Source organism: Rhamphochromis sp. 'chilingali' (genome assembly GCF_963969265.1).
Source record: "Rhamphochromis sp. 'chilingali' genome assembly, chromosome: 3".
NCBI classification, from domain to species: Eukaryota; Metazoa; Chordata; class Actinopteri; order Cichliformes; family Cichlidae; genus Rhamphochromis; species Rhamphochromis sp. 'chilingali'.
In genome coordinates, this window is record NC_137931.1 from 11,232,352 (window position 1) to 11,304,440 (window position 72,089).

At 42.4% G+C, this 72,089-nt stretch overlaps 1 long non-coding RNA gene across 3 annotated transcripts; it reads left to right on the forward strand.

Moving 5' to 3' along the window:
- Positions 1 to 33,228: 33,228 nt before the first annotated feature.
- On the forward strand, positions 33,229 to 51,525 carry LOC308393964. 3 transcript variants are annotated; one of them, XR_013971069.1, is made up of 3 exons: positions 33,306 to 33,562; positions 34,030 to 34,219; positions 51,447 to 51,525. It is a non-coding gene; the product is annotated as an uncharacterized lncRNA (long non-coding RNA). The 3 variants fall into 3 exon arrangements; XR_013971070.1 differs by lacking the exon at positions 51,447 to 51,525 and adding an exon at positions 34,426 to 35,919; XR_013971068.1 differs by lacking the exon at positions 51,447 to 51,525 and having other exon boundaries at positions 33,229 to 33,562; positions 34,030 to 34,087.
- The last annotated feature ends 20,564 nt before the right edge of the window (positions 51,526 to 72,089 follow it).

A 72,089-nucleotide genomic window follows, 5' to 3' on the forward strand; every position in this document is an offset into this window, starting at 1 on the left:
ACCGTCCAATTTCACGGCCGTTTACTTCCGGCCTACCCGATCTTCTGAGGACCCGGCCCACGTAGACCGCGAAGGCCGGGTCCTCAGGAGAATGCAGCCCATGAATTTGGACACGACCAAAGTTTGCCTTACGACATCTCTCTCTTCGGACTTAGCTTCTGTGTCCGCTCCCACAGATTCACACAAACATTACCACTCGTCCCGCCCCCATAACAGAGAAGAGTGACATTGACTGGCTCGTCAGCACAACATCCAATGACAATACAACATTGAGATAACTGACATTAGATGGGTAAATAAACTTAGGTTACACCCCGACATATTTATTCTGCACAGAAAATGAACTCTAAATCATGAAACCCTTTTATTTATTGGACTCTTAACTGTAAATGAAATTACATTTGTACCAAAGCATATGATTTTTAAACCTTTTATCAACTATTTATAATTTAACCACTTTTATAACAGTAGAGTTTTTTTTCTTTACCCTGTAAGCCTGAATAATTTCAGACAGGGCTACACTTAAATAAAACACTGCTTCCAAAAAAGGAAACATACATTTTGCTATACATATATTTTTTGTGTGTGTTTGTTTTTTTTCACATATTGGACACACATAGAATATCTTCATATTACATCTCAAATACAAAACAGAATAAAAATGTACTCTGAAGCAATTAAAATGTGCAGTAATTTCTTCAATTATAAATTATTCAAATTATTTAAGTTAAATTCAAAATCATTAAATGTTTTTTTTCTAATACAATTATATATTAAATTTTGGTTGTGGCTGTATATCGACTGTTCCAAAGGACTGTATAAATACTAGATGGCCAAACACTGTCTCCCTTCTTCAGCATTCCGTGCACATACGTTATTTGCCCCTTTGAGAACGTGAGCATGCTGTCAGTGCCAGCAAAGCTACATTTGGGTTAAGGTTGAAATGTGTAAGTTAACGTGTCAAAGTCAGTTTTATGCCCTGTTAAAAAAAATGTGCCAGCATCCTTCCAAAGCATCTATAGTCACATCACAGCACCTAAACCATCTGTCAGAAGTTATAAAAAGTACATATAGGTAATACACCTAAGGCATCAGGTTGGATGCTGTCAAATCCTGCAGTGATGTACGTTCGAATGCCTGTAATTCATTTATTCAGCAGTTTTGCATATTATAGGATTTGCATGCAAATGAACCCCCAAATTCACAAGCCACGAAGCACGACTGTTCTAAGCAGCAGCGGAACTGAAAGAGGACAAGTTTAAACAGCTAGAGTAGCAGCAACGCTATTATCTTAAGTATTAAAAATCATGACATAGCACAAATCCCAAGCCCAATTGTGTATTGCTTAAGATGGCATTGAGCTTCGCAATAAAGCCACAAAGTTAGTTGAGAAGTAAGAGTGCAAACCAGACATAATGTTGTTATAATCTCTTAACATCCATATCGCATAGTTTTAAATCAAATGTTTTCTATCCTGGATTTTACCTTTTTAGTCAACCTCAATTAGATTTTCCAATGCAAAGCGAAGTTTTACCTTACAAAAATGATTCAAGTCATGTTGGAAACTGGCAAATATTCAGCCAACAACAAAGAACGAGACAAGGAGGAGAACAGGCGAAAGCTAAAATGAACTTTCAGAAGTATATTTTTAGAAGTTTGGCTCACTTTTATCAAAACCTTTCCTTTTTTTTCTTAAAAGCTGAACCAAACTTCCCGCAAACTGTGTGAATAAGCTTGTCCTCCATTTGTGATTGCCAGTGGCATCAGGAGAGAATCCACAGTCTCTACGAGAATCCCCCCAATGTGTTTTTGTAGCACCAAAGTTAAAAATATTTTCTTTTCTCTCCTTTTTTTAGCCTGTCTTATCTGGCAGCTTTTGCAATCAGAATTATGGTCTGAATGTGATGTCGTCCCAAACACATTCGCTTTTCCAAGAATCCAAGCTCTATAAATTCTCTATAGGCTCCACTTGTTTGTGTGTTTCTTCTCTGTTCTCTCTTTCTCTGTTAATCATAAATTTCTATTAGTGTTATTTCTGCTCTCACAGTATATGTGTAATATGACAATGTCAAAGCTGACAGGCAGGAGAAAAAAATGGAATAAAGAAAAAAGAAAGGGAGAGAAAATATACTAAAAGGATAGAGCACAAATGAAAAACTCATCTTCTGCATCTGTAAGAAAAAAACAAGAAAAAGACAAAAGAAGAGAAAGCACAGATACACCAATCAGCAGTATGGTTTGTGTGTGTGTCTTAGCATGTATCTTTGTCAGGAAACATACTTGATAATAAGTGTACTTATAATAAGTGTAGTATACTTGATAACCCCAGGAGCCAGAGGCAGACAAAGACAGATCCAGGATACCCGGGCCATCTGCAGCCCCCAAGAGTTCTAAAGACCTGAGGCCACACGTCCAAAAGATGACAACTGCATGCCCCTCCCAGCTGAAGAAGGAGGGAGGCCCTGGATGTGCTACTGTTTGTGTTTGTTACAAAAGCATTAACCCTGAACTGATCACAGGTAAACTGGTGGATTATCAGATTATTAAAGTTTTATATACTTCATCACATACCAAATGTTATCTGATACCTGGTTCTTTACATAATTCCTCAATTGTGCCATTTAGAGAGAGAAGACAAGCGGGAAACACTCAACCTCATTAGACTCAGAGGATTTTGCAGGATTCTACTTTGGAAAATTGGTCAATCAGACTGAAAAGAAACCCGTTCTGTCTTTCACTGTCAGTGTCATGAATTTAGGAAGTGGCACTTTGTAATTTCTTGGTTGTTGTTTCAAAAGCTGCGACAATTTCCTGCCCTGACGTTCAATCAAACGTGCCATTGTCTTGAAAAATCAAGTGGCCTGTAATGAAATGCCCAGTATGCTAAACACTGCTCCTCAATCAGTGCCAATCTAGAGGATTCAGCACGATGAACAATTGTGCAAAATATTGGAGGCAGCAACAGCAGAGGCCTCATTCTCTTTGCACTTCCTCCTCGACAAGTGTTTTATAGTCCCTCAGATCTTGTCCCAGCCAAACGGAGGAGTGCATCAATTGCTCTGCTGAATTTCCATTCGTCTTCGTGGATGATTTCCCCCGTGGTCTCTCTTGTCAAGAACGGGGGGGGTTGTTTTGTTTTTTCTGCTCCCCCCCCCCCCCCCATCCCCCCCACCCACCAAACATGCTCTGTCTGCTGTTACCTCATCCAAAAAGAATCTTCCCAAAGTGTGATTGAGCGCTGAGTTAAGTGGCCGACAGCAGCGAGGTTTCTTGGCTCCTTTGCCTGATGAGGTGAGGTAGGGCACAGATGCCAATTTCTGCACAGGCAAGCAGATGCGCTTCGCACCAGGGATGCTTTCCTTTCAATTAGTCCCAGCAATCAATGCAATCTGTGTTTGGTAATCTTCTGCACTGTCTTTCCGGCGGGGGAAAGACACTCGGAAAAAGAAACAAAACAGAAGAAGGCCAGGGAGTTGGAAAAAAGTAACTCAGAGGTTCAGGAAGCATCCAAAACTATGGAAATAAATGTTCTGAAATGAAATGTTTTTGCATGAATTGATCTCTGGCTCAAAGTAAAAAAAGTGCATTTTTCCTAAAGTTATTCTATTACCATATGGTACTTCTTGGAGGCAAAAGCAAACACTGCGGGAGAATTAGGAATGCACCATACAAAGAATGTACTGCAGTAAATGTCCTGTCTGTAGTTGTAGCTTGACCTAGAGGGAGAAAAAATACAAATAAAAAGAATGATTTTGTCATAGTAAAGGTTTTTTGCCTTAGAGCTCTGAGTTTTGGACTGTTAAATATATGCTTATCCACCCTTTTCTGTTTATTCCAAGCATATTTATTGGTCGCATTTTCTTCATGATGTATGTTACTTTGTTTTTTTTGTTAGAGTTGAGTATTTATATTTTCATCACTTGTGTTTTAGTTTAGCCTTCCCAGTATACTTTTGTCTTGTTCCTATCTCTGTTAGTGATTCTTTGTCAGTTACTTGCTGTTTTATTTTGGTAGTCTTTCCTAGCTTGTGTCTTATATTTACTTTTACTTCCTTCATTAGTTTCAGCTGTGTTTTTACCTTGGTGTATCCACTCTGCCGCATTTCTTTGTGTAAGCCTCAGTTTGCCTTAGTTGCTTGTCAAGTCGCACTATAGTCCAGCTTTATTTCCACCTTCCCTTGCAAGATTCTGTTGTGTTTTTTGGATTTTGTTATTTTCTACTCCAGATTTACACCAGACAGCTCATTTTTCCTTTACTTCCATCTGCCTATGAGCTTGCAGTTGGGTCATGTTCCATGAGAATGATGTAAAAAAAAAGCATTAGCCTCAATTTCTTTTACATCTTTCATCAGATCAAAAGTTGATGATTAAGTCTTTTCACCCTCTGATTTCTACTGAATTATGACCCAAGCTCTTACAAGAGTGAAAGTCCCCTTCTTATTTCAGTATTTTGCAGTATTTGCTGCCAAATAGTTAAAAGCTCAGCATGCTACGATGCGCATGTATTAGCAACATTGCTAACATTAGCCTTTAGCCCAGGCGAAGCAAACCTGCCAAACATGCTGCATTTTGCACTACTATTTTGCACAAGAAAGACTGAACCTATGCCGTAAAGGGAATACTAAGCAATAGTGAAACTAGGTTTGAAAGTAAGAGAGGAGCCAGACAGAAGTGATGTGTGCAGAGGCTTAAAATTGCACCCTCACTGCTGCAGATACAGAGCACCTAAATGGGAACAAAGAGGAAAAATGAATCTAGAGTAAAGGATGTGATAAGAGCCTGGTAATACCTTAGAGGACAAGTAGTTCATAGCTGCTGCACACGCTTCCTGAGCAAATAACAGTTCTTTGAGTAACATCTTTGCAAGTCAGATATGATACATGCTGGTCTAATTTCAGTGCATAATGAAGATAACCAGTCACTGAGGATGCTATGCTAGGATTAAGCAAATAATATGAGAAATGACATGGACATGGATACTTATACTTAAGAAAAGTACAATTTGAAGGTAGCCATTCTTTAAATCCAAATTCAAGGTGTAAGCCTCCACAACTATCCCATGTAACACTATACATATATTATGTGGTTGTGGAGGGTAAAGGTCATACTGAGGCTCCCGCTGCTGTGTTCTACTGCATCAGTCATTCTGGAATACACATTCCTGCTTGTCCAGATAAAGCAAATACATCACATATATTTTCTCAGTTTTAATGCTGCAAAATGTCAGCTAAAATGAGAGAATTTGAATTAGTTCTTCATAATTTAAGAAATATGACCACTGGAGAGGATCATGTTGCACTCTTGACTAGCGATAACATTTATGAGAAGGAAAAATCTGATCCCTGAGCATTAAGGAGACCACAAAGTAAGAATTCATTTTGCCCACAGATTACCATATCAATCTCATCACACACATGCTGGATCATCAGAATAATGTACATCCATCATGCTCGCTGATACCGTCATTTCTCATGTGAGCAGAGACAGGAGATGACTCAGTACTAATTTCACACTTAGGGGCCACCCTCATTTCTTTGTCTTCTATTAAGTCACACTGTGAAATACAGAAGTGAAGTGATATAGTAAATTAAATGAAAAGTGTTTGTCAATGCTATTAATCTAAAACAATGCAGCTAATGTCACACTCTTGGTATCGACACGCTCATTTATTATGTTTGGGTAGACAGTTTTAATTGCTTCTGTCAGATATACACAAACTCTCCATACTCTGCCTGTTTTAATTTAGCTCGTCATCTTCTTGGGGAAAACAACTGTAACATACAAAATGTAAACAAATGTGATTACTTTTTTGACACTGTCTACAAGCAAACTTGTGATAAGGCTGTGTGCTAACTCTTTGTTCATTTTCTGCAATGAAAATTAATATTTTGCATGTGCGGTTGGACTGTACCGTCAGAAATCCTGGGCTGATAGTCTAGTCGTGTTAGTCGAACAATTCTCACCCTTTGCAACCTATTACAGTTTTTGCTCGTTGCTTGAACACTATAAACCCATGCTTAGACTAAAGTAACACAACTTGAAGCTTTTGTTACCATACCTCAAACACATGTACCCATACCTTAAACAAAAGTGCTGCTTTGCACTCTGGTTGCAATTATGCAACACACTTACTCCTTTATGCAACACACATGGTCCTGCATACTACACTCTATTTCATACATAAGACACTTCGTTCAAAAATGAAATTTCAGGGTGCCATTTGGAAAACACATGTATCCAAAATACAAAACACATCGGGTAATTGCAACCACTCAAATATACACCTGAAGGCACTTACTTGCAAAACTGAACACCAATTAGCCAACCACAAAAAGCCCTCAGTTTAGCCATTTCAAGAACTTTGCAAGCATGGATGGAGGGAGAGCAAGAGGAAGAGGAGGAGGAGGTCAAAGAGGCCATGCACGGACCCATATTTCTGATGATATAAGAGCAACTTTGGTGGACCATGTCATCAACCACGGCCTGACTATGAGGGAAGCTGGGCAGAGAGTCCACCCACATCTAAGCCGCTTCACAGTGGCATCTATAATACGAACATTCCGACTAGAAAACAGGTCTGTCTTCATCTCACTGCCTTCTACTCTACTCAGATGGTTTTCATAGTACTGTTCTACAGTTACCATATCAAGTGTACACGGTATTGCAGGGTGCTAATGCTCCTTTTGCAGCCAAAGTGGTAGTTTCTGTGAAACATACCATGATTACTTATATTGAAGTACAGTGTTGTACAGTGGATGATACAGTATATACAGTAAAGTACTGTAAGAAAAATAAGCAAACCGATGACAATATGTGGTTGTATTTCTCTAGAATGACTCGAAGACCTTCTGGGGGAGGACGCCAACGCCTGTTCACACAACGGCAGGAACTTGCTGTTGTGGACCTAGTGAGGGCAGACAATGCCATCCGTCTCCACCAGCTACGACGGAAAATACTTGCAGACAGGCGAGTGTTCAGCAACATAGACCATGTGAGCATCACCACCATCAGACGCATCTTGGGAAAACACAGCATCACCATGAAGCAGCTCTACAGAGTCCCATTTGAGAGGAACAGTGACGGGGTCAAAGGACTTCGAGCTGAATATGTACCAATATGCCTTCTGAATGAACAATGGAAATCAAAGACTGCAGTGCTTTATATAAAGTAGACTAGTGTGTTCCCCCTGCTCTGTAAGTGTTTGCATATGATGCAAGTATGTGTCATTTTGTCAACAGAGTTACATTTTGACAAAGGAATGTTAGGTTTTGATAGCAGAGTTTAGGTTTTGAGAGTAGAGTTTCAATTTGGTGCAGATGTGAATGGTATATTTCCCAGTGTTGTGTCATGTTTACTTGTGTTTAGGGTTTTGGCACAATGAGCAAAGTTTTGCAAAATGTGTTCAGGCAACGGGCAAAAACTGTAATAGATGGCCGAGACAATTTCAACGTACTAGTGCAGTTCTGGTTTTTGTCAGTAGATGGCAATATATTTTGTGCATCGCTGACTCAAAGCAACAAGTAGAAGGTCACAGTGGTCAATTATAGCTGGGACTGGAGACACATCACTCATACTAACACATAGGGTAGCATACATGATAGTACTGGAGATTAAACATAGGTTTATTTGCCTTACGTTCCCTAGCTTGGCCGTTCCCTAACACAAGCCGCCACAACTGATCTGTATCACCTCACATAATGACACAAATTCTCAAACATAGAATGGAGTTAATCACAGAATAGACAACTGAAACTGTCTTTCTATCATTTTCCAAAAAGTGCTGTCAACAAATTACAGCAGATGCTTTATGCAATGCATAATGTGTTTGTGTGATTGGTTACGTTGTGCATGACTGCTCCTACAGGTGATGACATTTTCCTTTTCAAACAGATTGTTTCATTTGGTTTATTTCGATGGTGTCAATTAAGCAGAAATATGTAAAGCATTACACTGACTAATATCTGAACAACACCCCAATAGAAAATTATTATTTTCAGTAAATTCAGTCAAGAATATCAATAGATGGAGTATTTGTATGTGGGAAAAGGAAGCACAGTCTTAGCCTGCAAGGCTACTGACATTTTTAAGCAGACATAACTGTAGATCATTGTCCACTAGTCTCTTACATTGTCTTGTTTTTGACTGCAGTGCAAAAGGTTATTAAATCACATTAAGGTGAATGTAGTGTAGTGCTTCTACATAATATCAACATGTAGAATTATTTGTTTGATGGTCCAGAATTTTGATTGAAAATGAAGGAAAACTTTGCCTAATAATTACAGACGAGTGAATAAATCAGTTGTTGCATTATCTTTGAAACTATAAGTAATCCACATTATTTCCAAGTGCTTCTGTTGACTTAAATAGAAGCAAAAAACTTTATAATATGGCCTGTGAATAAGGACATAATTCCTTTGTAATTAAATGTATTTGAAAATATGACGTAATTATAATTACCTACAGAAACGTGAACGAAAGTACACAACATTAAGGGAGTATCAAGTACAGGAATTAGGAGAATAGTTATTAGAAGTATAAGAAAGTATTGTAGTGAGTAAGTAATTTTACAGCAAAGGAGACAAAATGTTCTCTAAGTCAGCGGTCCCCAACCTGTTTTGCACCACGAACCGGTTTATGCCCGACAATATTTTCACGGACCGGCCTTTAAGGTGTCGCGGATAAATACAACAAAATAAAACTAGTACCGGTACCGAAAAAAAGAAGATTTATTCATAACACACGTGAAAAGACCCAGGAAAACCGAGTTAACGATAAAAACGATAACAAAATAACGCTGAAAACCGAGAAAAACCCTGAAACTATACATTTCGCACCTGAGCCTCAACTCTCGCGGCCCGGTACCAAACGACTCACGGACCGGTACCCGTCCAAGGCCCGGGGGTTGGGGACCGCTGCTCTAAGTAATGTTAATAATTGCATAAGTAAGAAGTGCAAAACCTCAGATATTTTACAGTAAAGAGGAAATAATTATACTGTAAGTAAATTTAAGCTATACATAAGTAATCTTTAGTAGCGACTTCTGGGTACTTTGCAGCAGTTAAGACACAAATTATAATTAAGTATTTTTCAATAGTGTGTAATTTCCTATTTAGCACATGGCCATTTAAATTTAGGAGAAGATTTTATAGGTGAGTGATTGATGTAGCGGTTCCGAAAGACACCAATATCAGGAAGAAGGAACACGAGAAGCTGGAGAAATACCAAGGTCTTAGAGAAGAGCTCGAGAGGATGTGGAGGGTGAAGGTAACAGTGGTCCCCGTGGTAATCGGAGCACTAGGTGCAGTGACTCCCAAGCTAGGCGAGTGGCTCCAGCAGATCCCGGGAACAACATCGGAGATCTCTGTCCAGAAGAGCGCAGTCCTGGGAACAGCTAAGATACTGCGCAGGACCCTCAAGCTCCCAGGCCTCTGGTAGAGGACCCGAGCTTGAAGGATAAACCACCCACAGGGGCGAATGGGGAATTTTTATTTATATATATATATATATATTTCTCTTCAGTTTGGCAATTTTATCTTTGAATGGTAAGCAAGTATCCAATAACTTCCTGTGACTGGCGACATATTTTTGCTGGGTTGTCCCCTCTGAATAGGATGGCACACCAAAGCTTTTTCCTTCCTGACTGATTCTCACCTGTGCACACAGCAACTGAAGAGGAACATTTTTAGCAGCTGTCTTTTCCTTCAGTATTTAAATCTGAATAATTTCTTTTTTAACAAATTTGAATTTATTCTAAAAAGAACAAAGTAAATGTTAGGACATGACACTGTTTTATCTCCAGAGTTCAGCTAATATCTGTCTACTACTGTAATGTTCACAAATTAATTCATGCTAAATTATTCATCATTTTATGTCACTTTTATGAATGATAATTCCACTCACTGACAAACTGTTTTTATTTCTGCCAAAAGTGAGATTAACATTCCTTGCTGAATTTCTTGCTTATGTTTCTCAAATACAGTAAACATCAACTCCACGTATGAGCTTGGACCTACATGAAATTACTGTGAAACTGCTAATTGACCAGTAAAAATAACCACAATCTGACCTGAAAAGTTCATCCATTTTTCATACAGTCTACTCTATGTAGAGAAGTCATTATTGCTCACTCAATCCATTGCTAGGGTTATTTATAATGACCCCAAATTTGCCCTTGTGAGGAAATAATTGTTCAGATAAATCACAGGGATGTGACTTGCCCACTAGATGTTTGAGCCTTGCTTCCTTTCTAGTTGGTGCCAGAATTGTGGTTGGTTATATATATATATATATATATATATATATATATATATATATTTTTTTTTTTTTTTTTAAATTTCATGAATATAAAATGTCAGTTGCTGCATCAAAGATTATGGTAAAAATGGTAAATGGCCTGTATTTGTATAGCGCTTTACTAGTTCCTAAGGACCCCAAAGCGCTTTACACAACCAGTCATCCACCCATTCACACACACATTCACACACTGGTGACGGCAAGCTTATGTGAGAGATTGTTTTGACAGTGTTGAAGTTTATCCTTTGTTCAGTTGTTAATTTTCTCTAAATGTGTTTTTGACAATTAGACTAGCACACCTCCCACCAAGAGCAGGTCCTTTTGCTTCACAGTTACAAAAATGTGATCCGATCTGCACCAAAAGTTGAATCGGTTCCCCAAAAAACTGACAAACAGAGAGAGACGGTGAAGGAATAAATCTGTAGTTTGATGCAACTGATTATCAAGTTTTTGTATAAGTTTACTAAGTGGAAGCAATCCCACTGTGTTCACGTGTTGCAGTACTGGTCAAACCATGTCGTAGAGCTTATCCTGAATTTATGCATGTGCCACTGTATGACTCAAAAATGTCAGCCAAAAAGTGCAGATGAGTCATCTGCTCTTTGGTGAGCATTTTCAGGAAGAATGAAGAATAAAAACCACCTTCTGTCTAGACACAGCGCACCAAGACAAAAAGAAACTCTTAGACAATTAGCAGTGCTTGTTTAAAAAGTACCATGTAGATTCTTGATTTTTATCTGTATCTCTTCCAAGATCAATTTCATTGACGTCTCACAACAAAATCAATAACTCGGTACCCATAAGACGCATGAAAAAGATGCAAGAATCAGCTTCTGTAAGAAATGTAAATATAAGGCGCAAATAGTTTCATTTGATTTCTTTGGGCCAATATACATTTACATGCACATTCAGCCATGTCTCATATATAAAGTTCTGGAACTTTTCTGGTGTTTGAAAGGTAGTGAGGAAGGACACACTTAGGATAGGGTTTCTCTTAGTAGCATGTTATTGAAATTCAATGCACTACTCTGTTGCAAGCTTCACATATTGCCAACCTTCTTATCAAGTTGCCATGTTTGCAGTAAACCCTAGATTGGCTCTATGCTTCTTCTTTATATATGTTTTCTTAGTTTCACTTTTTATCTGTCAAACTGAAAAGGTTTTTTCTTTTTTTTTTTCTGTTTTGAGTAAAAGCAGAATTGCTTTCAGTCAGCTATCCCAGTGCTCGTGGACATGATGTATAGAATGAATGGGATATATAAAGAGCACATATCACACTGAGATGGTGCATCATCTTGGCCATTCCCTCCTGACATCCACGTGGAACTTATTGAATCTGTGCAACCCTCTCAAATGCGTTATATCAACACAAACTCGTAACTTGTCATACATTTCTTTGCTTGTGTTAATGAGGTGGTCGACATAGATGCATTGGCATAACCTCTCATTAAAAGTCCATTTCTGTTCCTATAGATACAGTCTGCATTAATTTCCCCTAGAGATAATTATCATACCACCAGGTAAGTATGTTTACCTTTTTCAGGGTCATATGGGTACATGTATATAGAAAAATCTGTATATTTATGTTTTAAGTGAACAATAAATACAATTAAGATAAGATAAGATAAGATAAGATAACCTTTATTAGTCCCACACGTGGGAAATTTGTTTTGTCACAGCAGGAAGTGGACAGTGCAAAAGTTATGAGGCAAAAATTAGAATACAATAAGAATAAATACAGTACACAGCTGTACAGAATAGAATAAAATACTATATACAGTAGAATAAAATAAAATAAATATACAATAAGATAAAAATAGAATACAAATACAAATACTATATACAACTGAGTAAAAATACAACGATGACAGAAAGGATTATTGCACTTAGTATTATTGCATATGTATGGATGTGTGTGCTTGATCAGTTAAAGTCTTTATTATGGAGTCTGACAGCAGTGGGGAGGAAAGACCTGCGAAATCTCTCCGTCCCACACCGTGGGTGCCGCAGTCTCCCACTGAAGGAGCTGCTCAGTGCTGTCACAGTCTGCTGCATGGGGTGGGAGATGTTGTCCATCAGGGATGACAGCTTAGCCGCCGTTCTCCTGTCACTCACCACCTCCACTGGGTCCAGAGGGCATCCTAGAACAGAGCTGGCCCTTCTGATCAGCCTGTTCAGTCTCTTCCTGTCCCCAGCAGAGATGCTGCCGCCCCAGCAGACCACGCCATAAAAGATAGCAGAAGCCACAACAGAGTCATAGAAGGTCTTCAGGAGTGGGCCCTCCACTCCAAACAACCTGAGTCTCCGCAGCAGGTACAGCCTGCTCTGCCCTTTCCTGTAGAGGGCGTCTGAGTTATGAGTCCAGTCCAGTCTATTGTTCAGATGAACACCAAGGTACCTGTAGCTGTCCACAGCCTCAATGTCCATACCTTGGATGTTCAGTGGTTGCAGTGGAGAATGCTTGTGCCTGCGGAAGTCTACCACCAGTTCCTTGGTTTTACTGGCGTTGATCTGGAGGTAGTTCAGCTGGCACCAGTCCACAAAGTCTTGGGTCAGACCTCTGTACTCCTTGTCGTCCCCATCAGTGATGAGGCTGACTATTGCAGAGTCATCAGAGAACTTCTGCAGGAAGCACTGGGTGGAATTGTGGGAGAAGTCTGCAGTGTAGATGGTGAAGAGGAACGGAGCCAGAACCGTTCCCTGTGGGGCCCCCGTACTGCAGACGACCCTGTCCGACACACAGCCCTGAGTCCTCACATACTGTGGTCGGTCGGTGAGGTAGTCCAGGATCCAGGTAGTGAGGTGATGGTCCACTCCAGAGTTCACCAGCTTGTCCTTTAGAACCGAGGGAAGAATAAGGTGAACAATCTGTGGGTAAATTTGAATCTTAAAAAGTCAGAATTGAATGGTAAAATGAAAATCATTTAATATCCACATATAAGGTTTATTGTGTGTCACTGAAATGATACAGAGCTTGTTACTGTCCTCTTACATCAATAAGGTTCTGCACCTGCTAGCTTTCTCCCACAGTCCAAACTCACACGTTTGGTGTCACACTGGTTCTTTTGTGATATTTCACAGTTACTTAGATGTTTAATTTACATATGTCAAAATGAGTAATCTTTCTTAAAAAGTGATTTAATGGTAAGTGACTGTCCTGTCACTAAATTAAGCCTAGTTTATCTCAGGTAAAAAAAAAATTTAATTACAAATGTTATTTCAGAAAATAACATTGGTTAGCACTGTTGCCGCACAGCAAGAAGGTCCTGAGTTCAATTCCACCATCAGGCCGGGGTCTTTCTGTGTGGAGTTTGCATGTTCTCCCCGTGTTTGCGTGGGTTCTCTCCGGGTACTCCAGCTTCCTCCCACCGTCCAAAGACATGCAGCTTGTGGGGATAGGTTAATTGGATAACCCAAATTGTCACTAGGTGTGAATGTGCAAATGAATGTGAGTGCGAACGGTTGTTTGTCCCTGTGTGTTAGCCTTGCGACAGACTGGCGACCTGTCCAGGGTGTACCCCGCCCCTCGCCCTATGACAGCTGGGATAGGCTCCAGCGCCCCCTGCAACCCTGAAAAGGATAAGCGGAAGTGAATGGATGGATGGATTTCAGAAAATTTAATTTAATCACATTAATTAAACTTTCCTTTTTGATGAAGTTTATAGTTAGGGCTGGATCAGGTGACCCTGAGCGCTCATTTTGTTAAGCTGCAATAGGTCTGTGCTGCTGGGGGCTTCCCATGATGCATTCTTACTCACCTTTTTCACTCTCCATGTGCTTACACACCACTCTGCATGTACTCTTTAGTTATTATTAATCTCTAGCTCTCTTCCAGAATGAGGCTGAGTGGCTGTCGCTCTCTGAGCCTCGTACTGCTGGAGGTTTCTTCTTGTTAAAGGGGAGTTTTTCTTTCCTGCTGTCACCAAGTGTTTGCTCAAAGGGATTGTTTGATTGTTGGAGTTTTCTCTGTATTGTCCTACCTTACAATAAATTGCATAATAAAGTAGGTTGGGGCAACTGAAATTATTTATTCATTTTTTTGGTTGTATATAAATTTTATTTTATTTAAAAAGTAATGTGGCAGAAAGATTTTTGTATTTTGAATCAGTTGCCTTTATCAATCTATGTGTTACTGCGTTAAATAGTCCTGAAATATTCAAGCTTGTGCAAAGGAAAACTCAAACAGATAACTATTAACTCATTCACTGCCATTGACGTCTATAGCCGTCAATTGCAGTGAATGAGTCAATGGGTCTAACTCATTCACTGCCAATGGCTGGCAGTGAATGAGTTAATAGACAAGTTAGGTTAACTTATGTCTTTACTTAAAGTGTAGTTACGAAAAATCATTTAGGAATGTGAAAAAACATTGTTCCTGTGTATTTGTTTTCTGTGTATTAGAAGACATCCATCAGGAATAGCATGTAGCTTACATGAGAAACTGTCAGAGCTAGCACTGTGTGCAGGCAGGGTGTGGACTCAGATGGACATAAGGAATGTTTAAAAAAACAAATTAAGAACCTTAAACTTGAACTAAAACTAAGTAGTCTCAGGGAACTAAACTAAGAAGCATAGACTAGGAGAGGGAACTGGAACTTCACCTGAAGAAGGAGGGCAAGACGGCACAGAGAAGGTGAGGGTGACGTTAACAATGCGACAAAGAACTGAGGGAGACACTGACATAAATACACAGAAAGATAACGATGACGCGAAAGCACAGCTGACACGGATAATTGTAACGAGACAGGGGAGGGGCAAACACCACATGACGTGCACTGAGACTAAGTAGAACAGGGAGTACACTGAGATGCAGACCGGAAGGGGAAAGAGCGAACACAGAGGAGCACGAGAGAGAGAGAGAGACATGACGGGCAGGGAATAAGACACAAGGGGAAATATGAACTCACACTACAATATAAACACATACACACAGAGGGAGTAAGGACACAAGGGAATCCTGATGACAAAAAGCTAAACCGAACAACCTAGTTACTACAGAATAAACACAGTGGACCTGAAAACACAAACACTAACACCAAATGACAAAAATACAAGAAAACTCAAAACACTGAATCAAAAGGACCCATGCACCATGACAGAAATACACTGAAAACAAACCAAAGTTATAATGATTGTTAATTGTGTACAGAGCTCTGCCTCCATACTCACCAATATCAAAGCTGGGCTGAGGCGTTGTGGCAATGTGGCGTCTCTTTTATTTTTGTGATATTTTCTATATGATAAAAAGTTACATTGGTTCACAGTAAATCTGTGATAACAAACATCTGTATGCCATTACTGGTGTACGTAAAAAGCGTTGCTCATAGAATTATCATCCAGCTCAGCTTTTCCTTTTCCTGCTCTGTTGGGCTTTATAGCAGCATATTTTTCCTTTTTTTAAATTTGTTTTTTTCCTTTTCAGGCATGCAATTGTGAAGCTTAGGTTTGCTTTTAAAGCTCTTATAATGTTGTTCTTGGCTACAGCAGGCAGCTGTTTTCAGCAAAAAAGCTCTTAAGGCCACTACTTGCCCAGCAACAAACAGACAAATACAGATAGCGACTGGCTGGTGAATATGATGTACTATTTAGGGTTCTCTCTGACTCTAAGAGGAGAGTAAATATCGAACTATAGCAGAACACGGCTGGTCATACTTCCTTACATCCTACACTGTCCTTATTTCAGAGCATCACCTTACCCACAGATGGCACTCTACAGATACCGCTAAATTGCTACTTATGCATAAGAGGCTTTTTATATATTGTGTCGGACTGAATCACAAGTTCAAATGAGTTCAAATAGAGGTCTCACACTAAAAAACCTAAGCCACTTCTCTCCTGGTACACGGTCTTCAGAGACAGCTGCTGCACTTCATGAGCAGTCTGGGAGCCTGCCACTGTCCTCTGATATCGTGTCTAGGGAGGGAGCCAAACAGCAAATGAAAGCACATTACAGCATGTCGTCCTGTCCCGTGGTCGGCAACGACTAGAGCCAATGTGAAAGGAACATTTAGTCTAATATGTACCAGCAGATAAAACTCCTCTTTTCCCCTTCCTGTCATCTTTTTCATTCCAAGGGAGGACTAGAATAACAGAAATTTGTAAGTACCTGTGAAAAAGTGCATTTGTGCTGGATATAGGCAGGATAAATAAAATTGCTGGTGGTTATTTGAGGTGAGTCTCGCTCATTTTAATCTCTCAGCAAACATCAGGTCACCAGCTACCTGCCTGGGGTTAGGGTTTTGTATTAGCCACAGCTTTTTTTTAGAAACTAGACAATGTTACCTTTAAAAATAAGCCTCATGGAAAACGTCTAACAACTTTGGAAACTTCTGAACGGAGGAAGAATTGGTAAAAAGTTGTGGACAACCCTAACCCCTAACACCCTGGTCATCCTTGGATTATGTGGTTTGTAGTTTTTCTCTCTAGTTTTAAAGCCATTAAGAAGACAACCCTAAATACTAATAGCAGATTTGCTTCATCATCCACTCAATCATTATTCAAAACTATTCAGCCCTGCAGGATTCTAACCTTGTTGTGACCTAGAGCAAAATACTTTACTGAAGTCCAACTTCAAAAAAAATTATACGTCAGCACCAAGAGTTGCTCCAGACTCCAACCGGGGACAAGGAGGGGTGTATAAACTCAGCATTCAACTAACAGGCTAAAGCCAGAGACTTCAAGGGAGAGATAAGGCCAGGAATAGGAGGACCAGAGGCAGTGTGAGGTGATAGTGAGTGGGTTCTTTTCACAGAGACTCAGCACAAAATAAAGGAGTGATAGAATTACTGAGAGAGAGTGAGCTTGTACAGACACCTCAATACTTATGAAACATGAGGGAAAAATAACACTGGGAACTTGTGTTTTGCTTTTTTTTTTTTACTGATATTCACTCATAGCTTTTTTAGGTCGCCTACTGTAAGTCTTAATTATTTATTATTTACTCCAGTTACTCCAGAGGGAATCCCCACCTGAAAACACTGCAAACATAGCCTACAAGTTTCTACCCAGCTTACCATACGTATTATACTTAAGTGTCAACAAATACGCAGCCGAGTTTGAATGCTCTGCAGTCCACAAACAAGACCAGTTTGTTTTCAGCATCCATCAAAAATGCATTGCTGTCTCACACGCTCCATCTTATTTGAAGAATATATTATTTATAATTGATGAAGCAACTTTTTGGTTTGTTCTTAGAAAGATGGTATATCATTAAAATCTAAACAGCTGCTTCATTATAGATCACATTTTGAGGGAATGGTTACACCAGCATTTCAAATGGTGCAGTCAGTTGAATTGAAAGATATTACCAACACTCAGGGGCAAAATAAATTATAAAGCTGAATTTGAACTTGTCCAACATGTTGACTGCTGTATATACTGGTAAGTTTTTGTTTTTGTGAATAATTTCTGATATTTTAGCTGTTGGTCAAAACATGTTATACGAATAATAAGGTAGCTTTGATTAAAGACTTAAACAGAAATATTACATGAATTATAAATTCAGGTGCTAAAGTTTAATCAAAGGCATTTTATGGGCAAGTGTGGATCTTTTTTTTTTCTTACTTCATCAATTAAGAAGGTAAAAGGTCTGATTTGATTTAAAAGCTCACAAATTTTGTTAAAGCAAATCTGAATCCAAGGGAAACCAGTCAACTTTGGGCCACAAACCCACATGAAATCTAGTGTGCAGTGTGAACACTGGCATCACATCCGTAATTACTAACAACTTACAAAGAATTATGTTGCTGTATACAATGATATTATTAGGCCCAGTCTAACATGAGTGGTCCATACCCTTAACACATCTCTCAGGCGTTAAACACAACATCTGTCTTTAAGTGAATGATAGGCTTTAATAGCAGCCTAATCATTTCTTGTTCTACAGCTGTCTAGACTCATCAGCAAGCTAGCCATTAAATGCCATTTATTAGTACCAGAGATTTAATTGTTTTCTAACACATAACAGAGCCAGATAAAGGTTATTAATAATCTAGTTTTTGTCACATTGCTTGTAGAGCTGAACAATTAAAAAAAAAAGAATGGGAATTGGATCTGATTCCACGTAGATGTTCTACAAGTGACTTTTGATTGGTGAGCTTGTGGAGCATAGCATTTGCAAAACCTCATAGACGCTGTATGTTTCAAACTGGATAAAGCAAGTTGTATGATGTGTAGGGTAGTGTTGGGGAGTAACGGAATACATGTACCGCCGTTACGTTTTTAAAATACAAAATATGAGTAACTGTATTCCATTACAGTTACCGTTTAAAAAGGTGGTATTCAGAATACAGTTACTTTGTTGAAATAAATGGATTACACTACGGTACTTTCCTGGTTCATTTTGTCGCAGGTCAGGACTGTTTGGGTTTTGTTTGACAGCTACGTTCTGTTGTTCCAGGCGGCAGGGTTACGGTTGCCATGGTTACAGGGCGACGCTCTCTCTCTCTCTCTGCGACTGTGTGTTTCCTGGGTGAGAGAGCGCCTTTTCATTGTTGTTGTTGTTGTTGTTGTGCTAAGCTAACAGGCAGAATGCTACAAGCATAGCTCTAAAGAATGTAGCCTCATGGGCAGTGTAGTCCGTGTTGCAGGGAGAATGGACTGCCATACACGTTATGGGTCTGTGAGCGCGAGGAGGGAGAAAAAGGGGAGTGGAAAGGTACGAGTTGTCATCGAGGAAAAACGGGAGCTGGAAGCATGTAAATATAATAATAACCACTTCAGCCAAGAAGAGTGCCTGACGAGCCCAGTTGTAAGTAAGCTATTAAGACTCGACTGTACACCGTGTTCGTGTTTTCCTCCGAAAACAATAAGTTCCGTTGGAGCAGTCTTTCAACGCCTCTCTCTGTCTCTCGCAAGAAAAGTTGACCCACACAACAAAGTAAAGCTATTTTTCGGCTACGAGCCGACAGGGAGCCCGCCGTATTAGTCAGAGGTCCCTTTACTACAGTTCAAAGTCGCGGACCTTCAGTAATAGTAATAAATCACACAGCAACAGTACATTCACGTTGCTGTAAAAAGCATGATAATATATTAACTCATTCACTACCAGCCATTGGCAGTGAATGAGTTAAACCCATTGACTCATTCACTGCAATTGACGGCTATAGACGTCAATGGCAGTGAATGAGTTAAGTAATCCAAAGTATTCAGAATACGTTACTGTCATTGAGTAACGTAACGGAATGCGTTACAGAATACATTTTGGGGCATGTATTCTGTATTCTGTAATGGAATACATTTTAAAAGTAACCTTCCCAACACTGGTGTAGGGTAATTGCAGTTTTTGTGATTTGCCAATTCTAAAGCTTTAAATTGCAATTTTGATTTAAAATCAACTACATGTTCATCTCTATATAATATGGATTTTTTTCAGTGGTCGGAAATATATGATATTGACACACAAGGGTATTTAAGAGTTAACAATAGTGTTGATTTTTTTGGGGGAGGGGAAAGTAGAAAAAGTCTAGACTCTCTTACTCTGGCTAGTGTGTTAGCTATTAACCTGCAAGGTACAGCACTTAATAATAATAATAATAATGGATTGGATTTATATAGCGCTTTTCAAGGCACCCAAAGTGCTTTACAATGCCACTATTCATTCACACACTGGTGGAGGCAAGCTACAGTTGTAGCCACAGCTGCCCTGGGGCAGACTGACAGAAGCGAGGCTGCCATATTGCGCCATCGGCCCCTCTGGCCAACACCAGTAGGCGGGAAGGTAAAGTGTCTTGCCCAAGGACACAACGACCAGGACAGCGAGCCCGGGGATCAAACCGGCGACCTTCCAGTTACAGATGCGCTTCCCAACCCCCTGAGCTCACTAACAAGCTTACTACCAAGCTCTGGAAGTTATATGACTGGAAGAAGATTTTACCATATTTTGCGATATTAATTTCCCGTCAAATATTGCAATTTGTTATAAAAGTTAATCACATGGTCATAGTTTGTGTTTGTCATGTTTGGATATTATTATAAGGAGATGCTTGATAAAGGTCAAGTTTTACTTTTTGCCTGAAAAAAATTTCACAAATCTCCCAGACATGAGAGTTTGAACATCATCCAATTACTGCTGTAAATGTATTTTTTGAAATAAAAACATAAAAAACATAAAATTAGAGTATCAGGTGAAATTCCTTTTTAGTATCGCCTCTGCTTTTTTCACGTTTTTATTACAAGGGCTTTAAATATTGAGGGGGCCATGTCCCCTATGGACACCTATGTGCCTGCATTGGTACAAAAGAGTAACTGTAAAGTGTTCCTTTACAATACAAGCTTTCTTGGGCTAAAACAACACATGCTTCTCTGTATAGCTGGCAATATGATATAAACAATAATATAATTTACTGTGGATACAGGTGGATTAAACTCTCTAAAACCCACTAGACATTTGTGGGAACACTTGAAAGGGAAAAAGGTGGGACAAAACTACTATAAGATTACCAGCAAGACTAAAGAGGAAGAAAATAAGCAACAAAAAAAACCCCTTGGTATCACTCTTACATGCACTCACTCGTCAGGCTTTTTTTGGTCTCTCAGCAGTTTGAAAAGGTGAAACAGCATTCTCCCATTCACCGCACACACAAGCGCGCACACCACAGAGAGAAGTATTCTCATCACGCCTCTGCAGCTTGCTGCAGGTTACCTGGTGTAGATGCATAATTAGGCCACATTAGCGTCAGTCTCCCTGTGTGTGTGTACGTGCATGTGTGTGCATCATGAGTTTACTCAGGTGTGCTTTAATGGCTCCATCATGGTCAGTAACAGTTACAGTTCAAATTAAAAAGAGTGGATTTATGGGTGAAAATATGAAGTTAAGTGGCCTTTTGTTTCTATCACTGTCTATTATGGATTACAAGGACGCCTCTGAACCGCAGAGCTGGGCATAAAAATGTGACAGAATATACTGTATATTCTTAAAAACTGATTTTTATCAGTTTGATTTATTCCGTAAGAAACTTAAATGACTTAAAAGTGCTCACTGAGGTTGAAAGGGGGAGACAAGTCAAGCAGTTTGCATGATGGCTATTTAATTGCTGCTTTTCCCAGGTTGAGTCATACTCCAAAGACCTCACACTGTCGTCCAGCAAGCCCCATTACAGCCCAGTTCCAGTTCAGTGAGATGTAAAGGATTATGTTCCTTGTCAGAAAATCCCAAACATTGCAAAATAATATTTGAAAACATGTACCTAGCGCACATTAGCCAGTAGTTTCGCACTCCATTATGTCTTCAAGTCCTGAAAAACCACATCCCAGAGTTCTGTTTTGAGTCCTGCATATGCGTCTTCATCTCCGCATCAATGTGGCGTGAGCTTACAACCCAAAAAAACGAGCTGCTTCAGCTGTAACCAGGGGTGATACTTGTGATCAATTGTTGTCAAAGAAATAATGAAGTCCAGAGTTTTCGTGATAACCTTATGCTGAGGGAACAGATAAGATTTATTTTTTTTCTAGCTGCAGAATTTGTCTTTATCAAAAGGAGGTGGAAGAATTCTTTCAGGGAGGAAATGTGGACACGCTTTCCTCTTAATTCTCATGCTGAGTGGTGATGAAATATTCTATTTGGATTTGAAATTCATATCTCATCTCCCGAGCTCATCCTCCTCTTTTTACTCGTATGAATTCCACTCATACATTTTGAACCAAATATTCACTTCACACTAGTTGTATTTATTGCAGGCCATGAGACACGAAGATGTGCTATAATGTGTTTTCATTTGGTGTCTGCTTGCCTCTCTTGACATGATATCAGAGCAGAGTGGCTGACTCCCAGACTGTTTATGAGGATGCAGACTCTGCCTTGTGGGACTATGTTATTTTGGGTTGAGGGCCATTCAAAAGAAAATAACAATGTCTCTCTGGCTTATTTGCATTGCTATAGAGCCAATAGTGTTTTATGGGACTGACGGGCCAATTCCTGTAGAAAGAGTAATAAAAATAAGATTAAAAAAACAGCTTGAAGCTGAATATCCCACAATAAAAATATCTCTTTTTGAAGACATTTACGCCCATTACTTGGCATTTTATTTCATCACAGTTTTGGAAATAGCACAGAGGCCGACACAAAGACAAAAGTATAAGTTTACCAGGTGTCTGCTTGGCCTCACCTCAACTAATTGAACTGGATCTCTGGACTGTGTTGCTGTTGGTGCATCTTTTGTGGAGTTATCTGGCCTGTTGTGTGGTACAGACTATTCCAGAAGTTTTTGCTGATTAAAATCCTAGTATTTTACTAGCTGGCACTAATTAGCAGGTATGTTTTGCTATGTATTGCACCTGTACAGTTTCATGAATAATGCTTGCTGTCATAGCTTGTGAATGGTAGCTCATGTCAAAAGACTAAAGTCACTGATGGTTTGTGATGGTTTGTGTCCATGACACATTCACTTGCACAAAAATGATAAGGGTGGTATTACGTGAAATGCTAAAAACAAATGCTACAATACTTGAAATGATCTAAAGGGTATTTTGTTATTTTCAAATTCTTTGTATTTGCAGTATTTATAGTTGGTAAAATTGTAACTGGTAATTTTAATCTTGGTGTACCCCCTCAACTCACCCAAACTGTTTTAGTTCCTTTCTGCCTGCCTTTAACCCATCATTTTTCTGATTAGCTGCCCTTCGTAAACAACAGATGAAGAACAGGTGGGCGGAGCTTCTGTGCCACACTCTCTTTGACATCATGCAAAGCCAAGAGCAGAAAAAATTGCATTAAAATTGTATGTAACTGAGCATTTAGAGTCATCTGAAGTCTGAGCTTTTTGTCTCAAGATTACAAGATTACGTGACCTCATGATATGAAACTGAAAGCATGTTTAATGTAAACATCCACCATTTTAACAGTGCAAATAACAGAAAAAGTCTTGTTTTATCATCACTCACACGCCATTTTAGCTGGGAAATCACCACTTTTTTTAATTTCCATTTTTCTTTTTAAAAGTATAATTTTCACAATATTGTAAATACTTGAATCCATGTCTTTGAGCTAATGAAATTAAGTCAGTTAGCCTTTAGTGAGCATGAGCAAAAAGTGAGCAAAAACACACAAAATGTAGCAAAATTGATATAAATTACCTATATATGAACACTGATATTTAATTTCTTTTTAAAATTTGGTAAAAGATCCCGTGAAAAGCACTCACCGTATACTATCTATACAGGGTTTAGGATTGTGCCCAAGGATATTTGGCATGCAAACTGGGGGAGCCACCCCAATGCATCACTGCACCTAGTATGTATATATATATATATATATATATATATATATATATATATATATATATATATAACACCCAGCACGACCCTGCAGGTGGTTTTATCCTTCAAGCTCCCAGTCCTCTACCAGAGGCCTGGGAGCTTGAGGGTCCTGCGCAGTATCTTAGCTGTTGTTATTCCCGGGATCTGCTGGAGCCACTCGCCTAGCTTGGGAGTCACCGCACCTAGTGCTCCGATTACCACGGGGACCACTGTTACCTTCACCCTCCACATCCTCTCGAGCTCTTCTCTGAGCCCTTGGTATTTCTCCAGCTTCTCGTGTTCCTTCTTCCTGATATTGCTGTCATTCGGAACCGCTACATCGATCACTACGGCCGTCTTCTTCTGTTTGTCTACCACCACTATGTCCGGTTGGTTAGCCACCACCATTTTGTCCGTCTGTATCTGGAAGTCCCACAGGATCTTAGCTCGGTCATTCTCCACCACCCTTGGGGGCATCTCCCATTTTGACCTTGGGACTTCCAGGTTATAATCGGCACAGATGTTCCTGTACACTATGCCGGCCACTTGGTTATGGTGTTCCATGTATGCCTTGCCTGCTAGCATCTTGCACCCTGCTGTTATATGCTGGATAGTCTCTGGGGAATCTTTACACAGCCTGCACCTGGGGTCTTGCCTGGTGTGATAGACCCCAGCCTCTATGGATCTTGTACTCAGCGCTTGTTCTTGTGCTGCCATGATTAGTGCCTCTGTGCTGTCTTTCAGTTCAGCTTTGTCCAGCCACTGGTAGGATTTCTGGATATCAGCCACCCCCTATATCTGCCGGTGGTACATACCGTGCAGGGGCCTGTCCTTCCATGATGGTTCCTCGTCTCCCTCCTCTGTCTTGGGTTTCTGCTGCCTGAGGTATTCACTGAGCACTTGGTCAGTTGGGGCCATCTTCCCAATGTATTCTTGGATGTTTGTTGTCTCATCCTGGACTGTGGTGCTGACACTCACTAGTCCCCGGCCCCCTTCCTTCCGCTTAGCGTACAGCCTCAGGGTGCTGGACTTGGGGTGAAACCCTCCATGCATGGTAAGGAGCTTTCTTGTCTTTATGTCAGTGGCTTCTATCTCCTCCTTTGGCCAGCCTAATACCCCAGCAGGGTACCTGATCACGGGCAGGGCGTAGGTGTTGATGGCCCGGATCTTGTTCTTACCATTCAGCTGACTCCTCAGGACTTGCCTGACCCTCTGCAGGTACTTGGTGGTTGCAGCTTTTCTAGCAGCCTCTTCATGGTTCCCATTTGCCTGCGGGATCCCCAGGTACTTGTAACTGTCCTCTATGTTTGCAATGTTGCCTTCTGGTAGTATATATATATATGTATGTGTGTGTGTATATATATACATACTAGGTGCGGTGACTCCAAAGCTAGGCGAGTGGCTCCAGCAGATCCCGGGAAAAAAATCGGAGATCTCTCTCCAGAAGAGCGCAGTCCTAGGAACAGCTAAGATACACTGGATAGTAGTGGTTAGACTAAACACCTTTGGAGCAGAGGATCGCAAGTTCGATTCCTGCCTGGGGCGTCTGTATCCAGTAAGGGTCCTACAGCTAGACCTCCTATGCTAAGCGAGCCTACCGCAGATATGAGCAAGATAGATAAATATGAAGGCATGCCGGCTCGGACGTCGCCCGGATCAACAAGGTCCGCGTCAGGTGTTGAGAAACCAGGGCACCCTGACGACAAGTGGGCTACTGGAACAAGAAGGCATCGGTGGGCAAGAGACGAAAACAGGGCGTTGTTGGAATGCTACTACGCAAGTAACCCTGGTGGAAGGGGCTACATGAATAGGATGAGGGACCTATGGATTCTTCGATACCCAACATCCACAATGATGGCGAAACAACTAGTAGCTCAGCGTTCCAACATTCGAAAGAAGGGACTGCTATCACAGCTAGAAATTGACGAGGTACAACATAAATGCTACGGCAAGGAGGAGTCAGGACGCCAGGTCAGGGGGGAGATATCATCACCCCCACCCGAGATTGGGTACATAGCCCCAAGTGCAATAGGAAAAGTATCCTTGAGTGCAAGATGAACTGACCTGAAAAATAGGATCATGGCCAAGCTTGAAACCTGGATCCCCCGTAGCCGGTTACCAAGATTACGTGAAGTACCCTCAGAAGGTCTGCTAGATGATGTTAATGCAGCACTACGGACGATACCTACAACCACGATTACCGACACTAACAAGCTGATCTACAATACGGCAGCAGTGATCAGTGAGATGCTTGGCTACAAGTTGAACAGCCACAAGGGGCAGTACCCTCCATGGAGAAGGAGGCTAGAGGGCAAGATCAAAGTAGCACGGAGGGAGGTTAGCCAACTAACGGAGTTGCAGAAAGGTGCGACAAAGAAGGTGCATAAGAAATACAGCAAGCTGTCCATACCTGAGGCCTTGGAAACTGCCAAGCAAAAACTCACAGCCTTGGCCAGCCGCTTGAGGAGGTACACCAGAGAGATAGAAGGCAGGAGAATAAACCAGCTGTTCTCCACAGAACCAGCAAAGGTGTACTCTCAGTGGCAAGGGAACAATAAGAGAACAGCACCACCAAGGCTGGAGACGGAGCAATACTGGAAGAGCATATGGGAGAAGGATGCAACCCATAACGGCAATGCTCAGTGGCTAGTGGATCTGAGGGCAGACCACAGCGACCTCCCTGAACAGGGTCCAGTAACCATCACAGTGGTAGATATCCAAGAAAGGGTCTCCAGTATGAAGAGTTGGACAGCACCAGGGCCCGACATGGTTCACGCCTACTGGCTGAGAAAGCTGACTGCACTCTATGAGCGTCTGGCAGCACAAATGAACCAGCTGCTAGTTAACGAGAGACACCCGGAATGGCTAACCGAAAGTCAAATGGTCCTGATCCCCAAGGACCCCAAGAAGGGACCGGTCCCATCCAACTACCGACCAATAACCTGCCTCAGTACTACATGGAAGCTCCTGTCAGGCATCATATCGGCTAAGATGAACAGGCTCATGGGTCAATACATGAGTGGGGCACAGAAAGGGATTGGCAAGAATACCAGAGGCGCAAAACACCAGCTACTGGTAGAGAGAACAGTCAGCTGAGACTGCAAGACCAGACTGACCAACCTGTGCACTGCCTGGATTGATTACAAGAAGGCCTATGACTCAATGCCCCACAGCTGGATACTGGAATGCCTAGAATTGTACAAGATCAATGGGACCCTAAGAGCCTTCATCAGGAACTCAATGGGGATGTGGCGTACAACACTAGAGGCCAACTCCAAGCCCATAGCACAAGTCACCATCAAGTGCGGGATCTACCAAGGAGATGCTCTGTCCCCACTGCTGTTCTGCATAGGCCTGAACCCCCTCAGTGAGATCATTAACAAGACTGGCTACGGATACCGACTACAGAACGGAGTAGTGTTCAGCCACCTCCTGTACATGGATGACATCAAGCTGTATGCCAAGAGTGAACGACACATCGATTCACTGATCCACACTACCGGGCTATACAGCAATGACATTGGAATGTCGTTCGGACTGGAGAAGTGTAGTCGAATGGTAACAAAGAAAGGGAAGGTAGTCAGAACTGAGGGGATTGAACTACCAGAAGGCAACATTGCAGACATAGAGGACAGTTACAAGTACCTGGGGATCCCGCAGGCGAATGGGAACCATGAAGAGGCCGCTAGAAAGGCTGCAACCACCAAGTATCTGCAGAGGGTCATGCAAGTCCTGAGGAGTCAGCTGAATGGTAAGAAGAAGATCCTGGCCATCAACACCTATGCCCTGCCCGTGATCAGGTACCCTGCTGGGGTAATAGGCTTGCCAAAGGAGGAGATAGAAGCCACTGACATAAAGACAAGAAAGCTCCTTACCATGCATGGAGGGTTTCACCCCAAGTCCAGCACCCTAAGGCTGTACGCTAAGCGGAAGGAAGGGGGCCGGGGACTGGTGAGTGTCGGCACCACAGTCCAGGATGAGACAACGAACATCCAAGAATACATTGAATACCTCAGGCAGCAGAAACCCAAGAAAGAGGAGGGAGACGAGGAACCATCATGGAAGGACAGGGTCCTGCACGGTATGTACCACTGGCAGATAGAGGAGGTGGCTGATATCCAGAAATCCTACCAGTGGCTGGACAAAGCTGGACTGAAAGACAGCACAGAGGCACTAATCATGGCAGGAAAAGAACAAGCTCTGCGTACAAGATCCATAGAGGCTGGGGTCTATCACACCAGGCAAGACCCCAGGTGCAGGTTGTGTAAAGATGCCCCAGAGACAATCCAGCACATAACAGCAGGGTGCAAGATGCTAGCAAGCAAGGCATACATGGAACGCCATAACCAAGTGGCCGGCATAGTGTACAGGAACATCTGTGCCGAGTATAACCTGGAAGTCCCAAGGTCAAAATGGGAGATGCCCCCAAGGGTGGTGGAGAATGATCGAGCTAAGATCCTGTGGGACTTCCAGATACAGACGGACAAAATGGTGGTGGCTAACCAACCGGACATAGTGGTGATAGACAAACAGAAGAAGACGGCCGCAGTGATCGATGTAGCGGTTCCGAATGACAGCAATATCAGGAAGAAGGAACACGAGAAGCTGGAGAAATACCAAGGGCTCAGAGAAGAGCTCGAGAGGATGTGGAGGGTGAAGGTAACAGTGGTGCCCGTGGTAATTGGAGCACTAGGTGCGGTGACTCCCAAGCTAGGCGAGTGGCTCCAGCAGATCCCGGGAACAACATCTGAGATCTCTGTCCAGAAGAGCGCAGTCCTGGGAACAGCTAAGATACTGCGCAGGACCCTCAAGCTCCCAGGCCTCTGGTAGAGGGGCATGCTGGGTTTTTTTTTTTATATATATATATATATATATATATATATATATATATATATATATATATATATATACACACACACACATATATGTTTGTGTATATATACATATACGACCCCCACATACACATATATGTATGTGGGGGTCTGGGGGTGCTCCGCCCCCCGGTCTGGGGTGCTGGCCGTGCCTTGGGGGCTTGGGTCCTGGCTGTTGTGTTGCTGGAGCAGTGGGCGGGTGGGTGCAGGGGGGCTCAGCCCCAGTGCAGTGGACCTCTGGTGCATCGGCCCAACTAGTGGGCTCTCTAACTGGTGGGGAGGTTGTTATGTCTTTGCAGGTGGTCTCCTCACTACAGGAGCTCACTCTGCAGGTGGGGGGAGAGATATAGGAGAGGTGGAGAATGAACTCAACCTGGGTGTCTATTGTCTTGTGTAGTTTGGGAGATAATTGGATGATGGGGTGGGTGCAGTTTTCTCTGGGGTGGAGTCAGGTGGGGCTGGGCGGTGCTGCTGCTGCGGGCCCCGGTCCGAAAGGGGCCTGGGCCCCCTTGTCCTGGTGGGTTCCAGAGATTGGGGGTGCCTACTGGGGTCAGCGGGGGAGCTGGCCCCAGGGAGGGGCCGCTTGCCCCTCCCTTTCTTCCCTCCCCATCCTCAGCTGTCTCCCTATTCCCGCTCTACCACACCCACCCACACACGCAGAGCTTGGAGTGCAGGTATGTCACCAGGGTGCAGGGGAGGCACTCCCCCTCTGCCCCCTTCTGGCCGCCTGTGCCTCAATTTTATTCTTCAACCTAGACATCCACATTACTCACACTCTCACATAACACATACATATAGGGCCTTGGGGGTGGGCATGTTTTACAGCATCCAGTAGATGGTCGGTGTATTCCAACCCACCTCTGGCGCTGGTACCCTACCCTCAATTTTAAATGCATATAGACCCTAAGGGTTTTCGGGAGGAGCCGTGCTGCTCTCTGAGAGGAAGCAAGTACCATGCTCTCCTGAGTTTTAAATGCACTTTAGAACAGCACACAGCAACACTACATATGAGCGGACGTAGGGTGGTTTGAGGTATTCACTCACCCCGGTTCTGTTAGCCGTCAGGGCTGGGGGGCTGGGAGGAGGTGCTGGCCGTCAGATTGCGGTCTGGGATGCGGTACCACCCTGCTACTGCAGATAAGGAGGTGGTCTGCTTGCCTCCACCCCAGAGAGAAGGGTTACATCTCCTGGGTGTAGGTGCGGCTTGCCCCTCTGAGGGCGGGGGTACCTGGACCTGGGATATAGAGTATGTTTGGGGAGTGCGACTGTCTGTGCAGCGTCTATTTGTGTCTGTCTACACTTTGGGTGAGTGCAGAGTATTTGGTTGTGCATATGGGGTGGGAATGCATGTTTGTGTCCACGTGCGCCTGTTCGTCTTTGTCTATATGTCAGGTTGGGTCTTAGACCCAACCTCTCTGGAACCATCTCAGGCCCTCCAAAGTACGGAGGCCTATCTCCCCTCGGTCCTTGTCGTCTGGGGCTGGGCGCTCATGTATGTACCGGCTCACTCCTGGTGGCCGATTGGTGGGGCCTGGCGCCTGTGGCCCGGCTGGGCCCCTTCCGGGGGGTGGGATGCCCTCAAGCCTCTGGGCCTGAAGCTCGGTCCTCTCTGGCACAGCTGGCTGCCGGCAGAGTCCGCGGGCACGCCACTGCAACCCCCTCTGGCCTCTGCTCCGTAGCTGCTGGGTGACCTCTTGTTTGGGGCTCTACTTAGCTCTTCGCAGGAGGGTGGCACGATTCCCCCCTTTTGGTGGCCTTCCTCGGGTCCTTGTACTCTGGGGCCTCTGGATATCTGGGGCCTGGATCTCCTCCATACCTGCTTCATACTCTGGTGGACGGGGCAATGGCTCCCCACACTCCCTAGCAGATCGTTACATGGAGAAACCTTTGGAATACAAGCATGCTGATCCACACAGGTATGCACACAGGTGTACACACGGGTGTTCACAGACGTGGACTACACCCACTGTCTATCTTGCGTGCTACACAATATCGCTTAATATTTAGTATCTACTGTTATCTAGTGCTAGCTAGTTTATTGTGATGGTGCTGTTTTTTTATTATGTTGCTCTTTTTTGTTTGCTTTCTCTTCTGTTTTTTTTCTCCATACAGGTGATCCAGGTGTTTTGTTTGTTTTTCTTTCTTTCTTCCCCCCTTTCTCACTGTCTCTTCTCCCCTTTGGTTTTCTTTCTCTCCCTCTCTTTCTTTCATTCTATCTCCCTGTCCTATCCCCCAGTCATGTCTGTCCCGTTTGTAGCAACCAAAAATAAAATAAATTCATAATTATAATAAAGGTGTCATGGTCCTGGGTCTCCTGACCCAGCGTTTTTAGTTCCTTGTGATGTTTGTATTATTGTACTTGTGTGAGTTATTCTATGGTTTCTAGTTTTGATCCCTTGCCCTTCATGTTTCTCTGTGTCCCCTCTGTTCTGTGTAGTCTGTGTCTGCATGTTTGAGTTCCCCTCTGTGTCTCTCAGTTCTTAGAGTCCTCTACCTTATGGTTTATGTCTCTGTGTTTCTTAGTTGCTGTCTCCACTGTGTCAAGTTTGCGTCTCTGTGTGATACTTCCTGTTTTACTTTGATGGTCCGTGTCTTATGTGAATGCGTCCTGCTTTGCTTGTCTCGTCAGTCCTGATTTCTCCCAGCTGTGCCCTCCTTCTGTGTCTCATTCCCCTCGTTACTTCCCAGTGTATTTAAACCCTGTGTTTCTCTGAGTCAGTGTCGCGTCGTCCCTCATGCTGTGTGGATCTCCCTGTGGCTCTCTGTGAGTTCTTAGTTCGTTGTTTCCCAGTTTAGTTTAGGTTACTTTGTATGTTTGTCTTACAAGCAAATAAAGCTGTGATTTTTGAGTTCATCCCCTGAGTCCGTGAGTCTTGCATTTTGGGTCCAACTCCTGCCTGCCGCACAGCGATTCATGACAAAAGGTCAATCAAATGGACCAATATGGCAAGGCCATGATGATCCACTTGGTAAAATAAATCCGCTTGGCATCTTTCTTGGCCTTAAGACAACAATTCTGATGGCTAAAGATCCAAACGGGACACAAAAAAAAAAAAAAAAAAAAAGATATTTACTTTAATTACAGATAGAACCAAGCAGGGCAAAGATGTTTTGATGGGGGAAGCAAATTGCAGTGACGTGGCTCAGACTTGTTTGTCAAATCTTAACTCAAGGTGTCCAACTCATGGTTTCACCAGTTCTTTAATTAAACAGACATTCTGCAGCAAGAAAACAATTAAACAGATTCTTGGACTATCTCAAAGACAGGGTTTCATTTCCTCTTGAAATGTAATCCCAAGAGTAAATCCCTTTCTTTAATTTTTCTGTCATTTAAATAAGTCTGGTCTACAGTAGATGTTAAAGTGTGAATGCTCAGTCCTCACTGCACAGCACATTAAAATGCGCCTCGCCTCTTGTCACAAATCTCACCTGTAAAGCTGCCAGTAAATAGTTCATTTCACTTTCGCTACACGCACAAACATCCTGACAGTTTTTCTTTGTTGACAAGTGCGTTACTATCAACTACATGCAAATCAAACAGAGACAGGTGTCTCTGAATTGGATGTGAGCATAAACTTCATCCTTCTTTAATTTGTGGCTGCAGAAATGTTTTCAGTTTGGTAAGGGTCCAAGTGCGTTCAAACAAGCATCGTTTCCAGTAGTTAATCAGGCAGAGACAATCAGTCGGAACAATTAATGTACATTTTCTGACATTTGTTTTCATTTTAAAATATGTTAAACAGAGAATGGAAAAAAAAAAGCAATCAGGAAAGAAAGGGATAGCAGGAAAAGGAAGGTTACCCTTAAAATTGAGTCATCTGGAGACTCAGCCAGGCTCTGAGGGTTTGAATCAGAGTATGATATACTTTATTACTTTTCACTTGCGTTTTTAAGGGGCTTTAACCTTTGGGAGGCTCACTTCCCTGCAAATGGGATTTGAAATGAGTGTGTGTAATGAGATCAAAGAGATAATGACAGCATTATGAATAAGTTATATGCCCTAACAAGCAGTCTGTCTGTGCATGCGTTTAATGTATTTGTGAGGCAGTATCATCATTTCGCAGGTACCTTAGGACATTTCAGGCAGCTACCTATTATGCGTTTTAATTGTGTTATCTTTCACAGAGGTAGGCTTTTGTTGATGAGATGTTCTACAATTTATTTTAAGAGAAGAGCAGAAATGCTACAATCCAAAACCTAATTCTGTGAGACAAATTTAGAAAAAATAAAAAGTGATGTCCTTTTTCTAATACTGTTCTCCAAGACTTAAGTAAGAAGGCAATAAACTTTAATGGACACTTGAGGAGATGCAATTCCATACCCACTGACTCCCATATTAAATTCTTCAGAGATGAAACTGACATAAAGCCATAAAACCTCTTTGTCCTCATGACAGTGGTACAGGGGTGTTTTTCTTCTCACTTGTCTGGACTTTATGAAGACTTAATAGAAGTTTGAGTGCTTTCATTAACAAGTGTGCTGATAATTTATGTCTCATAACTTGAATAAAACAACATAAGCAAATGATAACAAACAGAAAGTCCAAAATCCAGACAACTGGTACCTTTTTATTAAATCATCTGCAATGACCATGTGCAAAGACTGCCCAAGAAGTCTTTGCTCCAGTTTTCGAGAACAAAATTCTCTTTTACTGATATTGTACTATAATTCTTATCCTACTTCCTAACCCCCATTTACAAATGAGGTACTACTTATTATGACTTATCTCCAGTCACTTTAAAAATAAACAAATAAAAAATATATCCACATTTGTTATATTTGATGCTGTGAGAAGAAAAAAAAGGCAATTTGGATAGAACTTGAGTAATAAAAGAACCCATATCACTTGTGGCTTTGAAGCTGCCTGGACCACCACAAACATCAGCCCAGTATCGCCATGCTATACCTCATGCTGTACCTCTGTTCCTGTCAAGTCAAACCGAGTAGGAGGTGGAGAGCCCTGAGGAAAAAAAGTAAACGTGACAGACTGGAGGGCGGAACTAATCTTGTGTCTGGGTTTCTGTCGGGAAGGAAAAAGAAGGCGAACTGGGGAGCAACAGGAAGTTGCCACTTTCGGGAAAAGCCCAGCATAATTCTTTCAATAAGTTGTTGCCAACATGAATATTGTGTGGAACTGAAGTATCTACAAAGCCAGGGAGGCAGCCGGTAAGGGAATGGTTGCTGACTATGGTAAAAGACTTTGAAGCGAGTTGCTAAAGAATCGCGGCTGCCGCTAGCTTACATAGCATTAGCACTGTGCCGTGAGTTGGTTGCCTGTTTACGAGCGGCACCATTGTTTATTGTTGGTCTGCATATGGAAGACTGTTAATGCTTGCATATGGTTAAGAGAAGCTGGTTATAAATACTATTGTTATTGCTCAAGTTCTAATGCAGATTGATTATTTAATTTAGCACTTTAATAGAAAGCAGTATTTCTCAAGGTGTATGTACAATTGCTAGTGAATTACATAATTTGAGCATTTAAAAATACTCAAGTAAATATTGTACTACAAAGCTTGCGCACTGCATTGATGTGTTTAAAAAAGAAAATGTGTTTGGGATTGTTTACAATATTTGCAGATGTGTGATAACAAACATAATTTGTATTTTGGTTTTTTGGTTTGTATTTAAAGGTTTTTCACCTATGGCTGACTGTGGCCGAAAAGAAGATTAAAGAAAAGGAAAACAAAAGATCTGCCTGGTCATTGAGTGAAACCCAGTTAAACACCTGTGGTAGATGCATCAATCCCTTTCAAGCGGGGAAGCTGCACAAACTTAGAGAGCTTGACAGTTCCAACCAAATACAGCAGCTGCGTGGGACAGGTATTCCACTATTAGCCCTGATTTTAACTGCCTTAATCATAATTCTACATGTCTTATTCACATTGTCTCATTTGTGTAAACTTAATTACTATCACTAATTACTGTAGCTATTCATTCATCTTAATTAGCTAACTCATTTTCATGCTTCTTGACTTTCTCTTGATCATTCCTTTTTATTAAAATAGTTTCTGCTTTCACTTTCTTAGTTTTCCGCCAATTCCTTGCATCTTCTAGACACGCAGCCACCACCTCCAGAAACTGGATTCAGCAGAAACTGTTTTGACATTCAATCAGATGTTTACAGTAAAGGGTAACTCTTCTATTTGCAAAGAAATACATTTCATTTGGTTTCTGTTCCACAGCATGGAATCTCCCATTCTCAATGTCCAAACATCCAATGTCTCAGTGACCATCTGGGAAAAGTATTTTGATCCAGAGCTTCAATGTTAGTTTGATGTTAGTACAATAAATGCTTATCACTTCTGTTTCAGTGTCAGTTTGAACTTTTAACAAACGATTTTTCATCAACAATTGTGGGACATGTCAGTGTGGGATTGGTGTGACACACCTGGGATCAACCACTTAAACCAATGACAGTGAAGGCAGGTTGGAATGGGTGGACACAAGCATCAGGGGAGACTGGAGACAGAAGGATTGTAGCGACAGCTTAAGGAAAGTTTTGAGACCTGCCATGATGTATGGTTTGGAGATGGCAGAGCTAAGAAAAAGACTGGGGATAGAACTGAGGGAGTCACTGAGATAGTTTGGAAGAGGGATGTTGGATATACTGAGCTAAGGATGTTGAAGATGGAACCGCCAGGCAGGAGAGAAGATTCATGGATTGAGACAGATGATCTGCTGTGGCGATCTCTAAAGAGAACAGCTGAAAGAAGAGGAAAAGACATGTAAATGAAAGGCAAAGTAACTTAGCAATGAGGTCTGTTGTGTAACATAATGACTAAATTTGACCCAGTTATTTTTACAGTGTCTTCAAGATGTTGCTGATGTACCTGTCAGTGTACAAGAGTAGTTGGCAGATGAGATGATAGCACAGTTAATGATTTCAATTAAAGGGATCAGCAGAGCCTGTTACTGTCTGTCAGAACTGACATGTTCCTTTGATCTGAGATACCCCAAAAATGCTGTTTTCATTTCTTCCAAAAAGTACTCATGGAGACTAGTGAAACATTTCAGCTAAAGTTCAGAGGGTGGAAAAAATGATCTGTGTATTTACTTGCCAGTTACAGTTTGGCAAGATGCTGTCAAACGATGAAACGTTTTGTTGGCAAAGTGTACCTGTCTAAATGTTGAGATGGTGTATGGTCTTAATCAGTAATGAAACTTGAGGACCACATAAAGCCCACTTTGATCTTAAGCGGGCCGGAGCAGTGAAATTCCACTTTCTGTCAGTGTAAAGATATTTAATGTCTTGAGATAAACAAGTGCAATTTTAACAGCAGATCTCAGTTTTTTTACATGAAAAACATGTAAAATTACAGAAACATTTCTGGTCGCGAACTATCCAGACTTACTGATATTTCTAAAACATAAAGCTTTTGTTGATTGTTGATTAATTACATTTTTTTAATGAATTTTGTTTTTATAGCAGACAGTCATCTATGACTTAGCTACTACAGTATTAATGGCTGTAGGGGTGGTCTTTATGAGCAAAAGCTGTAAAAAGTCTGTGTTCTGCTCTCCTGAGGAAAAAACAACAGGCGCAGCCGTTATGGCACCTACTCCAGCAGGCATACACTTAACAGTACTTGAGACACTGACATGGAGTCTAACTCAACGATCCTGCGCCGGAGGAAGTACGTGAAGTACCCTCAGAAGGTCTGCTAGATGATGTTAATGCAGCACTACGGACGATACCTACAACCACGATTACCGACACTAACAAGCTGATCTACAATACGGCAGCAGTGATCAGTGAGATGCTTGGCTACAAGTTGAACAGCCACAAGGGGCAGTACCCTCCATGGAGAAGGAGGCTAGAGGGCAAGATCAAAGTAGCACGGAGGGAAGTTAGCCAACTAACGGAGTTGCAGAAAGGTGCGACAAAGAAGGTGCATAAGAAATACAGCAAGCTGTCCATACCTGAGGCCTTGGAAACTGCCAAGCAAAAACTCATAGCCTTGGCCAGCCGCTTGAGGAGGTACACCAGAGAGATAGAAGGCAGGAGAATAAACCAGCTGTTCTCCACAGAACCAGCAAAGGTGTACTCTCAGTGGCAAGGGAACAATAAGAGAACAGCACCACCAAGGCTGGAGACGGAGCAATACTGGAAGAGCATATGGGAGAAGGACGCAACCCATAACGGCAATGCTCAGTGGCTAGTGGATCTGAGGGCAGACCACAGCGACCTCCCTGAACAGGGTCCAGTAACCATCAAAGTGGCAGATATCCAAGAAAGGGTCTCCAGTATGAAGAGTTGGACAGCACCAGGGTCCGACATGGTTCACGCCTACTGGCTAAAGAAGCTGACTGCACTCCACGAGCGTCTGGCAGCACAAATGAACCAGCTGCTAGTTAACGAGAGACACCCGGAATGGCTAACCGAAGGTCGGACGGTCCTGATCCCCAAGGACCCCAAGAAGGGACCGGTCCCCTCCAACTACCGACCAATAACCTGCCTCAGTACTACATGGAAGCTCCTGTCAGGCATCATATCGGCTAAGATGAACAGGCACATGGGTCAATACATGAGCGGGACACAGAAAGGGATTGGCAAGAATACCAGAGGTGCAAAACACCAGCTACTGGTAGACAGAACAGTCAGCCGAGACTGCAAGACCAGACTGACCAACCTGTGCACTGCCTGGATTGATTACAAGAAGGCCTATGACTCAATGCCCCACAGCTGGATACTGGAATGCCTAGAATTGTACAAGATCAATGGGACCCTAAGAGCCTTCATCAGGAACTCAATGGGGATGTGGCGTACAACACTAGAGGCCAACTCCAAGCCCATAGCACAAGTCACCATCAAGTGCGGGATCTACCAAGGAGATGCTCTGTCCCCACTGCTGTTCTGCATAGGCCTGAACCCCCTCAGTGAGATCATTAACAAGACTGGCTACGGATACCGACTACAGAATGAAGCAGTTGTCAGCCACCTCCTGTACATGGATGACATCAAGCTGTATGCCAAGAGTGAACGACACATCGATTCACTGATCCACACTACCAGGCTATACAGCAATGACATTGGAATGTCATTCGGACTGGAGAAGTGTAGACGGATGGTAACAAAGAGAGGGAAGGTAGTCAGAACTGAGGGGATTGAACTACCAGAAGGCAACATTGCAGACATAGAGGACAGTTACAAGTACTTGGGGATCCCGCAGGCGAATGGGAACCATGAAGAGGCCGCTAAAAAAGCTGCAACCACCAAGTACCTGCAGAGGGTCAGGCAAGTCCTGAGGAGTCAGCTGAATGGTAAGAAGAAGATCCGGGCCATCAACACGTACGCCCTGCCCGTGATCAGGTACCCTGCTGGGATAATAGGCTGGCCAAAGGAGGAGATAGAAGCCACTGACATAAAGACAAGAAAGCTCCTTACCATGCATGGAGGGTTTCACCCCAAGTCCAGCACCCTGAGGCTGTACGCTAAGCGGAAGGAAGGGGGCCGGGGACTGGTGAGTGTCAGCACCACAGTCCAGGATGAGACAACGAACATCCAAGAATACATTGGGAAGATGGCCCCAACTGACCGAGTGCTCAGTGAATGCCTCAGGCAGCAGAAACCCAAGAAAGAGGAGGGAGACGAGGAACCATCATGGAAGGACAGGCCCCTGCACGGTATGTACCACCGGCAGATAGAGGAGGTGGCTGATATCCAGAAATCCTACCAGTGGCTGGACAAAGCTGGACTGAAAGACAGCACAGAGGCACTAATCATGGCAGCACAAGAACAAGCTCTGAGCACAAGATCCATAGAGGCTGGGGTCTATAACACCAGGCAAGACCCCAGGTGCAGGCTGTGTAAAGATTCCCCAGAGACAATCCAGCACATAACAGCAGGGTGCAAGATGCTAGCAGGCAAGGCATACATGGAACGCCATAACCAAGTGGCCGGCATAGTGTACAGGAACATCTGTGCCGAGTATAATCTGGAAGTCCCGAGGTCAAAATGGGAGATGCCCCCAAGGGTGGTGGAGAATGACCGAGCTAAGATCCTGTGGGACTTCCAGATACAGACGGACAAAATGGTGGTGGCTAACCAACCGGACATAGTGGTGGTAGACAAACAGAAGAAGATGGCCGTAGTGATCGATGTAGCGGTTCCGAATGACAGGAAGAAGGAACACGAGAAGCTGGAGAAATACCAAGGTCTCAGAGAAGAGCTCGAGAGGATGTGGAGGGTGAAGGTAACGGTGGTCCCCGTGGTAATCGGAGCACTAGGTGCGGTGACTCCCAAGCTAGGCGAGTGGCTCCAGCAGATCCCGGGAATAACATCGGAGATCTCTGTCCAGAAGAGCGCAGTCCTGGGAACAGCTAAGATACTGCGCAGGACCCTCAAGCTCCCAGGCCTCTGGTAGAGGACCCGAGCTTGAAGGATAAACCGCCCGCAGGGGCGTGCTGGGTGTGTTTATATATATATATATATATATATATATATATATATATATATATATATATATATATACACAGTGGGGCAAAAAAGTATTTAGTCAGCCACCGATTGTGCAAGTTCCCCCACTTAAAATGATGACAGAGGTCAGTAATTTGCACCAGAGGTACACTTCAACTGTGAGAGACAGAATGTGAAAAAAAAATCCATGAATTCACATGGTAGGATTTGTAAAGAATTTATTCGTAAATTAGGGTGGAAAATAAGTATTTGGTCACCTCAAACAAGGAAAATCTCTGGCTCTCACATACCTCTAACGTCGTCTGTAAAAAGCTTTTCTGTCCCCCACTCGTTACCTGTATGAATGGCACCTGTTTGAACTCATCATCTGTATAAAAGACACCTGTCCACAGCCTCAAACAGTCAGACTCCAAACTCTGCCATGGCCAAGACCAAAGAGCTTTCGAAGGACACCAGGAAAAGTATTGTAGACCTGCACCAGACTGGGAAGAGTGAATCTACAATAGGCAAGCAGCTTGGTGTGAAAAAATCAACTGTGGGAGCAATCATCAGAAAATGGAAGACATACAAGACCACTGATAATCTCCCTCGATCTGGGGCTCCACGCAAGATCTCATCCCGTGGGGTCAAAATGATCATGAGAACGGTGAGCAAAGATCCCAGAACCACACGGGGGGACCTGGTGAATGACCTGCAGAGAGCTGGGACCAAAGTAACAAAGGTCACCATCAGTAACACACTACAACGGCAGGGAATCGAATCCCGCAGTGCCAGACGTGTTCCGCTGCTGAAGCCAGTGCATGTCCAGAGAGCACATGGATGATACAGCAGAGGATTGGGAGAATGTCATGTGGTCATGTGGTCAGACGAAACCCAAGTAGAACTCTTTGGTATAAACTGAACTCGTCGTGTTTGGAGGAAGAAGAATACTGAGTTGCATCCCAAGAACACCATACCTACTGTGAAGCATGGGGGTGGAAACATCATGCTATGGGGCTGTTTTTCTGCCAGGGGGACAGGACGACTGATCCGTGTTAAGGACAGAATGAATGGGGCCATGTATCGTGAGATTTTGAGCCAAAACCTCCTTCCATCAGTGAGAACTTTGAAGATGAAACGAGGCTGGGTCTTCCAACATTACAATGATCCAAAACACACCGCCCGGGCAAGAAAGGAGTGGCTCCGTAAGAAGCATTTGAAAGTCCTGGAGTGGCCTAGCCAGTCTCCAGACCTCAACCCCATAGAAAATCTGTGGCGGGAGTTGAAAGTCCGTGTTGCTCGGCGACAGCCCCAAAACATCACTGCTCTCGAGAAGATCTGCATGGAGGAATGGGCCAAAAATACCAGCTACTGTGTGTGCAAACCTGGTAAAGACCTATAGTAAACGTTTGACCTCTGTTATTGCCAACAAAGGTTATGTTACAAAGTATTGAGTTGTATTTTTGTTATTGACCAAATACTTATTTTCCACCCTGATTTACGAATAAATTCTTTACAAATCCTACCATGTGGATTGATGGATTTTTTTTTCACATTCTGTCTCTCACAGTTGAAGTGTACCTCTGGTGCAAATTACTGACCTCTGTCATCATTTTAAGTGGGGGAACTTGCACAATCGGTGGCTGACTAAATACTTTTTTGCCCCACTGTATATTCATTCTATGTGCTGGAATGTGCAGAAAACAAGTTTAAATGTTAAACAAATTTCTTCCAGTCAGAGAATGTTGCATATAATTAAATTTTTGCTTGATGAAAGTTAAAAGGTTAAAACTAATAAAACAAGTTTTAAAAAGAGACTTTTCCATTTGATTACATTTTCTATGATGGATTATGCAGAAAAAGTAGAATTGGGCTGAAAGATCTATCGCTTTATCACCTATTCAGTTTGTAAATCGTGTTTTTAAAAAGTAACTTAGTAACTAAGTAACTTGACCAACACTGGTGGTGTAGTACTGTGACTTAGCTTAAAGCTACTGCACAGTTTGACTGTTAAAAGAAGAAATTCTACTGAGTTGATTTGTCAGTAAGGACTACTGAAGCTATCCTCACCACTGGTCACAGTGTCTGAAAGCCTGTTTTTAACTGTGTTGAGTTTAAAAGTGAAAAGTTAGGAGCCCTGTTGTCTGTGGTCTCTGGGGTTTCTCAGTGTCACTAATGAAGCCGTGCCCATCTCTCCAAATCCTCTCTTCCTTGGTCCAGAGTTTACTGACATTTTTGAGGGAAGTACATTAATGGACTGTCTCAAGAACCAACCTCAAGTGTTTTATGCCTTGTTTGGGGTGTTAATGCTTTAAACTTGGACTACACTAAAGCTGTATAACATGTTCACTTTTAGCCAAAGACTAGCGATTGGCTTGTGAAAAAGGAGAAGAAGACTTCACAGAATCTGCAGACTTTTTGAATTACAAGCTTTTGGAGTTAGACTATACTAATGTCTGCATAGTCTCTTGAAATGGTTTAAACCATCACACATGACACTAAATTATGTTTTGTGATTTAATAAGTGAACACTGAACACTGCCAACTTGGCAGACTCAACCAATTTTCTGTCATCTGAGTCTCATTTACAAATAATGCCACCAAAAAGTGTAACCGGTCCAATGAGCATAGTTAGTTATTTTAGAAAGGAGAGAAATAAAATATATGTATTAATGCATTTTGAACTGTTATTGTTTATATGTATTGTATACCATATGTGGCCTTTTCAGGAGAACGGACCTGTGTTGTATTTAACTCCATAGAAAGTTCCTTATGATGGCTTACTACTCACCCTAATGTTACCCTTGACCCTAAACTGGTCACTGACACACTAATGGACGTTAAGAGGTCAAAAGCTAATACCCACAGACATCTGTGGGTATTAGCTTTGAGTGAATGATTCTGGATGAAAATCTGCCAGTCTCTGCAGGCAAACAGCCTTGCAAGCTCTGTGGTGCCTTACTTCAACCAATGAGGCTTGGTACACCACATTATGGTCAGTTCATTGTATTAGTACAGTTAATAGACATGTTGTTTTGAATTGTACACGTATTCTGTATGGGTATGCAACATTTGATCATCTGCCTGCTGTTATGTCTACAAATGTTGATCAAAAAAAAAAGATGAAAAAATTGTAAGTCAAACTATATGTTAAGAGAGCTGAATATGAGAAAAAAGTCCTCATCCCCACAACTATAGGGGAGAAGGCCAGTGGTTAATGATTGTTAATGAATAAAAAGAGTGCAAAGAGATGAGGGAAGAATAAAGATTCAATGCATCATGCAAAAGTTGAGTGTTTGTCTCCTGAAACCAAACTGGGAGCTGGTTTCATAGTAATGAGCCCTGATATCGTCTCTGCCTCCTCTTCTACTTTTGAAAAGCCTGCAGTTTGAGAGTGACGTGCTCTGTTAAGATAATAAGACACAATAAGGTCTTAGATATGATGTGACCTAATTACTCCGGATACATCACCTGACTTTATAGATAAATAAAGCTATGTATCATCTGCATAGCATTGAAAATGTATGCAGAGTTTTCTAATAACATTAGAGAAACATGTATACTATATATATATATATATATATATATATATATATATATATATATATATATACCTACAACCACGATTACCGACACTAACAAGCTGATCTACAATACGGCAGCAGTGATCAGTGAGATGCTTGGCTACAAGTTGAACAGCCACAAGGGGCAGTACCCTCCATGGACTCCATGGAGAAGGAGGCTAGAGGGCAAGATCAAAGTAGCACGGAGGGAGGTTAGCCAACTAACGGAGTTGCAGAAAGGTGCGACAAAGAAGGTGCATAAGAAATACAGCAAGCTGTCCATACCTGAGGCCTTGGAAACTGCCAAGCAAAAACTCACAGCCTTGGCCAGCCGCTTGAGGAGGTACACCAGAGAGATAGAAGGCAGGAGAATAAACCAGCTGTTCTCCACAGAACCAGCAAAGGTGTACTCTCAGTGGCAAGGGAACAATAAGAGAACAGCACCACCAAGGCTGGAGACGGAGCAATACTGGAAGAGCATATGGGAGAAGGACGCAACCCATAACGGCAATGCTCAGTGGCTAGTGGATCTGAGGGCAGACCACAGTGACCTCCCTGAACAGGGTCCAGTAACCATCACAGTGGTAGATATCCAAGAAAGGGTCTCCAGTATGAAGAGTTGGACAGGGCCAGGCATGGTTCACGCCTACTGGCTAAAGAAGCTGACTGCACTCCACGAGCGTCTGGCAGCACAAATGAACCAGCTGCTAGTTAACGAGAGACACCCGGAATGGCTAACCGAAGGTCGGACGGTCCCAAGGACCCCAAGAAGGGACCGGTCCCCTCCAACTACCGACCAATAACCTGCCTCAGTACTACATGGAAGCTCCTGTCAGGCATCATATCGGCTAAGATGAACAGGCACATGGGTCAATACATGAGCGGGACACAGAAAGGAATTGGCAAGAATACCTGTTGGGTCTGTGTTTCCACAAACCCCGCTAATTCTAGAGACTTATTCATCATGAAGAAAACAAGACAGTCGATCGATCGATTATTTGCGCAAGGGAGGCCTCGTCTGTGTCCACCACGAAAATGACCCCCAGATCTGACCTCCTCCTGCTACCTTTTATTGAGAGACAGTTCACACAAAACACGTCAGAACAAAGCCACACCCACATGGTCCTAAGACAAGGCATTTGTATATGTGTGAACTTCTGTAAGAGTGTGTGTGTGTGTGTGTGTGTGTGTGTGTGTGTGTGTGTGTGTGTGTGTGTGTGTTAGACCTCCTGCTGGCCAAAGGGTCATAACTCTGCCTCCTGACATCTGACCCACGTTAAACTCATGGACTGAACATACACACACCCACAATGGACAACTGTACCCTCAAACACAATAATAACATGGACTGAACCACCACTCACAACCACTAGCACTTTATATAGCCTCTGTAGAAACTATCTACACCCTCACTTATCTTAACTGCACTACTGTATAGCTCTGTGTAAATAATCATTCTGTACATTCGATAATCTTTAATCCTACAACTGTTTACAACTTGCATAGTTCCCATTTCTGTATAGCTGTATATCCCAGATTCTGTAAAGTTATTTATTTCATATTCTGTATAGTTTTTCATATTTATATCCTGTTCATATCCTGTACATAGCTTGTACTCACTACAGCCTGTACATACTTATAGTTATAGAATATTCACAACATACTTCATACCGTGTACATTATAACATACCATAATAGACCCATTTCTGTAATATACTCACATATCTATATTATTGCTAATATATATTGTAATATATCTATATCACTAAAGCACTTCTGGATGGATGCAAACTGCATTTCGTTGCCCTGTACCTGTGCATGTGCAATGACAATAAAGTTGAATTCTATTCTATTCTATTCTATAAGCCCAGGAAGCTTACATCAAATGAAACAGATCTTTCAGATAGGATGTATCTACAATAAAACCTCCCCCAGCACAGAGTGGTTGGAGAGGTGGTCAGGATCAAAGGAATGGCTTTGATCCTATTGCTTGAACTAAGACTGTACAAATTTAAGAAACACAATGGCAACATTCAACAATTAGACTTAACATTTCCCTCCTTTTTGTCATTGTATACTTAAATTTCAACTTATGCACCCTTTGTTTGGACAGTGTCAGTGTAGATTTCATTCATACACAGTAAACTACATCCTATACATAAGCAAATCAATGTCAACAATACAAAAACAGGAATTAATATTTTCAAAAGAAGATGCCACCAAGGACCAGACCGTAACCAAGCTATCCAGCCTTGTGGCGGATCTACTCCTGTCGTGCAATTCATTATGTATTTCTTCAAGTAAACAACTGAATGTCAAAGGTCAAACAAGAAGAATCATCATTCTCAAAAATCATATGTCACTACAATCCAACTGTATACAGACATAGGCATTTAAACGCATCAGTTGACTTTATTGTTTGTCCATGTGGCTCTCAGCTAACTTCAAAGCTGCAGCCTGGTCAACACCCTTCTTTATGACTCCTATCAACCCCCCAAATCTTCTCACTGTAGGCATCCTGTGGGGGTTAGAGTCAACTGGTGAATTATCTGCATTTACAACTCTTCTCCTGTCCTGTTGTCACCACAGAAAACGCTTTGTAAAGGAAATTGGATCAAGCTGTTTTGATCTTCTTGGCTCAAAACCTCAAGTGTTCATGATGTAAATGTAGACAAAAGGCTTCTCTGTTTACATCCTTCTTGCAGAAGACAAAAGAATAGGTGATGTTGCCATGTTCCATGGTTAATCTCCAACTTGGACTAATCCATTGTCCTTCATACACATAGGCAATTGGCCTGTTTCCAGTTCGTTTAACTGTATAATGTCCTGCAACAAGTCATATTCTTTAAGTCAGACGGGCAGGTCTGTCGTACCAGAGCAGTTCACCTTCCCAGCTACTGGTGAATCAACCTTCCATTCAGGTTCAGAGCAGTTGAAAAGTTGGCAGTGTTCCTGGATGTGTTGCTAAAGCAACCAAACAAACTGTCTCGCTCTCAGTGATGCTATATGGCCACAGTCCAGAAGAATGTGTAGCCAGTGGCATCACAAGCATAACCATTGGTCTCATTCTTTATGTGAGCGGTTGTGTTCTTAAACTGCCACCAGTAGTTGTTGAAAACCCATGCGGGTACTGGGTGTGGTTTGCTCTGTTCCAGTGCGCTCCCTGTTATCCCACTCAGGGTCCACAGGCTCAAGAAGATGCACAGCACATTCCCAGCCATTCTGATGAGTACCTGTGGCTCAGTTGGTTTCTTCACCGGATTGAGACGAGGGGCCCTGGAGGCTTTCCCCCCCTCCTTTGTACCCGGTCTTCCTGCCGCTTACTCCGAGCTGGCCTGGATGTGTGTCACCTTCTTGCAGTGCGCTTGATGTATCCAAGTGTTCCTTCCAGCAATCTTCACTGCTGTGGTCGTTGTCAGCAGCACCCGATAGGGACCTTTCCATCGTGGACTGGATCAGCACTTCCTCTCCATGGCCTTATCAACATCCAATCTCCAGATTTCAGATTCTGCTCCTGCAGAGAAACAGAATCATCTGGCAGATCATTTGCTCTCATGACTACTTTACTTTTAAACATTTCAAGCATCTAATCTGCTAATATGCTCTCTCTTCTGCTCTTCTATCATCACTACAGAAGACTAGAACTCTAAATGCTCTAACATATGTAATCTCAAAGAGTCAGACCGTTCTCTGTTGGAGGAATCCTCATGTACATCTTAACTAATTCTATACAGTCTAACCATGTCCTGCCTGTCTTCCTAAGTCTTAACTTTACTGTTCTATTAGTTCTCTCTGCCTGCAAAAAGTTTTTTTTTTTTTTAAGTATTTCATAATCCTAGAGTGAGTATAAACTACTGCAAGATGCTAGCAGGCAAGGCATACATGGAACGCCATAACCAAGTGGCCGGCATAGTGTACAGGAACATCTGTGCCGAGTATAAAATGGTGGTGGCCAACCAACCGGACATAGTGGTGGTAGATAAACAGAAGAAGACAGCCGTAGTGATCGATGTAGCGGTTCCGAATGACAGCAATATCAGGAAGAAGGAACACGAGAAGCTGGAGAAATACCAATGGCTCAGAGAAGAGCTCGAGAGGATGTGGAGGGTGAAGGTAACGGTGGTCCCCGTGGTAATCGGAGCACTAGGTGCGGTGACTCCCAAGCTAGGCGAGTGGCTCCAGCAGATCCTGGGAACAACATCGGAGATCTCTGTCCAGAAGAGCGCAGTCCTGGGAACAGCTAAGATACTGCGCAGGACCCTCAAGCTCCCAGGCCTCTGGTAGAGGACCCGAGCTTGAAGGATAAACTGCCCGCAGGGGCGTGCTGGGTGTATATATATATATATATATATATATATATATATATATATATAAAACACTGGTTCTGTGACAGAACCCTGTGGAGCTCTATGACTCTTAAGAAGACTTCCCATTTACATGTACAAATTGGAAACTGTCAGACAGATATGATTCAAACCACTGCAGCACAGTTCCTTCAATATGGATTGTCTGTTTCAATCTCTCTAGTAAAAGACTGTGGTCAACAGTAGTGAATGCTGAGCTGAGGTCTAACAGGCCATAAGAAGATCCTTTGGAAAATTTCACTAGGGCTGCTTCTGCACTAAGACACACTCTGAATTAAAAATGAAGCTCTTCAAATAAACCATCTCTTTGTAAATGAACACTTAAACTACTTTTTAATAATTTTTCATTTTAAAAAAAATCTTGAAAGACAGTTGGAAATCAGTCTATAATTAGCTAAGACAGCTGGATCAAGTAAGGACTTTTTAAGTAATGGTTTAATTACCTCCACCTTTAAAGCCTGCACTACCCAGTCTGTTAATAAAGATAGATTAATCATGTTTAAGATTGAAGCATTTGTTAATGTGAAACTTCTTTGAGCAGTCTTGTACGAATTGGGTCTAAAAGGCACATTGACGGTTAGAAGAAGAAATAATCACCAGTCAGTCAAAACCCTAGACCTCAACAGTGACTGAAAGAGAACAAGAATAGACACAGTTATATTTAAAGGCCACTAACAGAAATCACTCTGTTTTCTCTCCAAAGTGAAAATCCATGGGTCTCACTGCATGGCATCTCTAAAGGGGATCATTTTATGTACAAAAACAGGAGGCCTAGGACTGCTGTGGGATTAAAATCTGAGTCACTCTCCACTGTGACACTATTACTGTAACTGAAAGGAGAAAAGGAGATTTTTTTTCCCTAACAATATTTGCAAACAATATTTATGATATTTTCCTTGAATGTTACATGATATATATATTTGGCATCATGATTACTTTACCTATGACTGCCACCACCAAAGATAACTGATAACCTTTGTTATTGTACTGCTATTAGAAATAGTCAGAGGAAGTTGGTTAAGGAATCTAACATGCATTAGTCACTTATCTTGCAAACCTATTTTGCTCTGGAACAGGTTATGTTCCAGACTGGTGATCAACAGGTATGAAATCCCAACCTGTGGACAAATCTACTCTGTATAGGGTCTAAAGGTTAATAGCTTCTCAAGACTTTGTGTTTCCCTTAAGAGTTTTGGTAATAAATATAGAATCCTCCACCCAACACTATTAACTTGATTTTTTCCTCCTGGCTTCAATGAATTCTACAATTTCATAGTTCTGTAAACATTAATATATTAGAATCCGTCAGATCAGATTCTACTGTGTCTTAATTATAGAGTTGTGATATTGATGAGTCTGTCAATTACACAGTCAGCATTTTTACGTTTCCTTCATGTCTTCAAATATGCTAAACTTTGTTAAAATAGTAATACAAGTGCTTAAAGCTCTCACACATTCATATGGACACACACTCACACTGCTGCTCTGTGCGCAGTAGCCATGCAAATTTCACTCATATTTTTCTAGTATTATATTTTTTTATTGCTTTGTAGAATTGGTCACTTTGTTGCCAATATGCAGTTATTCGTACTTTTGATTGTCCAGACAGTGCCATTGTTACCCTTTTAATGTAAAAACAATTGTAGCTACATAGGGAAACCCTGGTATGGTGACCAGTTTGATTTATTTTAATCATACTTGTACTATGTTTTTTAAATTGAGGGAGGAGATCAGTAGGTAGAGCGTTCGCCCCATGATCAGCAAGTCGGGGGTTCAAAACCACCGAACGGCTACCCTGATGTTCCCCTGAGCAAGGTACTGTCCCTAGACACTGCTCCCTGGATGCTGGATTGGTGGCTGCCCACTGCTTCACTGAAGTATACCAAAAATATATATATATTTTTTCCTACTAGAAATACATTAATACCCCAATCATAGATGTGGAAGATCAGGATACCCTCATGCATTATGTTTGAATGCATTTACAGGCTCTCTTTCTCTCTCTCTTTTATATTGTTGGCAGAAGGACATATAGAGAAAATAAATGGGGTTCATAAATGTCCCTCTGTTTAAGAAGTGGTTAAAATAAAATGATACACCAATGTCAGAATTTATTTTAGTGTGATATGAATGCAACTTTGATCCCAGATGCAAAAAAAGAAAAGAAAAAAGTAAATAACCATTAGAAACATGCCCCACTGTTGGAAACAGCTTCAAAGTCAAAACCACTTAATTACCACAAACTGAGACATATACTTGCTTTATTCTCTACAGGGAAACAAAAAAAAAACTATTTGTTTATTTTTAAAAAAATATATAAATCTTTTTTTTTTTTTACAGATAATGGTTCGAGGGCTTTAAAAACGTAACTGTTTCTGTAGGGAGAAATATTTCAAACCTATTACACTTCTGGCATTAACCTCCAGAGACCCGGACGTTCTGGCGAGTCAGTGAGGAGTGGGAGTTCCAACTGGATGATCCTTGGTGGTTTTATAAATACTTCCAATTATGTGACACTTGCTATCCCTGAAGTAACTCCTTATGATGTTGGAATTAGAATTTATAGTCATTAAATTTGATTTCTATGTTGACAGCTTCACATCGTGTACTGTTGATATTTGATGAACAGTACTATTTGTCTAATGAACATAAAATTCCTAAAGCAACACAATTTTTGCATCACACTGTGCAGTAAGGACTTAACATATTTGACCATGAAACAAGATTTAAATTTGAAGTACATGAAATGTTGGATGCTGCCAATTCAAACTGTTAGGTTGTCAACAAGAATTTTCATAAGAAGTACTGAGAAAGATTGATAGTGTGTCTCGTTCACACACCAGGTCGATCCAAGGGCCTCCTGCTCCTGCTATGGCTATTCAGCTGAGGATATCAGTGTCCTTGTGATGTGTTAACGCAAGACAGCAGGCAGCTGCAGGCAAAACTCACTGACTGATGTAAGGCAATCTTTCTTTCATTCTTTCTTTCACTCTTTACATGTTTTATGCTTCTGCTGTAAACTAATCCACAAATGCTAATAGTTTTGACAGAACTGCTTACAAAGCCCTAGCAGCCCTGCACAGCCTTAGTGCTGACAGAAAGAGAAACTTTGAAAGCTCCTCTCATGGCTCTCATGAACATCACGCATGTCAAACTTGCATTTTTTTTTATCTGCTACTTGTACAACAGCGCTGGAAAGATGAGGGTTATAGTCTGTTCCAAAAATATGTCTTGTCAAGATAAATCCCTCAAAGGACTTGCGGAAATGAGGTGCTCTCTTTCCTGGTACAAGATAATATAGTTTTATTTGAATTCAAGGAAGCATGAGATGCATTCAAGAATCAATATTTCGTGATATCCCTCCGCATTGTACACCATGATGCAGGGACTGAAAGATACCCATTTATTATCACTGTGAAAGGTAAATTCAAGAGCTGCTACTCTGTTGGACATTTGAACTTGAAATACTGATGGTGTGCCTCATTCAAGTTCAAATAAGGTTTTGATGCATTTCCAGCTGAATAGCACAAAATGTGCCCATATCCCACTAGCATCACCACGGCTGTCAGTATGCACTGTGTCACTATCTACAGTGCAGCTTCAGGGTTTGTCTCTTCTTGCGATCATCAACAGATTCTGTCCCTCCGTGAGAAAATTAAGAAGAATATTATATATTTTTTAGTATTTATCTTCATTTTAACTGTCTAACATCCACTGGGTTAACAGTGACCCATTCAGGGTTAAGTGTAGGATTATCCTAACATCCACCTCAATTTATGGATGTTTTTCCCAACAAGGCAAAACCATGGTAAGTTGGGGAATCCTTGTGGCAACATGCTTAAATCATCTTCAGTAACTAGAAATAGTGTCCTTTCAAATAAATTTGAATGATAGTTTTTATATTAACCTCTCAGGGTGACACCATACTGGTAGATCTGAACTGAGGACCTTTTTGAACCTCTTGATGTTGGAGACAACAAAAACCAGCATGCCATCATTATCTTTCCAATAAATTGTATGTTAACATTTTAAATTGAATATATACTACCACCATGTTAGTGATTTAACATTACTTTAAAAAATATTGCAAGCTTTTCTGTTTAGGTGTTCCAAGTGGAAAGATTTAAAAAGGTGAACATAAATACTGTGAGGCCTAAGCACCCTTGAAAAGGTTCAATGGTTAAATCCTAATAGAACTTTACCAGTTCTCTATCCATACAAGACTTAATGTCATGTACTAATTCATCAGCCGCACCACCATATTTACCAGCTGGCAACAATTCCCAAGCAGACATTTGAGTGCAGCTACCCTCTTAAAAAGCTTGCCAGATACACAGCCGCTATTATAGCCTCAGTGTAAAAATTATTTTTTAATGATTACCCCGACATTCCCTGCTTTGAATGTAATTTTGACTTTGACTGGCACAGTGTTTGAAGTGTCCTTTAGATTTCATAGAGGGCTTTGCTGTTAATCAAAAGCCTTAAAATGAGCTTTGGATTATTTTTAGGGGTACTTAAAGTGCTGGAGGGATGACGCTGAAATTTTCACAAAGGCAAAATGAAAGTGCTAAATCAGTGTGGAGCAGACATTGTTAGCACAGTTGGCATATGGCACTGCCACATTATATTTTCCTTTCTTGTGCTTCACATTTAATAGCACACTAATTGTGTGGACATGGATTGTGTGAGGCATAAAAGATGTATAACTGTCCATTATCCTCAAGGAAGCAAACACAGCTGGCTGAAAACGTGGATCTAAATAAGGAAAATCGTGTGAACCAACTGGCCAGGCCTGCAAGAAACTTCTGAATAGATGGTATGGGTTACTACTTGATTTTGTGTCGTGATGTCCATCAGTTTCAGCTACTTTTGTTTACGGTAAAATAAATACAAAAAAGGAAAGCTCTATTGAAGAAAAAAAAGGCTTAACAAGAACCATGAATGGTCTGTCCTTGTGGTTACCACAAGGATTAAAAATCAATGGAGCTTTATTCAGAAACAAATTAAAGTCCATCTTTATTAAAAAAAAAAAAAATAATAAAGATATGCTATTCTTCCGATATTTCATTACAAACTCAAATATAATTCAGCCTTTTACTTTTGAAACATACTGCTGGAGGAAAAATGTAAAAATGGGCAAATGTAAAAAGGACACATTTTCCAACTATGCCTACTGTCCTTATTTAACCTGTGTCACTTTGCCTCTGAACAATATGAGTGGTAAAATAAATATTTGTAAAGTCACACAGAAATTAATTATTCAGTTATTAAACGTAGTTCTACATATCTATATATGTTTCTCACATGTTGTGGCAGGTGAGTGTGAGTATAAGTGTGCGAGTGTCATGGTCCACAGCTCGGTGTCTGAGGAGTGGTTGGGATGCCCAGATGGCCACGCCTTCGGGTGGGGCTGTCATCTTCACACCTGCATCCCATTCCAGGCGATCATCAGGAGGACTATTTAACCTCGCACGGCCGGCTGCTCCACGCCAGTCCGTCAGTCGCCATTCACTGGTAACTTGGCCCCTTGCGAAGGTTGATGTGGAATTTCTGGCTTCTATTAACTCTTTTAATATTGCCACTGTGTGCACAGGTTATTGTCCGGCGTGTTCGAGCCTTCACCTGCCTTTCCTCCTGCCCGCCTGGAGTTCTGAAAAACCGCCTACCATCCTCTCCGTCTCCTTGGAATCCTCTCCCACGGACACTCACCCCTCCCTCCGGTTTCCACAGTCCAGCCCCAATTGTAAGATAGATAGCTATACCCCCGTTGTATGCTGTTATCTCCCTGCTCTCAGTAAGTCTCTCCCCTTTCTGTTGCATCCTCCCACGGTCCCGATCATGGCGTCCCCGAATCGTTTATCGCCCGGTTTCTTCTGTTCTAACATTAAAACAGCGTGTTTCCTTTGGTTATTCCGGGTCACCTTTAGTTAAGAAATAAAGTTTATTTTGTGTGCATTCCCGTGTATTGTGTTTGCTTCTGGGTCCAGCTTGCGTGTTAGAACTACGGTTCTTGACAGCGAGTGTCGAGTGTGAGTGTATATGCGTCTTTGTCATGAAATGTACTTGAAAATGAGGATGGGAAGCTGCAATAATGCCCCCTGTGGAGACAGATGCAGACAAAGATGGATACAGCACACCTGGGTCAATCGAAGCTACCTTAGAGTACTGAAGACCTAAGGCCACATATCTCTGCGATATCTGCGCTTCCATCCCAGCTGGAGAAGGAGGGACACCCTAGATGGGGCGCACACAGCTAAAGGGTGGGAGTTCCAGAGGACCTGAGGTGATGGGCAGCCGGCCACCCCGGTGCAAGCTCCAGGCACCCACAATCGTCCGGCACCCAGCAGAGCCCTCCCTCGATACAGAAGAGGTCCAACCCCCCCCCCCCGGGCCACCAACGGAGTGGATCAACGACCACGCCAGAACATCTAGCCACGTGCCCAGCGGGGAGCTGTAGGAAGGGTGAAGCCCTCCCTCTATGACATGGACCGAGACTCAGCAAGCCCCAGACTCAGGCCCAGTCATCCACATAAACACACAGTCACACACTGTGTGTCACACACTCACCATTGGCTCACTCACTGGTTCACTCACTCACTCACACCCATCCACCCACTCACTAATGACACCCCCACCCCAACAACTGGATTGTTCCAAATGGATGTTAGTTTATATGGGATAAGGGAATAATTCTCACCAGGCTGTCATGTGTTTATCTTGTGTTTAATGATATTTAATACTGGAACTTACAAAAGGCAAATTAGAGATTTTTACTTTTACATAGAATGGTTGTTTAAAGGTCCAGCCAAGGGAGTGGTGGGGCTTGGTCTGTGGTGCCGTGAAGGGAGGATGGACGCATCTGCACGGCATCCTTAATCACGCCCACTGAGTTAAAAACACGGGGACTCAGCGGCTGGTGTGTGTTGTGGTGTGATTCAAGTCAATAAAATGGCTCAAAACTATGATCCTTGGACCCGTCGCGTCTCATTCACACCACACTGTCCAATAAGCTGGTTCGATCCATTTTAAAACACATATGTATTGGATAAGAAGTAGTGACAAAACTTTGGTAGACTTTATCCATTTTAGAGTCTACATTTATAAGTGAAACTGGGCAGCTGGATGGGAGCATAGGTTTAGACTAATGGTGGCTGAGTTCACGTTTGGAGTCTAATCACTCTGAATTTAAGTGACCATTCAGAAAAAATTAGGGGGTAAAACCATCTGAACCTGAGGCTTTATTGTTTGGGAGAGGCTGTAGGGTTTCAGACATTAAAAGAGGTGAATCCAGAGCCGCAATATGGTTGTCATTGTCACGGGGGTGGAACGGACTCAGGCGCAGACTGAGGTAGCACAGTTCAACGACCCTTTATTAATCACACTGGTGCGCTATATACACGTGAAGGGAGGGGGGAAACACCAGGGTCCCGGGGATCAATAGGCTGGGGAGACACACTTCTTTGCACTCGCTCTGCTCCTCGTCCAAACAGTCTCCACACAAGCAGCTCAGCTCACTCTCCTACTCACGGGGTCCAGGGGTCACAAAAGGGCTGATCCAGGTAAACCTGTTTACACAGATGAGGGTAAGTCGAAGGCAAACACGGGAACAGTAGAATCGCAAGGAAGCCAGGCAATACTAACGAGAGTTACTCAATATTCCAGCGACGAATAGCTCAGAGCCCCAGCCTTAAGAGCCAGAGAACTGCAATTCGCTCGAGATCAGCTGCAGGTGCGTGGGCCAAGGGCAGGAGCCCAATCAGAGCTCCGCCCAGGCAGACAGGTAGGAGAGAGAGAGCGAGAGAAAAACAACAAACACTTGTGGCCACACTGGGCTGGCCGGGGAGGCACAGGGACCATGACAGTACCCCCCCCTCAACGGGAGCCTCCCGGCGACCCACCAGGCTTACCCGGGTGCAGGCGGTGGAAGTCGCGGAGCAGACCCCTACCCACGATAGCCGACTGGGGCACCCAGGAACGTTCCTCTAGCCCGTAGCCCTCCCAGTCAACCAGGTACTGAAAACCCCGACCCCGGCGGCGGGAGTCCAAGATGCGCGAGACGGCGTAAACCAGCTGGCCACCCAAGAGCCGGGGGGGGGGGGGGCGGCGGGGGCCTGGAAGGAGGGCACAATGGGCTGGAGACCACTGGCTTGACCTGAGAGACATGGAACACATCATGAATACGCATATTGCGTGGCAGAGCCAAGCGGACGGAAGCAGGGTTGATCACAGCACTGATTTCAAACGGGCCGATGAAGTTGGGGGTGAGTTTCTTAGATTCGGCACGTAAGGGCACGAAGCGAGTAGAGAGCCATACCTTCTGCCCCACCACATACACAGGGGCGTCTGTCCGGTGGCGATCCGCGAGTGCCTTATTCCGTTCCTTCGTCCGGAGTAAAGCCGCCCGAGTGGCCCGCCAGGCCCTGCGACACCTGCGGTGATGTTGGACAGACGGAACAGTATGCTCACCTTCAACCATGGGAAACAGAGGTGGTTGGTATCCCAGAGACGCCTCGAAGGGTGACACGCCGGTAGCAGAGGATGTGTGACTGTTGTGAGCATACTCTATCCATGGCAGGTGTTCGCTCCAGATGGCCTGGTTATGAGAGGCGACACAGCGGAGGGCGGCCTCCAACTCTTGGTTGATGCGCTCTGTTTGGCCGTTGCTTTGCGGGTGGAAGCCAGAGGAGAGGCTCACCTTGGCTCCTATGGGAGAGCAGAACTCCCTCCACACCCGCGACGTGAACTGAGGGCCCCGGTCCGAGACAACGTCCTCAGGGATGCCATGGAGCCGAAAAACGTGCGTGGTGAGGAGTCGGGCAGTCTCCAAGGCTGTGGGGAGCTTAGGAAGCGCAATGAAATGGGCAGCTTTGGAGAAACGGTCAACGATGGTCAATATTGTAGTGTTACCTGCAGATGGCGGCAGACCAGTGACAAAATCCAAAAAGATGTGGGACCAGGGTCGGCTGGGTGTGGAGAGTGGCTGCAGACGTCCAGATGGATGTTGATTGGAGTGCTTATTTTGAGCACAAGTGGTGCAGGCGGTGACGTACTCCCGTGAGTCTTTAATGAGGGCGGGCCACCAGAAATACCTGCGCAGGAATGCAGTGGTGCGGTTAACTCCTGGATGGCAGGAAAAACGGGCCGTGTGAGCCCACTGGAGCACCCGGGACCGGACAGCCGCCGGAACAAAGAGTCGATCAGGGGAGCCCGTGCCAGGATCAGGGTCGGTTTCTTGTGCCTCCCGGATGAGCTCTTCGATCTCCCATGTAACTGCTCCAATAACACAGGAAGTAGGCAGAACAGATCCAGGGTCGGACTCCTCTCCGACTGGGGCGTATTGCCGGGAAAGAGCGTCTGGTTTAACGTTACGGGAGCCTGGCCTGTAAGTGATGGTGAAATTAAACCGGGTGAAAAACAAAGCCCACCTGGCCTGCCGTGAGTTGAGCCGTTTCGCCGAGCAGATGTATTCGATGTTTTTATGATCGGTCCATACAATGAACAGCTGTGCAGCCCCCTCCAGCCAGTGCCTCCACTGCTCCAGAGCCAGCTTTACGGCCAGAAGTTCGCGGTCTCCGATGTCATAATTCCTCTCGGCTGGGGAAAGACGACGAGAGAAAAAGGCACAGGGGTGGAGCTTACCCTCGAACTGTTGGGAGAGCACGGCCCCTACTCCAGACTCCGATGCATCCACCTCCACAACGAACTGCAGGGAGAGGTCCGGCTGGCGAAGGATCGGGGCGGTGGCGAACCGTTCCTTGAGGTGAGAGAAGGCTTCCTGAGCCAGCCGGTCCCAGTGGAATGGCACCTTGGGTGACGTTAACCTAGAGAGAGGCAGAGCAACTTTACTAAAATCCCTGATGAAACGTCTGTAGAAGTTAGCAAACCCCAGAAAGCGCTGAAGCTGCCGGCGATCGGGTGGTTTGGGCCAGTCCAACACTGCCTGAACTTTTGCCGGGTCAGGTTTCAAATCCCCTTTGGTGATGATGTAGCCCAGAAATGCCACTGAATCCATGTGGAAGTCACATTTCTCTCCTTTAACAAAGAGCCTATTCTCCAGCAGGCGCTGCAGGATCTGCCTCACGTGGACCTCATGTTCCGCTTTAGACTTGGAGAAGATGAGAATGTCATCTAAGTAGACAAAAGCACATCGGTTAATAAAGTCTCTGAGAACATCATTAACAAGAGCTTGGAACACGGCCAGGGCGTTGGTCAGGCCGAACGGCATCACAAGGTACTCGAAATGGCCTAGGTGAGTATTGAAAGCCGTTTTCCACTCATCCCCTTCACGGATTCTCACCAGATGGTAGGCGTTGCGCAAGTCCAACTTACTGAAGATCGTGGCACCCTGAAGTAACTCAAAAGCAGAAGAAAGAAGGGGCAGAGGATACTTGTTACGAACGGTGATTTTGTTAAGCCCGCGATAGTCGATACAGGGGCGAAGGGTCTTGTCTTTCTTAGCAACAAAGAAAAACCCCGCTCCCACTGGGGAGGACGACGGCCAAATGATGCCCGCAGCGAGAGAGTCTGCAATGTACTTCTCCATAGACTCCCTCTCTGGCTGAGAAATGCTGTACAAACGACCAGATGGAAGCGGAGCCCCAGGCAGGAGATCAATCGCACAGTCATACGGTCTATGAGGGGGAAGTGAACGCGCCCCGTCTTTACTAAACACTTCAGCCAAATCATGATAAACACGCGGGACCGAGGTCAAATCCGGGGGCTCGACTGGCTGGTCAGACCCTGGAGATGTGGTTGGAGCAGGTGCAGCTTGGAGACAGTTCATGTAGCAGTCAATGCTCCACCCAGTTACTCTCTCTTTCTTCCAATCAATGTGCGGATTGTGCTGGAGCAGCCATGGATAACCCAATACAAGGGGGGTGCGCGGTGCTTGAAACACGAAAAGCTCGATGCGCTCTGAGTGGTTACCCGAGAGAGTAAGAGACAGGGGTTCTGTGATTTGGGTTATGTCCGACAAGCGTTGCCCAGACAGGGCCGTGACAGCAAGTGGATCGGGTAGGGCGTGTAGTGTGACGTTTAGCTTTTTCGCCAGAGCTGCGTCAATGAAACTCTGCTCAGCACCTGAATCCACTAGAGCTTGAAGAGAGTGGGTAACATTCTTAATGGTGAGTTTTGCAGGTAACATAAGCCGGGGGAGAGAACTTTTAGTTGTTATATCGCCCACCAGTATTCTCTCAACTACTGGTGAGCGCGCCCTTTTGCCCGTGCGCGGCATGAAGAGGCAAAATGGCCCTGACGGCCGCAATATAGACACTCACCGGCGGCCATACGCCGTTGACGTTCTGCGGGCGAGAGCTGCGAACGTCCAAGTTGCATGGGCTGCTCCTCATCCTCAACCTCGCCGTGCTCGCGTGCCGCTCCAGGCCCCGGTGAGGCATCCCTCGGTGGCCGAGGCTGAGCGAAGCGACGTTGCGTGCTTCGCCGTGCACGCAGGCGATCGTCTATTCGGATGCATAGGGACATGATCACACCTAAAGAGGAGGGTAACTCACGCACCATCAGTTCAACTTTAATCTCCTCGCTCACATTATTTAGCAGTGCCGTCTTTAATGCTTCCTGCCCCCACCCCGCTTGCGTCGCTAGTGTCCAAAAGTCAACTGAAAAATCTGCCATCTCTGCGAGATTGTGAGTGGTGTACTGGTGATAAGACGGTGTAATTCCTGAGAATGGGGAATTCTGGATTCTTCTGGATCAGTAATAGTGTTGCTAACAGTGAAGTTTGTTATTCTGTTAATTAATATGGCTACGCCTCTTTGTTTTGAGTTGTTACGGGCTGAGTATGTGTGAGGGAACTGTGCAGAAGTGAGTGTGTGTGTCTGTGTGTGTTTGTGTCTATCTTGTACGGCTGTATATTGGTGTGTGCATTTGGCATGTTTGTGTGACTGTGCTCTATGGTTTTGTGGTAAATTGCAGCACTGAAAGCAGAGCATAGATAATGCTAAGTGCAGAAGGAGTAGAGAAAGATGTGAAAGGTGACAAGGGGAATAACATAGTGCAGCCATCCATTTTGAGTGACCTGATAATAACAACAAAAAACAGAAGAAAAAAAGAAAAAAAAACAGGCCATGCTGATTAAATTAGGATTATTTGTTCTGTGTAGACATGTCTATTAGGAAAGGAGAGTGAGAAGAGAAAAGCAGGAAATACAGCCATGGCGTGATGTTTTGGTCACAATAGAGCTGCCCGTCTTCTATGCAGCTATGTATAGTTATAGGTAGTGACTGGTTGAAAACATCGCTCTTTGTCACAGTAAAGCTGTGAAGCTGATGCACAGTGAGGGCCACAAAAGCTAGTCTTTATCATTTCTCACTGTAGACGGTGGACGTTTACGCTGATAATTCTAGTGCTTGTACTAATTTATGCTCTTTTAACAGGTAATAAGATCGCATAACTTGACACCTAATTTAGATTTGTTAACAATTGGATGATTTAGTAGGATTTTATATAGAAGAGAAGAGCTGGAAGGCTCTTTGAGCCTCATTCTGTCCTATTATATTCTGACATCAATATAATGGGATGTGCTGTAGGGCCACCCAAAAAATTACCCTAGCCTTGCACTAGTTGTGTGAAGCTTTGGTGTAAATGTTACAAGCTTCTCAGTCAGCTTTTGGACCAAAAAGTGTTGTCAACCTTTTAATATCCACTTATCCACCACCTGTTAGGGGTGAGGTTACGGTGGGGGCCATACCCATTTATTCTGAGTTTTCACCTATGTGGCATCCCCAAATCAAAGCCGTATAACAAAATAACTCTAAAATGCATCCAAGAGCATTTATTTGAAATGTTATACTATTATGTTATATGTATATATATATATATATATATATATATATATATATATATATATATATATATATATATATATTATAGGTTTCTGAAACTGTGCTTATTTAGTATTTGGGTAAAATTTAACCCATAAGTGTTTTGAAGATTAACAAGTGGATGTTAAAAAATTAAACAGCCCATTGTTTGTACAAATGCTTATATTGCTTACACCTTAGACATTATAAAGTAGTCATGAACAAATCATTTGTGATGCTAATGTATAAAATCATTAGACAGTAATGCAGTTACCACATTGCATAATAACGTGTGTTTTGCTACTGATGGGATATTTTAATTACACATAATCCATATTATCTAAGATTACTGTGACAAAGATGACTGAGAACGAGAACCTACACAGACAAGTCATATCATGAAAATCCAACCAAAAAAATCCAACACGTTGCATCACTAGGGGTATAGCGTGATTGCTTTTTGCCACTCACCATTTCATATTCAAAGTAAGTCCTTTGCTGGGTATGACATATGGCTACCAGATGGCGTTTTACATCGCCTGTAAGTCCTCTGGAGCAGTGGATGTACCCTAGGCTTCAAACCAATGAGGATTCTAGCAGATCAAAATATGGGAAAGCCAAGCAGAGCTCAGTGATAATGTTGTTTGTTGTTGGTCGGCCTCATGAACAGTCACACTGTGAGCTGAGAGTGTATTAATTGTTACCCGCTGGCTACTTCTGAACAGACACAGGCTCACTCACATACGCTTGAGTGACTGTTGCAGGGTCACCTGCTGCTTCTCACCCCTTCTTTTCTCGGTCTTTCTCTGTTTTTCTCTCCTGCTGTCTTCTTCACCTTTGCACCTCTCTGCACTACCACTGCCTACCAACTAATACACTCACAAAGAGACACACACACACATGCACATGATGAGCACAAAACACCGTCTCCTTCTCATGTCTGGGCAAGGACACAGTCAAGCTGACTCACCCAGAATTGAGCTGTCATCTGTGTCACCTCAGGCTTGTGTGTGTGTGTGCATTTGTGTGTGTTTTTATGTTGTGCGTGTTAGCGTCACCTTGGGCTGGGAGTGCTCTGTGGGAGGTTACTGTCAACATGCACAAGCTGGGGTGTACTGGCAGAGGCACAGGACTTTGATTTGATCATCATCGCAGACACAGAGAGAACATGACTAATACGGCTGCGTTGCACGCGAGAGAAAGTCCTCTCCGTTTTTGGAGAGCACCGTCCGCCCCCGCACGCGCAAGCACACAAACACTCGAGTGCTTTCATTGCATGCGTACAGACTGAGTCACAAATGAGATTAATTGCAAGAAAATGATAAAATACTCATACTTTAGTTGACAATAACTCCAGAAGGATTTGACGCTAGCTGGACTCTAAATGCATCACACAGTTAGACCCACCTGGCGTGGACAGACTGTCCCGTAGAGCACTCCGCTTTTTGTCTGGTCCCTCAGACACACACACACACACACAAAGGCGAAACCTTTCCTATGAGCATCTGGGCAACAGACAGGCCTATTAGCCCACAGAGCCTTGCAGTGCCAAAATAACAACTGCAGCATATGCCTGCGTAATAATTGCATTAATGTTGAACATGTCTCTCCAGGGGGCAGCTGTGGTTGACGACTTGGGGAAATTAACACTTGTTCTTGAAAGCATGAAATTAGAATTTAGTAAATGTTGGAATGGAAGAGGGTACAGCTAATGATCACTAACTACATAGTAATGAATGAAAAGTTCATTTCCAAAATGCTTGAAATTTGCTGGATAAGGGATCATTACCTAGAGATCAGTCGTAAAGTCTTTACGGGAAATGCTTGAGCATAATGCAAGTGGAGGTAGTTTTTAAAAGTGCTTTCCCACCTTCCATGGGACCTGTTGTTTTTTAGTTTATTATTTAGTTGTTCTATTTTTTGTATGACAAGCTAATTCTAAAAGTAGCATGTTTGCAGACATTCATTCATTCAAGCATTTCAATTGGTTCAAGGTCTGGATTTCAGCTGGGCCAAACCCATTTTAACATACTTGACATAATTTTGAGTAGATTTTTTTTCAATGCTTATTTCATTGGGGTCAAAGGAGCTTGCAAAGAAAAGCGTCTGGACTTCTTTAAGTTGCTTGAAGACGTTTCACCTCTCATCCGAGAAGCTTCTTCAGTTCTAAGGTCAAATGGTGGAGAGTCCCAGATATAAACCTAGTGGGAGTAACCCCCCACAGAGGGACAAAAGGACCCCCTGATGATCCTCTAATCGCCTGAGCCAAGGTGTGAAACTGGGCGTGGGTCCCAATCAGCCAGCGTTTCGGGTGTGTTCATTGTGAAACCTGGCCCCACCTTATCATGCGAATTCCTGAGGTCAGATGGCCCAGGATGTGAGTGGGCATTAAGGCGTCTGGGAAGGGATCTCAAAACTGGATTATAGATGGCAGAGAGTTGGTGTCGTAAACCACCGCCTCTGTTCAAAGATGGTCGCTCACAGTGGACATAGATGGCTTCTTTCACTCCTCTTTCAAACTATCTGTCCTCTCTGTCCAAAATGTGAACATTGGCATCCTCGAAAGAGTGACCTTTATCCTTAAGATGCAGATGGACTGCTGAGTCTTGTCCCGTGGAGGTGGCTCTTCTGTGTTGTGCCATGCGCTTGTGAAGTGGCTGTTTGGTCTCTCCAATGTAGAGGTCTGGGCATTCCTCGCTGCACTGTACAGCATACACCACATTGTTAAGTTTGTGTTTTGGCGTTTTGTCTTTCGGGTGAACCAGTTTCTGTCTGAGCGTGTTGCTGGGTCTGAAATACACTGGGATGTCATGCTTGGAGAAAACTCTCCTGAGTTTCTCTGATACACCGGCTACATAGGGGATGACAATGTTGTTGCGTCTGTCCTTCTTATCCTCCCTCGCTGGTGTCTGGTCTTCTTTTCTATGCCTCTTTGCTGACTTTAAGAACGCCCATTTAGAGTTTTCTTTGCAAGCTCCTTTGACTACGATGACCTGGATGACTGAGAACCTTCACAGACGCTTATTTCATTGTTTTAGCTGGGTATGAATAACTTGACTTTATTATATAATATTGTAGTACAGTATATTTGTCTTTCTCTTGGCAGTACTTTCTTTAAAGATGTAACACATTTTGGGTTCAACTTGAAATAAAGGCAGAGGTGAAATGTAAAAGTGAGGTCAGAGGTAAAATGTCACATGATACCTGGATGCAAACTATAATGTGATATTTGGAATCCTCATATATTAGTATCATTTGCTAAACATCGCCAATACAAACAAAGGCTGTTGGATTTTAAGCACAGTTTTAAAGATAAAAGACGTTTTATGAAAGTTTGACCTTATTTGTCCCTGAAGAAGATACCAACTAGATGTTTAAATCTTAATATAAAATGAGTAACAGTAGGCTGACATTAGGTAAGGCTGCACTTTTTGCAGCGATCTCGAATATAAAACTATTCCGCGTGTATATAAAACAGGTCCGCGGCTCTGAACCGTCGTAAAGGGACCTCTGGCTAATACGTCCGGTTCCGTGTCTGCCTCGTAACCAAAAACTAGTTTTACTTTGTTGTCTGAGTCAACTTTGCTAGCGAGAGACAGAGAGGGGGGGGGGGCGACGAGATTGAGACACAGGCATTAGAGCCTCTTAATGTGTGATTTGTTTGGGTTTCTACCAACGTGGAATTACCAAAAATAGAGAGGGAACAGCCTGACATATGAAACAGGAAAAGGCCACCGTGTAATCCCTTTATTTCAACAAAGTAACTGTATTCTGAATACCACCTTTTTAAACAGTAACTGTAACGGAATACAGTTACTCATATTTTGTATTTTAAATACGTAATGCCGGTACATGTATTCCATTACTCCCCAACACTGACCCTGGGTGCCTTTGGTTTCATTCTATAATACTGGACTTATTTTTCTACAAAGGTTTCAACTTTGAGAGTGTTTAAACATGAGAGAAAAGTGTGAAAATGTTCATGTCTGTCTGAAAAAAGCGTATAAAGTGTGTAGTCCCATATGGAAAAAAAATAGAAAAACTTATAAAAGACTTGCATAAGATTTGGCCTACTTCATATAGTGAATCATGTAAGGCTTATATGATTTACTCATGAAAGTGGCCACTTTCATATATTGTTTTGGTAAGTGTCCAAAACATACAAGTTTAATTTATATAATTTTTCAAGGGATCTTATATCTGTTTTCACTCTTGTATGCTTTTCATACAAGTTTCACGCAAGACAGATACAAACTTTATAAGATTTTTATATATCTTTTCCATATGGGGTGAGGGGTTTTACAGCCTTAAAACATCTATAATAATTGTAAAAATAAAGTTGGCTACTTCGCGGATTTCACCTATCGCAAATTATTTTTAGAACGTAACTACCGCGATAAACGAGGGACCACTGTATTTTAAACATTTCCGTGCTACTTTCTATATGTTGACAATATACACCGCACTTGTAAGAATGCTAGTTTCTCATTTACAAGACGTTTTGTCAGTTTTCAACCAATAAATCCTTAAGCTGACCTTGAAGACCACCACAGTGTAAACCACATTTTAATGGAAAGTTTGATCAAATTTCATTAAAAACGTTGTCGCACTATCGTGTTTGCTAACAGAATGACATGCACACAAAATGCTACCAAAAACATAACCTCCTTGGTGCAGGTAAAAATGAACTTTTATTTATTTATATGTTTATTTTCATCTGAAAATACAAGTTCAAGCAAATAGCTAGCTGGAAGCTGTTTGTAAAATCCAAGCCTGGCAATAACCAGATGAGCTTGTTTTGACTATACAGAGCCATTGCTGTATGAGGAAATGTACTCAGAGGGCATTTTAACATCCTGTCTTTATGATAAACCATTTAGCATGCTGAGGTAGATGGAAACAGGTATGGCTGACAAGCCGTAGCACCCCCAAAAGATTCCATTTAGTGGCTACATCACCTTGTGAAGTTACAAATTGTTTTTGTGCCCCGCAGCCAAACATAATGAAGATTCAAGGCGTGCCAGTGAACGCAGTGATGTGTGTCCACGAGCAAGGGAACACATGGACTTCAGATATGAGGAATACACACACACACACATCCCTGTACATACAAATGCTCATATACCCTCTCCACTGCTGCTACATACACATGCACACATCTCTTTGCCTGGTGGACATTCATTAGGATGCAGAATAGAGGGATAATATGGGCTAAGCAATCAGGGAGCTGGCAGACCCGTTCCCTTGCTAAATTAAAGATAAGTCCAAACACCTTGAGAGACCAGATTACAGGCTCATATGTGGATTTACCCCAAAGTAACTAGTCTTGTGTGTGCATACAGTGTTTGCAAGTGTGGCTACCATTGGCAGCCATGTACAGTATTAGACAGCATGCATGTGGATTTGCGGGGGAGGAATGTGAGTGCATTTATCTGCATTCCACAAGCAGAGGCACATACCAGAATAATCTGTTACGAACACATCACACACTGTGGTCAATTATACAGACAGACTTTTCAGTATGCTACAGATGACCTTCATTATACAGACAAACACATTTAGAGTGTTCCAACACTGGAAATAAATGTTTCTACAGTTTCATTTCTGCCCATTTTATCCTTCCTAGTTATGGATTTTGAATATGCATACTTTAGACTTTACTATTTCAGCACATTTATACCCAATTATCTGTTTGTTTTTTGTCAGATTTATTAACCTCTTAACCTCCACCAGGTCACCAGTGACCTATCTAGGGAAAAAAACAACAAAACAAAGGCATACCGAAAAATCTGCACAGTGGAGGCACAAGGCAAATACAAGGCAATTAGTGTACAATCTGTGGAAAATGTCAAAATACAAAGCCTCCCACAGTGTGCACATATCACGACACAGGTAGATGTTTCTTAAATAAGTAAAATACAGACTGTGTGATGAATGTAGCATAAAGAAAAACTTTGAATCTGGGATCTTCCATCAGTTTAATCAACTGTAATCAAGTATAAAGATATAAATTTAGTTTTAATTTAGTCACATTCTAGTCAGGCAGGTTCTTGGAAAGCACACTCACCTCAAACTTCTTTAGGTACACCTGTTAAAGGAAGGCAAATATCCAAATCATCCAATCACATGGTAGCACCTCAATGCCCACATAGCTATCTTGAGGGGTTACAGGTGCAAAAAAGAGAAAAATGATCCATTATGTCAATTTCTACCAAAATATCTGAGGAATATTTCTAGCAACTTGTTGAGTCTGTGCAAATAATAATAATAACCCAGTACTTCTCCTTGATAGGTCATCAGTGGACTGGTTAATGTTAGAAGCATAGGTTAAAGTTTATTTATGGAATAATAATGTTGTAAGCTAGGTTAGAGCCAATCCACAGTGGAACTGGGGCGATGGTGCTGGCAACATACAATTCTCAGTGGTTATAATTTTGTTGATGCAAAATTGATGATGAAAGAATTTAATAAAATACGAACGATTTAATAGTTTGAAATAGCACTGTCCTTTACATGTTGCATACCATAAATAAATATGTTAGATGTTGATAAACACATCTTATTGGTCATCATCTTGGATGAAGTGATCCTATTGGTTGGCTCCCACTTTAGGAAGCCATGGTTGGGGCCTTCCTGTCACCATTTTCTATCATCAGTACCATCAGCCCACTGCTATGATGTGTCCATCTTATAGGATTTAAATTCTCATTGGCTTGTGCCATACAGCTCACTGAAAACAGTTTACGCCCCTAACCCCATCAAATCAATCAATCTGAGAGAACTACATTTTGTGAGCTAGCTTCGTAAGGCTGACGATGTAGCATTAATACAAAACACACGTACAAAAAGTTTTTATTGACCTTCGCTACAAGACAACTCTGAAATTTGATTTGTGCTTTTCTTTTTTTAATCAGAACGTGCTGAGGTTGTGCAGTTTTGTGAATCAAAGGCATGCACACCTTTATTGGAGAACGGTTTTCTGTCAAAAAAAAATCACAGAAACCAATATTTTTGTGATGTGGCTTCAGGGCCGCTTGACTACACAGAAGTGTGTGTCACTGTGATAAATAGACCTTGGTTATTCCGCTGTGTGCAGAATCTTTCCATGTGGTCAGACATGCACAAGTTTTCTGCTTTCTACACTGTGCTGCTCAGTGTCTGATAACAGTCCCAGATCACTACAGCTAAGGCTCAGTTCACACTATAGCAAAAGTATTTTTTTTTGCTTATGTATACTGCATTGGTTTACAGATTTGCCTAACAAGTGAAAAATCCCTGGTTTGACTCCAGGAAGATATACAAATGCTAGTGAGGTTGTGTCAGGAAGGGCACCGGGTGTAAAAAAAATATATAAATAAAATAACTCTATGTGCAAGTACCCACTGTAGCAATGCATTGTGAATAAGGGAGCAGCTACACCTACATGGCTGATACTTCTTTTTCTGTGTGACTCAGATCTGTTTAATCATCATCTTTTTAATTAGGACTTAGGCTGCTTCCATTTGTGGCCTTGAGCCATGAGCAGGTCTGACTGATTCAGACCTTGGGATTTAGTCTGAACAGTCCAACTGAAGCAATTTTACGTCACTTGCTTAGTCTCCAGCCTGAGTGTTCTGGAGAGGTTCTGTCTGATTTAGTTTCTAACAAGAATTAAAATAAAAGGCTCTTTGTCTCCTCATCCTTGTGGTCAAGCACAAGTAACTTGCATTATATTGTTTGCTTATATCTACCATATTGGAGACAGAACCCCAATGATTAGACCATCCTCCATGATGAATCAGTTTGGTGATACTGAGGAGCAAGAATGCTCCTTTAACAGGAAGAGACCTTTGGCAGAACCAGCTGTCTGCTGTGGCCACTTAAAGGTTGAGAGAAGTGAGTTACAGTAGCATCTTCAAAGCTTCAGTCAACAATGTAACAATGGCCTAAGTGCACCTGCGTGAACGATTCAGTCTAAAAGTTGGTACTTTAAGTGGAGAAGCATAACTGCAGTGTTGTAGTAATGCAGTGTGTAATGTACTGTGATACTGTGATATTCAGCAGGGTTTTCTTTTCCTTCTACTTTTATGTACGCTATTTTATGATAAAGAGGAGGTACCAGAAAAATGGTGAATGGGTTACCTTGGAAACAAGCCCAGAGTGCAGTTTCTAAGCTTCAAAAGAAATGTCAATCAGAATGTTACACCCCCAAGTTTAGTTTAATTAATCTAGCCTGCATACATTTACTGAGTGATTAAGCTATTATAAGCAATCAAACAAGGTTCCACTCTTTTCTTACAATATGAAATAATGTAACGGTCCTTTTATTGTGAGATGAGGCCTAGATGAAATAATAATTGATTCTCTTCCAAATATGTGTTGATTTAGGTCTATTCTTAAGAGGCAAATATATCACTGCATCACATTTGAAAACCATGTACAACAACTGAGAATTTATTTCTCTTTAGGAAATAATTTTATAATAATCATCATCATTGTCAAACTAATATCTTGAGACAACACACTATCATTAAACACAACTATTATTGAGATAATGGCCTTTGACGTATAATTATCTGTAATTTGCTAGGGTCATATTGCTGCATTCACGTTATTAAAGGAGATCGGAACTGCTTCGTGTGCCACTGCATGCCCGCACCCAGTGATCTCAAGGTCATGTTTAACTGGTTCTTGGAAGCTTTTAGAGTACTGTTCCAGCATTTCTGTCTGCTAATGGAAAAAAAAGAAAAAAAAGAAAACATCTTAAAAACTACGACATTTGTGTCACAACCTTAATATATAATCGAATGCTTCCCACCAAGGCCAGCTACGGATTCAACATCGAGGAGACCAAATCCAGATCTGTGTGCTGGGTGTTTTTCAGTTTCTCAAGACCTTTTCTTTTAAATGTCAGTTTTATCCACCTTGACACTCAACTGTGAATGAAGGCTGCGTGTTAAAGAAGGCTGAAGCATAGTACAGCTAACTTTATGATGATTGCTAATGTTAGTCGTGGCTGGCTGATTAGCACTCACAAAGTGAGACCTACAATGCTAGCAGTAGGCTACTATTCCGTAATAGCGAAGAAAAATGGCATCACATGACTGGAACAAGACACTTGAAGATGGGAAAAAAATTCAGTCCAGAGAAGTTCTAAGATGAACTTGTAAAAAAAAACAATAGGAAAACAATAGGTTAGTAACTGACATGTTGCCAAATGTGTTTTTCTATTTGTTTTCTTTTAAACATATTAACATATTCATTGTCTGGTAAATCACGAAACCATATGCTGTAGTGCAGCATACTTTGTTGAGGTTTTAATCTACAAAGCTACAATGATCAAAGCTGACAACTTGACAACTGAGTAGTTCTTTGGACTTCGTGCCTATTCAGACACGTATTGTAGTCATAGCACTGCAGACAAGAGCCTTACCTAGTGCAGCAGATGCTTGAAAAGTTCATTGTATAATTGCTTAGAAAGCAGGTGATGGCAATTATTTTCATTGTCAGAATAATTATAATTACATTAGTTAATGACAGTTTGGGCCAATTGTGGGTTTGTCATAGGTAGCAAAAAAAAAATAAAAAAATTCTAAACGTTTTCCATGTCAAAATATGGACAAGGGCAATTTGAACATATTGCAATATGAATCTCTGCCATTTCCATTTATTTCCATACCACAATGGACAAATGCAGCTGCTAATGCCCTGCTAAAGCAGCTGTTAATATTTCAGCATTAGCAGGCTGGTGAAGGTTGTAATATTTAGAGAGTGAACTGAAAATGCATAAAAGTTTCTCAAGGTTTTCTTCTCATGATCCAATCATAAGAAGTGATACGAAAAGGATGAAGAGTAAATTTGTATTTTGTAATTTTTTTAAGTCATTATTTATTGACTTAAGGATAGATAGATTGATTTAAAGAATCAGGGTTAATCAATTAGCCCAGAAATTTGGATGCTCTACCCCTAGTACTAAAATGTAGCAATAATTTGCCCTAAATTCCTGACATTTGTAGCTTTTTATATTTTATGCAATTGAACTCTTCAGATTTCCTGGTAAATCAATTTGCCATGGCACATTCGCCAATCTTCTGGCAACGGGATCATTTTTATAATTTGTACAATTACATAATGTCTAAAATCACAGTTTGTGATGGGAAAATTCCACACCTCCAATCTTTTAACTGCACAGACAGTGTGGATTAGATTTTACAGAGGTACACTTGACATTGGCTGTGACTCTTTCCTTCCTGCCAAGACTAGTTGAAGTCAGCCGGCATGATTTTGCCCACCTGCTACACTGTGGGAGAGTTTCATGTGCTTTTATGGGCCACTGTGTATCTGTGTGCATGGGAATGAGTGCGCATGCATGTCTGCGTGTTAAAGAATTAAAGGGTTATCAGTCTTTTTTTCTCTAAACTGGGGCAGGCTGCATTATGTAAAGTGCTGAATTATATATCAGATCTGCCTGTGTGTCGGTCGGGCCAAAGGGAGAGTGGCGAAACGGAGACACAAACACACTCGCCTGCCCGCTCACATACACACAACTCTACAGGCTCTCATTATCTCCCCAGGATGTCTGCACGTTCACACAGACTCTCCCATGCTTGGCATCAGTTCCACACATATTCGCCACACATATGTACGCTATATTGTCTTACGTATAAACTTGGTGCGCATGCATACACACCCACTACGTTGTTTAACACGGGCACACTCGAACTGACAGATGGGAGCACCAGATGATGAGCACCACCAGATTTGTGTCTCACGGTGGGAGCCATTGCTGACACCATTTAAGCTGAGAGAACACTCAGACTTACATTAGCACCATAAATGTCTGTGCGTGTGTGTGTCTAAAATCACGACTGTGTTTATATATCGTGTGGGGTATTCAGCAAGTATCTGAATGAACATGAATTTATGTGTTTGATGTCTTTATTGAGCTATAGAGGTATGCGGGCAGCTCCATGAGTGTGTATGAGGTTTTAATATCTTAACCTTCCTGCCTTCTTGGGACCTTTTTGTGCCACTGCTATGTGTTAAATGGCTGCCATTTCCACTGTGTTCAGTGGAATATAACCAAACTTGCCACAGGATAGTTTTTACCTGTCAATGTTAATATTCCAGTGTGAATTCCTTAAATCAGCCTAAAATGGCTGAGCAGCAGAAATCCCCACACCCATCACCCTGGGGACCATTTTCTGCCCATTGACTTCCATTATAAACGCTATTTTTCAACCCCAAATTATCATCATATGATTTTATTTTTTCTTCTTTTCTTGGATGTCAATGAAGACTCAGGGCCTTGAAGTTTTAATTTTTAAATTGCAAAAAAAATGCAAAAAAAATAATGGCAGGTCAAAATGTATGTTGGTGCCAATCTTTGGTCCATCTAAAGGCCTACTTATAATGACAATCACATATTACTTCAACTGTTTTTTTGTGGAAATATTTAGTTTCGTTTTTTGGTTTTTGGGGCTTATAACACAGGGCGCTCATGTAATAACACTGGGATTTGAAGGGTTAAAACAACGAAAATATAATTAAAACTTTACATGAATATTTCAGGGAGAAGTAGTTTTACAAGGTTGGCTAATTTAAAGTGGAATAAAATATGGATATATGGTCTTTTTATGGCGTGGCTGAGAATGGTCCCTAGGGTGATGGGTGTGAGTTTTTTAAAGGATGGCAGGAGGGTTAATTCTTTCTCAAACACACAGAAAGACGATACATAGTCAGCTATGCAAATGAACAAATAGGCTTGGCATTCTCTGCTTGCTCAAGCTTCTTTCATCTTAGCAATAAAGAACAATGACCTATTAGCAAACCTCTTAAGCACATACTGTGCTCCCCAGACCAGCTTTGCTTGGGCTGTTTGCCCGTCCTGCGTTTCGCCCACAGCCGCCCTCTTTCCTTTTGCTTTCTGTCTTTCTTAGTCCCTGTAGATCCCCTGAGTCTGAGGAGGCAGCCTTTGAGACAGACCGAACTTAACCAAACTAATCTTTAGAAGGAGCGGAGAAACGAACGCCTCCTTCCTTTTTTCCTCCTCCTGAGACACTGCTGACATTTTGTGATGGGGAAAGTGTGTCATATTGGATGGAGGGGAGAAAAAGGAAAAGAGTTCAGCACAACAGAGTTGACTCAAATCAGAGTGCAAAATATTCTGCAGGGACCCAGCTCCCACATTGCAGCTTGGCAGCTCTCAATGAACTCTCACTGGCAAATAATGACCTCTCACCCTCTGATAATATCCCATTGTGCACCACCGGGGGTTTCAAGTCACTGGCCATGGTAACTGCTGCAGAGTGCATTGAGACCTTACAAGTGCATGGACATAGTTCTCTTGACCAATAATGGATTTTCCTCTTACTTTGAACTTGTATTTGACCTGGACTACCACACACCATTTATTTGCCGTTTTAAGCTGTGTGTTATACTAGGTGCTGCGTCTGTATTATGGCTTTTTTAAAATTCAATTCCTTTTCTGAGGTTTCCACCAGAAACTGCCTGAAAAATCAGCATGAACCTTTTTTTTTGTCATCGCTTTAAATCATTTTACATATGGTC